The sequence below is a fragment of the Ascidia mentula genome, chromosome 2, assembly GCF_947561715.1.
Source record: "Ascidia mentula chromosome 2, kaAscMent1.1, whole genome shotgun sequence".
Taxonomy (NCBI): domain Eukaryota; kingdom Metazoa; phylum Chordata; class Ascidiacea; order Phlebobranchia; family Ascidiidae; genus Ascidia; species Ascidia mentula.
In genome coordinates this window covers 18134760-18205837 of record NC_138567.1, presented here as the reverse complement: position 1 = coordinate 18205837, position 71078 = coordinate 18134760, and the positions used below count along the sequence as shown (strand labels likewise).

At 37.3% G+C, this 71078-nt stretch overlaps 6 protein-coding genes and 1 long non-coding RNA gene across 7 annotated transcripts; 2 read left to right on the top strand and 5 right to left on the bottom strand.

Annotated features, from left to right (window-relative positions):
• Positions 1-15465: 15465 nt before the first annotated feature.
• LOC145890529 (DNA mismatch repair protein Msh6-like) lies at positions 15466-28763 on the bottom strand. The gene is made up of 24 exons (XM_082981637.1): positions 28543-28763; positions 28397-28425; positions 26915-26946; positions 24206-24289; positions 23273-23329; positions 22241-22633; positions 21915-22188; positions 21471-21694; positions 20842-20984; positions 20626-20782; positions 18595-18737; positions 18407-18531; positions 18211-18346; positions 18035-18140; positions 17748-17886; positions 17251-17437; positions 17078-17201; positions 16897-17014; positions 16597-16826; positions 16332-16449; positions 16093-16182; positions 15882-16036; positions 15634-15830; positions 15466-15576 (listed from the first exon to the last, which is right to left on the bottom strand). Exons 1-24 carry the CDS (start codon positions 28695-28697, stop codon positions 15552-15554), a joined length of 3441 nt encoding a protein of 1146 aa, XP_082837763.1. The 5' UTR covers positions 28698-28763; the 3' UTR covers positions 15466-15551.
• Positions 28764-30392: 1629 nt separating this feature from the next.
• LOC145888578 (uncharacterized) lies at positions 30393-31570 on the top strand. Its single transcript, XR_014399441.1, has 3 exons — positions 30393-30459; positions 30651-30736; positions 30862-31570. It is a non-coding gene; the product is annotated as an uncharacterized LOC145888578 (long non-coding RNA).
• Positions 31571-32223: 653 nt separating this feature from the next.
• On the bottom strand, positions 32224-33640 carry LOC145888577 (troponin I, cardiac muscle-like). Its single transcript, XM_082979355.1, has 5 exons — positions 33491-33640; positions 33162-33344; positions 32761-32850; positions 32435-32617; positions 32224-32380 (listed from the first exon to the last, which is right to left on the bottom strand). The coding sequence occupies exons 1-5, from the start codon at positions 33500-33502 to the stop codon at positions 32294-32296; spliced, it is 555 nt and encodes a 184-aa protein (XP_082835481.1). The 5' UTR covers positions 33503-33640; the 3' UTR covers positions 32224-32293.
• Positions 33641-34085: 445 nt separating this feature from the next.
• On the bottom strand, positions 34086-37349 carry LOC145889184 (apoptosis regulator Bcl-2-like). The gene is made up of 3 exons (XM_082980082.1): positions 37033-37349; positions 35195-35468; positions 34086-35132 (listed from the first exon to the last, which is right to left on the bottom strand). Exons 1-3 carry the CDS (start codon positions 37245-37247, stop codon positions 34974-34976), a joined length of 648 nt encoding a protein of 215 aa, XP_082836208.1. The 5' UTR covers positions 37248-37349; the 3' UTR covers positions 34086-34973.
• A 5907-nt stretch (positions 37350-43256) lies between these two features.
• Positions 43257-49228, bottom strand: LOC145890297 (potassium voltage-gated channel subfamily A member 2-like). The gene is made up of 7 exons (XM_082981311.1): positions 49132-49228; positions 48665-48779; positions 45462-45517; positions 45034-45236; positions 44504-44685; positions 43758-44406; positions 43257-43667 (listed from the first exon to the last, which is right to left on the bottom strand). The coding sequence occupies exons 1-7, from the start codon at positions 49226-49228 to the stop codon at positions 43257-43259; spliced, it is 1713 nt and encodes a 570-aa protein (XP_082837437.1).
• Positions 49229-49507: 279 nt separating this feature from the next.
• LOC145890557 (TOG array regulator of axonemal microtubules protein 1-like) lies at positions 49508-65841 on the top strand. Its single transcript, XM_082981665.1, has 24 exons — positions 49508-51494; positions 51601-51730; positions 52770-52850; positions 55593-55745; positions 56461-56567; positions 56723-57058; positions 57166-57278; positions 57526-57625; positions 58656-58830; positions 59029-59106; positions 59177-59275; positions 59486-59638; positions 60758-60815; positions 60878-60960; positions 61565-61755; positions 61819-61917; positions 61978-62117; positions 62291-62411; positions 63841-64005; positions 64501-64662; positions 64733-64864; positions 64927-65137; positions 65235-65321; positions 65450-65841. Exons 1-24 carry the CDS (start codon positions 49542-49544, stop codon positions 65680-65682), a joined length of 5160 nt encoding a protein of 1719 aa, XP_082837791.1. The 5' UTR covers positions 49508-49541; the 3' UTR covers positions 65683-65841.
• Positions 65842-65992: 151 nt separating this feature from the next.
• LOC145890558 (claudin-7-like) lies at positions 65993-68523 on the bottom strand. Its single transcript, XM_082981666.1, has 5 exons — positions 68321-68523; positions 68133-68257; positions 67923-68042; positions 67048-67203; positions 65993-66980 (listed from the first exon to the last, which is right to left on the bottom strand). The coding sequence occupies exons 1-5, from the start codon at positions 68427-68429 to the stop codon at positions 66846-66848; spliced, it is 645 nt and encodes a 214-aa protein (XP_082837792.1). The 5' UTR covers positions 68430-68523; the 3' UTR covers positions 65993-66845.
• Positions 68524-71078: the final 2555 nt, after the last annotated feature.

Sequence of the window (71078 nt, the reverse complement as noted above, 5' to 3'; positions counted from 1 at the left end):
TTAGCCATAGGGGTATGTGGCTTGCGTGGTTGGGATTTTTACTCAGGATTGATTTGGTAATGTTTATGATACAGCGGAGGATACCTAATGGGATAAGCCTATTCTAAACTTTATTAAATGGGCCGACCGACGAATTTAAGAGTGTCTCTCTGGTTTGGAGCAGGATTGGAGTTTGAACACTAGTTATATTGATTGTTTCATCGCAGAATATTGTCCTCAGCGCTTTAAATTTTAAAACCAACATATTATAGTTCTCAATATGTATCATGCCCACCCCGCTGTTATCCAAACTTTTACACAGGGTAACTCTTTTAATTCGTTCCCAAGGGGAGTCCCATATAAATTTAAATCAGGCTCGGTCGATTTTGCAAAATCATTTTTTTCGGATGTTTACGGATAGGATGCACAGTTTTTATGTCAATAGGGGTATAATGAGCCTCTTGGCTATTGTTATTTTGCTAAGAAGAGTTAATCCTCTGGTCGCCCAAAGGTTTAATACTCCGTTAGATTTTTTTAGAGACGGGGAAAAAATTATTAAGTTAGATTCAGTTTAATAAGAGTGGTATTATAACCCAAAGGCACTTAAAAAGATTCAGAAGGCCATTTTTGAAATATTTTGGTAAAATCCGCATCTGAATCTAAAAAAAACAAGTGTAAAAAAAAACAAACAAGTGTAAAAAAAAACAAACAAGTGTAAAAAAAAAAAAACAAGTGTAAAAAAAAAAAAAACAAGTGTAAAAAAAAACAAACAAGTGTAAAAAATACAAACAAGTGTAAAAAATACAAACAAGTGTAAAAAATACAAACAAGTGTAAAAAATACAAACAAGTGTATCATCTGCAATGCAGAGCACGAACTAAGTTAGGGAGAGTGCATGCTGGGTCTCCCTGTCTGACGCCACATTCTAGGTCAAACGATTCTGAGACAAAGTTGCTATTGGTGACTCTCGTAGAAGCATTTTGGAAAAATCATTTAATTAGATTGACAAATCCGGAACCAAAACTGAACGCAGAGAGAGTTGCATTGATGAATTCCCACCTTAAGATGTTAAAAGCTGTTGTATTCTGGTATTCGACAGAAGCATCAAGCAATAGCACGTACAAAGCGAGACTGTCCCTTGGGTAATGCAACCGTGGTTATATAGGGAATGCGGCTAATCACATTCCTGTGCAATTAACGTTGGAATGTTTACAGGGTGCGAAATCATACGATACAGGGTGCGAAAAATGTTACACTTCAATTTATATTTATCTGGAGACATACAGTATCGCCCCAGGAAGGCGGTATTGGTCCGTACTATCAATGATGTCGAACAGTAAACGGATATTTGACCCTTTGGAAACAAGAGCGTCTATAACACTACGCATTCTTGCGTTGACGACTTTTGAGGCGATATTATCTAGTCCACGCAAAGTTATCGGGCGATAATTTTGGAGCTGCAGAAGACCTTGCCAAGTTTTAGGAATCAGGGTGATTAGTCCTTCAGTTTGAGACGTTGACATTTTACCAGTTTTAACCGTAAACCTCTAGAATTCGACAGGGAAGCCATCTAAGCCGGGTGATTTAATTGCTATTATAAATTCCGATTTCGTTGTCTCCTTGTCTAACAATTATGCTTGTTCGCAGGTAATTTTTGGCAGAGTGGGCTTTCCAGCTTATTTGCCAGTGGGGTACTTTGAGTTGAATGTATAGGTTCCTCATCTAGGGTTAGGTCTGACATGGTACCCAGGGACAATGTCAACTTTAACCACGTCCCTGATTAGACTGTGATCGACCAGAAAAAGTCGATTCGGGATAGCGGCAATGACGGTTGATGAGTGCAGGCGAATTTTTTTTTCTATGGCAAATTTTAGGACGAAAAATATCGGTTAGTTTGGAGTGCTGTATATAATTAAGTAAATTATATCGCCATTATAACACGATTTAACACTTTTTCATTCCATATCCCACTCGAATTCCATGCCGCACTGACAACAAAAAAGCTCGCTAGGATTGTAAATACACAATCACTGTTTACACAAGGCATTGTAACAATTCTTATTTATTGATGCCCTAAGAAGCCGATTCATCGAATTAAAAATACCCATAATAGAGTACCCCAGCCCATTATTTCGAACAACCCAAGCAACGTGTTGATTTGGATATAGAAGTTACTAGGATTTCTGGACAGCAATAACATTATCGCAGAGACTGATTGACTTCGTTTTCGGCAGGGCTTCGGGGCTTCTTGTTGGTCGTTTTCTGGTGGATTTGTAAATTTATATTCTATTTGAATAGTCTATTTCAGTGCTTTTCAACCTTTTTAAACACTATCCGCACTTTTCCATGGCAGGAGGGTTTCATCCGCACAATGCGCCCAAGCATAAAATGTCACTAATAACTAATACTAACCTCCAGGCGGCATGATAAATTGCCCTTTCTTAAACTTCTCGAAATTTAAACGATTGGAAACCTACTGACGATTGAAGGGGAAGAATTAGCGTTGCTTCTTGAAGCGAGTTCACGGGACCAAATATGAAACATTCTTAGACTAAAAAGCGTATTTATTGGACGATTGTCATCCGCACTCATCCGCACCATGTTACCCATCTGCACAATATATTTTCATTTCCGCTCCGTATGGTCCCACACGTTGAAGAGCACTGGCTTATTGCGTAAGGATAATTTAAGTGCCATTGTTTTCCGCTGACTGGTTGATCTGAAACCTCCTGAAAATTGTGACTCTGTTGGTGCTATAATAATTCGGTAAGCAGAATTCGCTTATTTCTCTGTGTTTGCTTTTTGGTCGCTAATTCTACAACTGTTTATGTAGAAACCGCAGCTCCTTCAAAATTAAGCGGATTTGTTCGTTTTCTCGGAAGTGGGTTGCGCGTTGCGACTACTGTAGTAAACCCCCTATTGCACTGTCCGGGAGATACGCCCACCTGCACTGCCAAAGGCAGTATAACACTTAATATTTTACAAAACGTTGAAAAATCGACGCCTATGCTTGCAGGTAAACAATTTCGTCGCGTATAGATTGGTACAAAGTAATCTAGGGGACAAAGAAACAAACATTTTGAGATCACTTACGGTTTTTTTCAATTCGAACAATGTCCGGAAATTACAGAAAGGTGCTCGCGTACCACCTGGAATACCGTTGAGTACCACCTGAAATACCGTCGCGTATCACAAGTGGTACGCGTACCACCGGTTGGGAAACACTGAAAAAAGGTATGTAGAATATTACTGTCAATTATAGCTATTAAATTGTTTTGAAAATCAGGGGAAACAAACTTTGTTGCTATGTCATCTTTAAAAGTAGGCGTCAATTGTTGTGTTGTAACGCTGTATTACACACAGAAGCCTCCAAACATTACTTGAATCTTTTTCATCGCAGTGTTTTTGAAATGAGGAACAAGACTCTCCGAGATAGCGAATAACGTCGACAATAGCAGTCATGGCCAGCCTGTTGTTTTTCTGCTGCGTTTATTGAACAGCATCTAGTCTGGCAATATTGCATGATTCTTAAGTCCTATGTGCGTAATGCAAATTAGAATTGCACTTATACGTTTTTCATTGGCAAAAATCATGTATGCTCATCATATCTATAACTACCTGTAAAGCATCCGCTGGCGCTCTTGTGGAAACTGGAGTCTGCGTGTTTTCTTATACTTCTTTCGCCCTTCCTGTAATCCGACCAACCATTTTCTTTTAAAAACCAGGGACGGCTTCAGGGACCACGTTGGATGTCGTAATCTCGACGGTGGTGAAGAGACGCTTGTTTGTTTAAGCCCACAGGAAGTCGAGCAAAGGCACGTCCCATAATCATTTTTATAGCACTGATATTACTTGAGCCACTTTCTCTGCAGAGAACGGCTGGATGAGCATTTCGTGGCGCTGGAAAAGTTGTGGCCTCACTCTACCACCTAAAAACGCTGCCTGACTTTCACAAGAAGGTGGTGTCGTACTTCCACTGAGCCAACCTCATTCTGTTCTGTGCTGTCTTGTTCTCGTTTACCAGCACTGATTTACGCTGAATTCGGTGGCCGTTTATTTATTTATTTATAAATTTTTTCCTAATGATTATCAAATATTAGGTAATTTTTTTACTCTTTTCCTTTTTTTGTTATTTTTTGGCTGATTTAATGATATTAGCCTAACTTCTTTGTGTTGTGTTACACTGTTTTTGTGTTCTATTCTCTTTATTTTCACTATCGTTCTTTAAATTTAAATTGATTAAATTTTATACTACTTCAGGCTGCTGCAACTTGTCTTCATAAATGTAACAGGGTTGCCAGAATATTATTTTTGTTTAGAGCCAAACAGCACGACAAAAAGCACCAAAACTAGTTTTGAAGGAACCAGAAAAGAGCCACTCGTTTAAATACTGTATATGTAACACGGCTAACTTAACAGGCCCCACGGTCAGCCAACCTTGTCACATGGGTTTGACCGCACTGACAGCAAAGAACAGTATTCTTTTATGTAAACTGCAGACAGATGGCCACTGTTTCGACCTAAAAGGTCTCATCAGTGCAGCTGGTGTGACTTTAAGACGACTTTGCTGACCAAACGGCCAAGTATTCTTTTATTCTGCGGCACAGTTAACGAACTGTGACACGTTCACTAAACAAACAAACACATATTAGCGAACAGTGACACATGCAACATGACAGACGGTATTAAACTCACCAATACAAGATGCACAAAGGACCGACTTCGAATCGCATTCGGTTGCACCAGGTAAATATACGTTAGGCAGTCACTATTTAAGTTATCAACTTAAGTCAATTCACTGCAATTCACAACAGATATTTAACCACCAAAACAGTTTACCTCACGCAGACAAGTTTAACACGTGGCAGACATTAAGACTGCTGGCAGTAGCCTTGCATCATACAGTTGGTAGGGGCATTATGACGTTTCTATTGTTGTGAAATTTCTTCATATGTGGAGTTACGCGCACAGAAATCTTACACTCCCCCAAAATTGATAAGTCGCAGCGACAATCAATTTTCACAACACAATTTCGACGCGCGTTTGTATCAATCGTTTATCAGTGTTTCTCAGCGACCATTGTCGCCGGGTCATCGTGTGGCAGGTGATCGTCTCCTCTCCCATCAACTGGTACGACCACACACAGCTTGTGAATGGGTCTTCGCACAATCGTTCCTCTCGATCGAATTCGAACACTGCGGACCACACCAAAGTCATCAGGATTGGTTGATTCAACGCGACCGATCGACCAAGAACGTCTGGGGGCAGCATCATCAACCAGGAGGACAACATCACCGACCTGGGCATTTCTCTTCTCATGATGCCACTTCTGGCGAGCGATGATTGTACGCAAGTATTTCCGAGACCATCGTCTCCAAAATTGATCTGCAATATATTGGACCTTGCGCCAACCCCGGCGCGCGTAGCAGTCACGATCGACGGTTGGAGGCAACCTTCCGGGCGGATTTATGCTTAGCAAGTGATTAGGTGTCAATGGTGACTCACCAACGTCATCAAGTGTGACCAGAGTGCAGTTGATCATCGTTGAGGACTCGTTCGTTCGTCAGCAGGGAGAAGACGCGACGAACAGACCGAATCATCCTTTCCCAGGCCCCACCCATGTGACTTGCACCAGGTGGGTTAAAGTGCCACTGAACTTCTTTCCTTTTGAAGAACTCTTGGTTCTGGTTCCATTCACGTACGGCGTCACGAAGAACACGCGCAGCACCCACAAAATTCGTGCCGTTGTCGGAATAAATTTGCAGCACTTCGCTGCGACGGGCAATAAATCTGCGGTATTTATAAAGGCCTCGGTGCTAAGGTCATATGCCACCTCTAGGTGAATTGCTGTTGTAGTTAGGTATGTAAAGAGACAACCCCATCTCGTAACGTCGCAGCGCCTTTGCCTGACGACTGGAGGTCCAAATTAATCGACTCCTGTAAATGCAAAGGGAAATTCATTTATTTGCAGGCGAGCTGGCGGCAAATTGGACATAATTTGCCCTTCGTTACGACGCCGGCATACCAAACATGCGCGGAGAACACGCCGCACCGCCACTGCACCTTTAGCGATCCAATAGCGTTGGTTCATCTGGGACAGAATGTGGTTCACGCCAGAATGTCCACATTCTGCATGGAAATGGGAAATTGCAAATCAGTCAGGTACGAGTTGTGAGGCAAAATGGCAGGATGTCGGGCCTCAAAAGGAATAGGCGCCTTTTCTAGACGACCGCCAACCCTAAGCATTCCATCAATCATCACAGGATCCATACGAAAAACTGCCAAAGACTTGCTTGGTTTCTTTAAGTTTCCATCTGGGGTAATTGCTATCATCCATTGTGAAAAATGACCTCGTTGCACATATTTCACCATGTCGGCTTCAGCCGTCCGTAGCTCATCAACTCTCAGGGCCGAGGAGCCAAATCTCGCGGTTCTCGCACTTCGCAGAATTATCTTCAAACGCAAAAACCATGCAGCGGCACGTTAAAGTTGATACAACGAAGAAAATTTCGTTTTTAAACATCTGTGGGAGGACATTTCTCTACACACCACAAGATTTTCTATCAAATGCATTGACCTCAACCGGATCTGTAGCAGCGTCACCAAACATATTTAGCCAGAAGTCGGGCGTCTTCTTGAGAAACGACGGTCCGTCAAACCACAATTCACTCCTCAGCAGGGCATCGGCTGGGACTCCCCTCGAAGCCAAATCAGCAGGATTTTCCGTCGTCGGAACATGTTTCCAGTTCTTTACACAAGTATTCTTCTCGATCATTGCCAAACGACGAGAGACAAACAACGGAAATCTTCGTTTATCATTTTTGATGCTTTGCAGCACCACAGACGAATCTGTCCAAAATATAGAGGGACGCAGGTCCAAACATATTTCCTTTCTGACAATCTGTTCCACGTCCACAGCCAGAACAGCGGCCATCAATTCCAACCGTGGAATAGAATTTTCACACTGGGGTGTTAGGTGGCATTTACTCATAACCAAGGTACAGGACACTTCGCTTTCTTTATTCGTTGATCGGAGATAGCACACGGCTCCGTAGGCTTCTTTGGATGCGTCAGCAAACACATGAAGTTGACTTCTTATCATCACATTGTGGCGCTGACACCAAATCCAAATGATCGTGGAATGCGCCTTTCCTGCAAGCTGTGTAAGCAGACTAACCACTTCTCCCATTTTCGTAAGTCCTTAGCAGGCATCTCTTCGTCCCATTCAATTTCTTGCTTGAACAAGCTCCTATAAATGAGTCGGGCTCGCAACACGACGGGGGTAACAAAACCCAATGGGTTGCGAATAGAGAATTCATAGTTGACAAGAGGCCTCGACGAGTGTGCGGCTTCATTGGCAACGAAACAGCAAACAGAAATGCGTCAGCATGAACATTCCACTGTATACCGAGCACACGCTCTTGTAATTCAGCAGCCAGTGGGCGCACCTGCAAAGCCATTGATCCAGGCCACCAAAGGAAACGCAAGCTGTCACGATCACGAGGGGCAACTTGCACTTGGTAAAACATGGCTTCAATGTCAGCTACCAAGGCAATTGGCGACTTGCGGAAGCGCAACAAGACGCTGTTGACATTGCATCAACGTTTGGTTCAAAGACAGTCCACGGTATTGAGCTGCGCAATCAAACACAACACGCAACTTACCAGGTTTGTGAGGGTTCACAACACCATGATGAGGTATGTACCACGTCCGATGTTTGGTAATCAGTTCCTCCTCTGGTATTTCTTCGGCAAATCCTTTGTCGATTGTTGCTTGCATTCAGTGTACTTCTGATGCATTTTCTCGTCGTTGCTCAATCGACGTTTTAACGATTCCAATCTTTTGTTGGCCATCTTCAGATTGTTAGGCAAAACTTGGTGATCATGTCTCCACGGCAGTGGCAATTCATAATGTCCATTAATGCATTGGATGGAGTCCTCAATCAATTGGTACGTCCTCCGATCTTCGATGGAGAAAGGACTTTCAAACAATTCGTCTTCTTCTTTGGGAATCAAGTCACTCTCGTCGCTTAGAAACACGGTGTCCACGACGCAAGCAAAGTTAGCATCTGCAGCAGGTTTGCCGACAGCCTCGAGCGATCGACCCAGCAAAGACCATCCAAGAGGCGTCTTCACGGCATCTGGGCATTCGTCGTTTCCAGGACGACTGCACTGTTCGTGATGTGCCACATGTACATTAGCACCAATCAACAATGTGACAGTTCCACCAGCAATGGAAGACAGTTGCAGACTCCTTATCGATGGGTGCATCTTCCGAGTTTTCCAGGTGGGAGACTTGTTCGGTTTCACAGCTATTTGATCAACAACTACTATTTCTGGCAAGTATATTTGCTCACCTCCATCAAGTGGTTCGACTGACACGGAAGTTGCGATTGTGTCCAGTTTTTGCGGTGTCGTCAGTGTGTTCAACAAAATTTGTTTGGGTCGTCCAGACGCACCTAATTTGTCTACCAACTTACGTTCACAAAACGTTGTGGTTGAACCCTGATCCAGAAAAGTGTACCTGGCAATGGAAGTGGTCCCATGGCAAACAATGACAGGTACGACATGCATCTCATCATTGTGGGCCTTCTTAGCAATGTAGGTATCAAACTGTCGTACGAATAGCCAGTAATTTAGTGAATCACCATCAAATTTGGTTACTTCAGGACTCGGCAAGTTCGCATGGTATGCGTCCTGATACGTCTTTGGTGGTGGCGAGATATTTTGGGGACTAGGGCAACATCTATTTGCATTTGCACGAGGGATTTCATCAAACGTACCAGTCCTATGCTTCTCGATGCGTGGTGCGGGGACGTTCACAGGCGCTTCCATGTGTTGCGCATTAGACCTATAATTTGTGGACACGAGCCCCGTACAGCATTTGACGGCAATTGTGAGCTCGTATGTTGAAAAACATTTGACAGTTATTGTGGGCGAGGGATAGAAATTGAACTACCTTTTGTGACAGACGCCAGGCTTGAACTACCGGTAGACTCTTCCTCCCATGCCTCTACTTCAGCTTCAGCGTGTTGCAAATCGTGGCGTCTTTGCGCAGCGTGCTTCCTCGCTTCTTCGCTGATGCGCCGGGCTTCATTCTCCGCCTCAGACGAATTCGTTCTGCCTCCAGCTCGGCCGTACGACGTAATTTATCTGCTTCTTCTGAGGCCCTTCGTACATTTTCGGCCTCTTGAGCACTTGCGAATTTCGCAAGCTTTAGTTTCACCTTACTGCGTCAAATTTCACTTCGTATAAAACTCGAAGTTGAATTTCTACTTGAGTGAACAGACCACGTGAACAGACCAAGTGACTGATGACACTGGAAGGGGACCGGATCTAGACTGCGGGTCATGCAGCTTCGATATCCACTTTGCAACCCTTTCATCGAATTCTTGTTTGTCTCGGCAGTAATCACGCTTACGCGAGATTGTCTCAGGTAATTGATCACTATCCGAAATATTTGAGTAAAGTTTAATTAGCTTGTCAAAGTTTGCATTTACTTGGGGCAGGAACTCACGTAGCGCTGAAAGATCTTGCGGCTTTTTTATAAGACTCTCTGCGCAAGCGTAGCTATCTTATAGAGCCTTTAAAGCCTCTACTATTTCGTTTTCCTGATCTTCCGTCATACGGTTTACTTGTGATGCAATTTCACGGCGTGGCAATATCCGTCGTGACCAAATCAATCGTCGATCCCTCGCTTGTTGACGATTCCTAGTTCGTTAACGATGTAACACGGCTAACTTAACAGGCCCCACGGCCAGCTAACCTTGTCACAGGGTTTTGAACGCACCGACAGCAAAGAACAGTTATTCTGCGGCACAGTTAACGAACTGTGACACGTTCACTAAACAAACAAACACATATTAGCGAACAGTGACACATGTAACATGACAGACAATATTTAACCAATACAAGATGCACAAAGGACCGACTTCGAATCGCATTCGGTTGCACCAGGTAAATTATGACGTTTCTATTGTTGTGAAATTTCTTCTCATGGAAAGTTACGCGCACAGAAATCGTACAGTATATATCGTTTATTTTTTCTGCTTCCCTAACTTATGTTAAACTGTATTTACATGCAAAGTACATTCATGTGGTAGAGCAACATATAATCTATTCTTTGTTAATTTATGATCTTGGATTATTTCCGTCTTTCTATGGGTATTTTGCAGTGCCAGTGCTACGCAAACTTTTGACAAACAGTCTTTCAAAATTCAAATTATGACGTCATTATAGAAGTAGTCAAGTTTACGCTGCCCAGCCATAGAGTTTGCAACCCTTCTGAATTAGCTTGGGCAAATGCGTGACGTTTTTACCGAAAAGAAGCATGCCGCGAACCTGCTTCGTCACGAACGAGCCCGGGCAACTTCCGAACGCAAAGCTAACAGGGAAAATTTCGACGCGTACCACTAAGTTGAGTGTAACAAAGTAACCTTACGATTTTTTCAATTCGAACTATATCCATAAATTACGAAAAGTTGCTCGCGTACCACCGGTTAGGAAACACTGTCCTATAGGATAGCAAAACAGTCCCAGGGGGCTACAAAACAACTTTCCTGTGACAATCTTGTTTGCCATTGCGTAGAAAGGTGTTATAGGGCCACCATTGAATTGCAAATTGGATGAGGTTTTTGTGATTCATTGTTTCACAAAACCAACTTACATTTTTTTATGCCAATTTAGAGGGGCGCTTTAAACAACTATTCTGCAACTAATTTTTACCTCAATTCGTAGACAAAAAGCGGGTTCATCCTGAGTTATGGGATTTAAGAGGGTTTCAAGGCATTGTTCATGGATCGGATTCTGAGGAAAGTGAAAAAAGTATTGGGGCGAGGAGATGGAAGATGTTAATAAGAATGCAGGGTGGTGAAGAAGTTTCAGGATTTATTCTCCTTGCTGTTACAACGCAACACACATCAGCACACGTTCAGTAGAAAGCTTACAATCACGAAGGTTCATGTAACTGACGACACAAGACTGTATAACCGGCACCGTAATAAACTAACAACTTTATATTAAAACATTACATCCCTTCCTTTTCACTCAAATATCACAACAAACAAATCAAAGCTGTCACACACATGCAAAACAATTTACACAAAATCACGAAGCCGTGCTGGCTTTATAATTGGTCACCCACAGCGACTCCGTGTTTCATCTGGCATATCAGAATTTAGGGTGAAGGTGAGACTTTCACATTAACTGGTGACGGTACATTCATAGATGCACACCCAATTTTTTCTTCACCAACAACTTATCAGACAGTTTGGCCGCTTTTGTGCTGTTTCAATAAAACTTCATCACCGACTTTAAATCTGGTAGAAATTGCTCTTCTTTTCTCATTATTGTATACTTTTCCTTTGAGCTTGTTGCTCCAATCTCTGTTATGAAATTCCTCTTCTGTCACCTTCGGTTTTTGACAAAGCTCCGGAAGCTTTGTTCGCATTTCACGACAAAACATGAGGTGATATGATGACTCTCCAGTTGATGACTGTGGCGTTGATCTGTAGGCCATTAAAAATTTGTTAATCTCAGCCCTCCAATCCTTGTGTTAGATATAAGCAACTCGAATTGCTTTCATTGTTAGCTTGAGGCAACAGTGGAGTTGCACGGACATGTTCAGCACTATATTTGTTTAAAAAATTTTCAAATTCTCTGGAAATAAACTGCGGACCATTATCTGTTCGCAGCGAGTAATGCGAACCAAATCGAGAAAAAAATTTGTTCAGTGCCTGTATTACACTGGAACTTGCAATTGTCGTCAAAATCATTACTTCATAAAACCTGCTATAATAATAATCCACTGGTGACTAAAAATAGATAAAAGCTCATTTTCAGCGTTGAGACAAACCATGGGCGCCATCCCAAAACATCCGATTCTCTTCCACTGACATCAGGAAGTTCCTCAATCAACCAAATAGTTGACAAAAAACATGAAAAACAAATCCTCGTCGCCAAATATAGCATCTCATGCGGAAGTTTTGGGATTTATTCTCCTTGCTGTCCAAAAAAGGAACGCAGCACAACATCGGAAAATACTAATACACCATGACACAGCCAGGTCACAAACCTTGATCCGCATTTAAGTCTGAGTAATATACAAATTCAAGCGATCATATTTGTACAAACAATTAGTGTGATTTAACTTGAAATTATAACTAGAATAACAGGTGGTTGCTTTGTTAACAGCTGACCGATAAAGTTCGCACAGAACTAAGGATACAAAATGGTAACCGGTATCGTAATAACCAAACAACATTATATTAAAACACTACAGGTGGTAGCGGCGTTATTAATAAAACTAACAAATGATGGAATGGAGAATAGGGAAGGTGTGGTGAAGGTCGAGGGTCTATAATAATTTAATTAAGGGATAGTTGGGGTGACAGGACTGTACGGGGGAATGCTTATCAAGGACTGGGTTAAGGACACAATTAAAATCTCCGGCAAGTTTTGAGGTTACAGGTAAGGGTAAAGGTAAAGGGAGTCGAAAAATTTATTGTTAAGGAGGTAGTTAACTACTAAAAATAATTATTTTTAACGGAGGGTGCATAGATATTTACAAGATGGAGGGTTGCGATGTCGGCTGCAACAATGCGGATCAGAAACAGAAATGAGAATTTAAAAGAACTGAGACACTTCCGCAGGCGGAGCCTTGAAGATGTGCCGAGTTTAAGAGGATTGGCCTGGATGGGGATTCGGTTTGGGGTGAAGAGTGAGTTTCGTGGAGGCAAAACAGGTCAAAGTTTAAAAAGGAAAGGCACCGAAACAGGACGTGGGTCGTAATGCGTGCCGCATATGCCCTCGATTAAAAGACATTGGCAATTATTGTCAATGCAACGCGTGGGCTTAGGTAAGCCTCCTCAGAGCCCCATGTGTCACAGTGACGTGTCTTTTCCAGACACTTCGGTCGGTTTGCTCCAAGTAGAGAACATTTCCTCGTTTTTCAATGATTTTGTCTGGTAGCCATTTTGGTCAGACGAGTAGTTACACTTTAACCACGATTGGCGGATATTTCCAGCGATACGAGTGATAATGCTGGTCAGACGACGCAGAAAAGCTTATACAAGCGAACCTATTGCTTGCTTCATTTCTGCCGTATGTTGATCTCTGCTGTGATGAGGTGCGAAAAATGGAAGCAGTGTTCGCGGTTGACGCCTGTGTACAATTTCGGCTGAAGTTTAAAATTCCAGCGCCGGATGGGGCGTACACCTGTACGTTGTCATGAGACGTCGTGTTGCTGCAGTACGATCATCTCCTGATGTCTTCCCTCCGGCACAAATTTTTTGCATTTCCCGCTTAAATGTCTGCACGAAGTGTTCTGCTTCTCCGTTCGAAGCGGGGTGAAATGAGGTTTTTGTGACATGAACTGCAGTCTGTTGTCGCTCACAATGGGTATTCAAAACCCCAATGGCGAAAATATCTTTCAGTGCGGCAATGGTGTGCGCTGATGTGGTGTGGTCGGAATGAAATTTAAAAACATAAGGATAGCATTGATACGCGGCCACTAGACGTAACGGCGGGTCATTTGTTTCATAAGTGAAATTCCACAATGTGCTTGGTGCAACATTTCTAATATGTTGGCACGAAGCACCTTTGGTACAACCACTTAGGTCTTGTTGTCTCGTTGCAATATAATCACATTGTTGTGAATCCAAAGCGATTGAGCGTAATTATAGCTCGTCATTCTTAGTTGGGTGTTCAGGCCAGTTCCAAGTAGATATCCTCTTTGCAACTTGATTCAAGCTGGCGTCAGGCTGGGTGCTCTTTCCCAATGTTTGAACTGTAAGCGGCATGCTATCCATTAAATCCTTCACAGCATGCGAAATTTCTTCATTTTACAGGCGTTCCATGTCGTCGAACTTTTTATCCGGACCAAAAGGCAAACGTCACAAGCCATCTGCCTCCCCATGATCTTCTGTTACCTTGTATCGAATGTCGTACTGGTACGCCATCAACTTTATTGACCATCGCTGCAATCTTTGTCTGGCGAGAAAGTAGCCAGCAGCGGTCTGTGGTCGGTGAACTGATGGAACTTTGTTAGACCGTAAATTATGGATGAACCGTGACGCTGATTTTCGACATTGGGAAATGATATAACCTCATCCATGTTCCTTCATCGTACGATGAGATTGTGGTAAACGGAGAAGAAACCGAAGGTACAATATTCATCTTGTGCCTAAACAAGAACATGCACTGACCTTCCTGGGAACGTAGTACAAAATATAACACTGCCGTATATCTGACTCCTGTTCGACTGTTTAAACAAAAGTCTGTAGACCTTTAAGACTTACCCTCCAATTAATTCATTAAAACAACAAAACACATCGACAACTTACAAACAACGCAAAGAATCGGGTCCCAAACAATAGCTCGTATAGCTAGGCGACAATCAACCCCTTTTGCCTTGTCTCTCTCTTGGTCTTTTATTTGTCTCTGTGTCTCCCTCTCTCTGGTTACATGATGAATTTGAACGGAATATTTTGCCAGAGAGAGTGCAGTTAATTGGGTTCAGGTAAAAGGAACACTACTTTAAAAAATGACGTTAGTGTTAAAGGTTATGACAAGATTGGTGCAGAACGTTTTAATGAGATGGACGGAGCGCTACTTATGTCATCTAGCATGAATGATGAATGTTCGTTTGTTATAATCGAGTTGACGTGAGTTTGGAAAGTGCCTGTGGCTAATTGTAACAGGTTGATGTCGGGACAAAGCAATTGCGTGTTAAACAATAGCATCGCGATACTGGGAACTGATGTTCTTTAATATGACATGATAGATGCAAACATACAGCCGAAAACAACACCCTCTACCTAGTCGATTGGTCATAAAAAAGCCGTAATAAGCGCCTTGCTGATTTGGCTCTGAATTATGTGATGGAGATGCAGCTGTCATAAACTCGATGTGACCTTCTTTTTCCAACCTGGCACGACTCGGAATAAACTTTAGGCTGTATCTCTGTATTTCTATGGAAAAGAAAAATGTATTTCTTGGTTGGAAAACTCCTGCGTAACCGAGTTAATTGCGTGCAACAATGCAATGGGTCATGCATGGGCGCCAGTGTTTTGAATGAATGGCCGTAGGTGAACAGACTGTTGCCAGGGCGATTGAGGTGGATTCTGTGGAAAAATGAATCACAGAAAGTATGCTCACCGCTCATTTTGCCCCCTGTTGGACATTATTTTGGCTAAAAAAGCAGAAAAAAGTGTAGGTTTGTTTTGTGAAAAAATGAATCACAGAAAGTACTCTCCATTGGCAAAAAAGTTAAGTCACTAACCCTCTTCTGCGCAATGCATTCAGAATTAGATGTCTCATAACTGTTTATGGGTAACTTTAACATCTTATCAGATGTATTTTGATCCCGAATTCAAATCGCAAATTCGTTAGTGAAAGCAAACTCATTACAAGTTATGGAAATGTGTGGTTATATCTGGATATTTGCTTCAGTAAACTGAACTTGTACCGACCGCAGATAACAAACACCTTTTTACGTTTTTTTTATTGGTAAGGGTGGGTCAATAAGCGACCAGAACAAACGAAGTTGGTTGTATTCAGTCGTATCTTTGTGCCTTATTCATGGGCCAACCAAGTTTTTCTGTAGAAAAAGTATTTTTAAGTTTGTTTAGTTATTTTTCAAGCCTTAAAATGTTACCGGAATTGCAGTAATTTTGAATTGCTTTTCTCCATTAGGTTTGCTTTAAGTTTTGCCCTGTTTGTTATTATTGTTGATATCCCAGCAAGTTTGGCAGCATGAAAGCCATAACTTTTGGGACAAGACCCAGATTTTAGTTTGTACAAAAAAGTAAGCATGTCGTCATTCTCTTCATCGCTTTCCTCGATCATGATCCCCTGCACAAAGCGGAGTTAAAAGATGAATTCAAAAATGTGCAGCACCCCCACCATATGTCCCTGCACCACTAAAGAGTTGGTTGAACATTCTTCAACCAAAGTGTGATAGTGAGTGGAAAAAATTGTTCGGCAGGATATTGATTTTGAAATATAATTCAGCACTGCACAAGCTATTGCTGTACCATCATATGTAGCAGTTCCTCTTCCTACAATTTTATAAATTTAAACTTACAATTGTTGATTGGCCACATGTAAACATTACCTAGTTCATCCAGCAAGACTAAAGATTTTTGTGTTGCATGTTTGAGAATAGTGGATGTTTCACTTAGTTCAACATAGAAAGTACTTTCACCTGCAGAAAAACACGATATATAATTTGTGAAAGTCAGCAAAAATTATTTCAACTCAGATTATAGTTTCAAAATTGCAATTGATTTTTTTTGACAATAACAAAGAAACAACCTGGGATTTTTGAAAATGCCATCAGGAATTTTTACTTACCCGACATTATTTTATCAGATGCCCCAAGTCTGGTAAATATGCGGTCGCATGTTGTCAAGTCAAACCTTTCAGCAGGGACATAACAACCAATTTGTGCCAATATTGTGAGTAATCCAACCTACAACCAAAGTCACACAATATAAACAACCAATGCCAATCGTTTTATTTAGCAGCAACAATTTGTTTGTTCTACAAATTTGTTTGTTTCCACATTTCTGTAGTAAGTTACTGTATGTTTAACTAAAAAAATTAATTAGACGGAAACCTGTCGCATTAAAGTAGATTTTCCTCCCATATTAGGTCCAGTCAGTAGAAGACACAGAGGTTTGTGTTTACCATCCTTTACACTCCCGAGAATGACGTCGTTAGGAATAAAATCATTCTGGAGAAAAGTTTGTCCAATACAAGGATGCCGGGAAGTGAAGACTTGAAACGATGGTGGTTCATCGCTGCTTTGTTTTAGTATAGTTGGTCGACACATGACGCCATTGTTTTCTTTGCCAAAACATTAACGTTTATTTTACATCTGAAACTAAATAGCAAAATTACAGCAAAAACTTCAAACCGTGGCTAAAATTAGCAAAGCTGATCAAGACATCAGTGACTGCGAGATATTGAACCACTTTCATCCACATTCCCCAATCTTTGGTAAATTCAGCAAATAATATTGACATGGTTTCTGCCTGCATATAAATGTAAACACATAAAAATAGTTGTGTAAGGGCAGAAAGACTTTCGTCAATAACCTGAGCTACATCTCGCTTATTTTCAGCTGATTCCATTTTCTTAAGAAAGTTGTCGGTCTGAGTAGTTCTAAAACTTTTGAAACCTTTTCTTTGACCAGAAATTACATATTCCGATGGCAGAGACCTGCACAGTAATAGTTTACAAAAAGTAAATTTTGCACAACAAATTGTACTTTGCTGCTGATTCAGGAATCTCTATTTGAAATCGTTTGTTTCCACTGCCTTTGTAAACTATTTGAGAACATCGGAGTATTTTTTGTTGCTGGATCAGATATGTTTCAAGGTCATGATCGACTTTCTTTATATCCACCATTGCTTCATCATAGTTGTGGTTGCTACCAGGCTGAGGGATTATTTTACCTGAGGGAGAAACATATTTTCTTTGCAACGCAGCATTTTCGGCATGTTTTACACCTTACTTGACTTGGTGACTATAAACAATGTTTTATTTGCAATACTTGTATGCAAAATTTTATCTACACCTGACAAAGTATTTACTTCACAAATAAGTCATCTAAAAAGTTTCCCCAAGCATGATTTACTTTAGGTGAACACTTTACTTATTTCATTAGATAAACTATGATAGAAAACAAAATTGACTCTGGATGCAGCAAACAAGGACCTCGGTAGTGACCAATATTTTAATAAACCTAGGCCAATAACCTATTACCTGAATTCTGTGCTATTTTCCAATTAAAAATTTTCTTCCATTTTTGAACAACATCCTTCAAATCAGGAAAATGTCCACAAATATTTCTTAATCCCAAAATTTCTCTCAAGAGTTTGGATTTAAAACATTTTACTTCATCCTAAACATAAAGTAACTTGGGTTCAGAAATATTTTTGGCATTTCTTAAAAGTAAGCAGCTTTGTGGAAGTTGTCAAAATCAACCTTTTATCAAACTTTGGTTATTTTTCCTATTAAAAATTAACATTCCCAGATCTTATACCACTAACCTGTATGTTTTCAATACACTCAAAGGCTGCTTCATATTGTTCCAGGATGGAAATGAAAACACTTATTTTTTTCTTGCTGTATTTTTCGTCCTCGTATAAAATTGCTCTGAGTATAACAGAAATAGAATCATGTTTGAAATCTAAAGCCAGAACTTTTTTTTACCAAGTGAACTTACCTATTGTCGGGATGGTCCCCCGGAATCGAACCCTTTGCTTGAAAATAGATATTGCTTAACATTCTTTCTAAGTCTGGCATTTTGGAAAAGAGTTTTCTCAACTGAACAACAACTTCATTATGTTCAAGAAAATCCCCTAAAATTAACACAGCTTGTTAAAATTTCTGTCAATAAATCTTTGAGATGAAAAGTGTACCGATAGCATCAAGCCTATCATTAATAACAACTGAAGAAGATGACGGAACAGAAATCCATTGGTGCAAAAGTCTTTTCCCAAAAGAAGTTTGACAAGAGTCCAAACTGTCCAACAATGTTCCTTCCCTGAATGAATGATTGAATGAAGCTGTAAAGTTAAGTTATCTAAGATTTGATTACAATCAACACCTTCCATTTTTGCTGTTGCGAAAAATCTCTAAGTTTTTTATGCAAACACTGTCGAGAACCATGCTTGTTTTTGCTTCATGATCGGATTTTGCATGATTGTTGTGGATGCCTGAATATTCCTTAAACTGGGACAGGGAAATTGTCTGTAACAAACAAAAACTTAATTCTGTGCAAATAATAATACATTTACTAACATGAGCATTTCTAGTACATGTGGCTTGAATCGCAAAACTTAAGGAAGATTAGTGTGATAAGAGTATTTAGGTGCGGTTCATTGGAACCCGGCCTTGATAAAGTGAAACAGACTAGAGTTTGGGATGTACTATTGTTCCAAATTCCGATAAAAAAACACATCATTATTTCGCAAAAATACTTAAAATTGTAGAGGAAGAAAACTAAACATTCTTCAGGCATTCGATTGTTTCTTACTAAGTTTTCCGAACTCATTGGGTTCTGGGAAATTTCAGTTACCCGGGTTTGCCCAGAAATAAGGCTACAGATAAACATGATGTTTATCATGAAATGGTAGAAAAAATGATTATATTAATTTTTTTTAATTTTTATCAATCAATGCAAAAATTTGTACAAAAACAAATTGTCAGATTTAGTCACAAGAAAATGAATTTAACCCAATAATTCTGTAAACTTTGAAGAAAAATGTAAAGAAACAACACTACAACCCGGACACAAGATTTCTCAAAACTAAACGAAACATGCCCTTTTGAAATACCAAAAAATTAAAACTTTTGATCGACCCAAATTTGTTTTTGATGATGGAAAAAGGAATTCAAGGAGAAGTTTTCAAAATAATATGGAGAAGAAAATAAATGATTTATCAGCATCTACAACTCAAAAGATAAATTCAACATAGATCCAATAATTGGATTTCTTTGAATTGCAAAATCTAAGGAAAATTGGACATAAACACTTTTATTATTTCACAAAAAAATAATTGCAAGAAAAATAAGAACACAAAAAAATAAAGCTCAATTACTCAATAAGTTAAGATGACTTGAAGTACTAAAAAATTGTGTCACAAATTATTTAAAACAAATTTAAAAACAGGAGTGATGGAACAAAGTAAAAACAATAAGGAAATGTACCTCCTATTCCTCCCAAAAAATGTACCAATCAAAATAAACTATGTTGCATTTAAGAAAACTACAGAAGAAACACAACATCAATTGTTATTTTAAACAGGAAAAAAATCCTTGTAAAATTATGAATAATAAGTAGAGTTAGATCTTCTGACTATAAAGGATCTTTTGCTCCATAAAGACAGTTTGAATTACGATTCCAAGCAAATGATTGATCAGTTACAAAATTAAATACAATCCAAGAATACAATCTAAATGACCAAACTTGAAAATAAACTTGCAACTTTATGCCAGAAGAACAGTTATTCAAATTTACAATCCCTGGATGCAAGAATAGCACTATATATATTTGAAATAAACATTTCAGCATTATATTTAGATTCTTTTTCCGAACTGTGTTTCTAAAAAAAAAATTGCCTGAAACACCATAAAAAAATGAATGTGGCATTTTCAATGTCTATAATGGTATTTTCACTCACCAGTCTACTGGTACAAATCGGCTGACAACAAATTGAATGTTTACCTAAAAAATTTTTTGGAATACTTCAAGAATTAATCCCCTACTTGAAAGCAGATATTATTTGATGGAATATAATCAAACTAAAGGTTTTGTGGTCATTTCTTTGTACTTGTGATCAATGATTCGGATAGAGGAAATAGTCTGCAAATTACCCTCAACAAATTATATTAGACACTGTTAATGCCAGTGGACAAACTCTTTTTTTTAAAAATTCGACAACCTGTCAAGATTCCATTTCTTACAGTACATCAACAAAAAATTGTCGAGTAAGAAGCATCTACCGAGACAGTAGGTACTTTTTTTATAGGAAGGAATTGAATTAGGAACGTGGTACATTTACAAGCTTCTGTTGTAGCAACAAAACACTGCATCAAAATATGGTATGAACATAGGAGCTGACTATTCTTGACTTACTTGAAAATCGATTAAGCACTTTTTCAGATAATAGACACAAGCGCCAAATGAACTTATTGCAAGTTCATAATCAGGTTTTGGAAGGAGCCCAATTGTGTCTTGCATCATGTTTTCAAGGACACTAGGCCATGTTATTTTTTCTGCTTTGCAAAAGTATCTGAAAAACACGAAAATTATTTATTCTGTAAGTGGTTTTATGTGGCAATACTAAATTACTTTTCTTGCATCAAATTATTTAGAGTCTTTGGTGCATCCCAATATTGAGAACCAGCAACCAAGCTGGTCTGCATCACCCCTGCCAGCTGGATTTGCAGAATTTTAGCAAAATCACAAGAAATTCCGGCTCTTTCATACAAAATCTAACAACAAACTAATATTTAAGAAAAAAAAATATTATGTAATAAGAATAATAAACAAATAGAAATATATGGTCTTTGCTATCCATTAAATTTATTTTACAAAGAAACAAACGATTATACACTTTAATTTGGCTGTAGACATAAAACTTTGTTTAAACTCTGTTAAACTGTAATCCTTAAACTCACAGTGTATATTCTTATTATAACTGAGATAAGTTTATATCATAGTTTTCCACGATGTCTTGAAGATTACAAAAAAAAACAAATAAATGCATATTTTTGTTTCAGGGAGAGTAAAAAAAAGGTTATTGAGTCTTATTTTATGTTTCAGGGCATAAAAAATATTTTAGGACAGTGGTTGACAACCAATGGGTCCAGAGAGGTCCAGAGGGGCCCTTTCACCTCCTAATGACTCCATGGATACAAATTACAGAACTTGCTTAACTCAATATATCTACATCCTGATATCACATAAAAAGAACAGACCTGCGAGGGTGGGAAATGGCTGAGCAAAGTACATAACTCTGAGCAACATGAGTCATCACTAAATTGTCCAATATGGAAGAGAGAAAGGGTGGTATCAACAAAACAAACACCAAACACACGGCATTTATCTGGCTTGCCATCTGTGAGTTTTTCTTTTATTGCCAGGAGGTAATTATGTTCACTTCGCATTGCTGATCCTTCCCAAAATGTTGGCATTTTTGTTCCTAAAGATATAAACATTGATCAAGTGTAAAACCACCAGTATTTGTGTAGACTGTAATAACAGGTTGCATGACTTTCACACATAACACAAAACTCACACATGCTAATATCTGCTACATGAAATTTGGATACCACCAACACAAGAAACCTATACATAAATTTTATTAACTCCAAAACCAAATATTTTTGTGCTTGTTTGACAAATATTACAGGACTCCAAACCTTTGGTGGTTATCCTGCAGATTTCCCTGCGTAATGTTTTTTCATGTTTGGATAAACCAGCTGATTGTTTGATTCTAATGCGATTGTCTTCAGGAGTTTCAGTTTGTTCAACACGAGCAACAGAAAACCCTTTTTCAACCAAAGCATCAGAATATCTGCCATATGAAATTTCAGGAAAGCCACTATGGGCAAATGAGCCTTTCATATAAATTAAACCCAAATGTTGGACACCAATTACAGCATCCATATGATAAAGTTCATAAAACTTGCCGACCTGCAAACAAATATATTTAAAAGCTGCAACTTACTTTAAAGTAATTATAAACCTTAAAAAACAGAACAACATCAAAATTCATGGATTTCAGTTTCCACCATTGATACATTGCTGGAGTCTGATTTTTGATGAAATCAGAGGGTACATAGAGGGTTGTTTTGTCATACATGGGATCATTTGATTTACACTTTTTGGCATCCATAATTACTTCAGATGAAAGAAACTTCAAAGTTTCATGCAAAAACTTTTCTCTGCTTTGGCTGTTGCTTAATATGCTGGAAGGTAGTTTGGACTGATGATGATTGTTTGGTTTGAAGCTGGAATTTGAGTTTGATTCACCACAATACACAAATGAACATAATGCTGGAGCCGAAGATTTAAACTTCTTGGAATCATGAAAATTGTTTGATGTTTTTCCGCAAGATGTTTGTGTTTCCTGGACCAACTAAACATATATTTATGGAAACAGTTGCATAAATGAATATGTTATAGTAAAATTTGTTTCAATATTATTTATGTTAAACATACAAAGTAATAAGTAGAATTACCAGTTGAAACATCAACATAGAAAATTGTAAAGTTGTGTTGCATTACCAAAAGAACAAAGTACATATTTCACAATTGATTATTGTTTCAGTTTTGCACATGCCAGGTATTAAATTTATTGGAAACTAATCTTTTGATTTTGATTAAACGATAGTAATAATAGAGACTATTGCTTGCTGTTTGCAATACATTTATGCCACATGTTGCACACAACAACAAAAATACATTCTGCCCAAAATTATGTTTTACACTCATGCATGTGCAACAAGGAAATAGGTGCGGCTCATCAAACAATGAAATGTGCTTGGTAACAAAGCTGAATTATTTGACAAAAGCAAATTTAGGCATCTTGGGTGAATTAGGTGAACATCAATAAAAGGATATATATTTCATGGCAAATTTTGCAAACACTTATAGTCTATCTTGTGAAAACCACACAAAGGAACATGACTTGCAAGATTATGACTTAATCTCCCTCTACTTGTCAATCTTTTACCACACACCATAAATATTAAAACTAACAAGTTGTACTACTTACAGTTTCCTCTTTACATTGATCATCATTATCACTGTCTACAATTCTTTTCCGTTTTGCCTGCAAAAAGTGGTATTTTTAAAGAAAGATTTCAGTTAATTCTTTCAGCACACCAGTTCGTAGAATAATTTTTTATGAACCAAAGTACAACAGTCTACTTACAAATACAGAAACTTTATGTTTCACCAGTTTCTACAAAATTTAATATTTTAAATCAAATGAAATTTAACTCAAAACAAACAAATGGAAAAAACAGATTGGTGGTGTTGTGTGTGTGAAAGTTGATAATCTGGACATGCAAGTGAAAATGTAAGCTAATAACACTGTAAACTAGAAACCATGAATAAACACCTAAATATAACTCTAAAAAATCAAAGCAAAGCAACAAAATAGATAAAATCTAAAAGATCTGAATAAAAATGCCCATTGCAAATTGGAATAAAACAATTTTAATAGTTTAAGCATCAACATGTGGAAAAGACTCCCCAATAGTGTTTAGAGCAGTTTTCAAAAAGATAAAACAAATTTATAACGATTCTGCTCACTCAAGTAATTTATAATTCCTCATGGAAATCACATTATCATTTAAACTTCATACAAACATTTCATTACAAATACAATCATCATCAGTGTTAATTTTGTACCAGTTCCAAAAGACCGCAAATCAGTATTTCTATTAAAAAAGTTTTGCTCGCGAAGAATGCCCTCTGGTACACCTCTGTCACAGAGAAACTCAGTTATGTCACAAGGGAACTGTTGATGCAATGGGGTCAAATTAATTGTTGATTGAGCAGGAAGGCATATGTTGTTGCCAGGGCGATGTTTAGCATGTTTGGTGCAGTTTTAGTGCATTTCTTGCCCTTCGCAGTGAGCTAGTCAATTAGTTTATTACTGATATGGGGCCTAAAGGTCATCTATAATTAAGCTGAGTTTTACCTCAGACTTGGTGGCTACAGAGCTTCCAGAATCTTCATCAGCAGACGATTCAGTGTCGCTCTCTAGCACGCGTCTTCTCTTATTCTGGATAAATACATTTTAAATTAGCATAAATCTATGTACATAAAAAGCAAAAAACAAGACCTCACAAACACATATATCACATTTAATTAACCAATCACAATAACATGAATTTGGAAACTATTTCCTCCCCCCTAAAGGCTCCTCAGATCCTTGCTGTGTTTTACCGGATGCAGCTGCAATCAATTTTTCCCTCTTTAAATAGTACCAGTAGATCTTTATGGGTCACCGACCACAGGAATTGTTGTGGACAAACAAGCAAATTACTCAGTATAGCTATTAATGTTGATGGCCTTCAAAACTTGATTTTGGGGATTTAATACTGATATAGGCCTCAAGGAAAATTTGCCATTTTGTAAACTGTGCAATGTGTGTCAAATTTATGCTTAAATTTTATGTATTTCGAGGATCGTGGAAAGGTTTTGAAGCATCTGCAGTCACTTATTGCCACCTAGTGACAAAACAACATTTTTTCAATGCTGTATGTGCATGAATTTGTGTGGCCAGTTCTTCAAGCACAGGCATTTAAATGGCCCAAAAAGTTGGTTCAAGGGCATGAATTCTCTGCATGAACAGTCCGCAACACATTTTAGGTTGATTTTACCACTGAGCTTTGATGATTTTTGTTCATTCATCATGGCATTTTTGCATTAGCTATCTTTTTCCCAATATCAATTTGACTTAATAATAATGCTTGCAATTGCTCAAATCAAATGTTGCTACACTTTACTTTGTCATAATTAATTAACAAAATTACTTATTTAACTCTGAGCCATATTTATTACCCCAGAGAGAAGTGCTCCATCACCATATGAATGATGCTTCATACGAACAGATTCACTGCTCACCCCATTGAAACCGAAGCAATTTTCAACATATTCTGGGTATGTGCTAATATTTTACCAGCAAGTAGCTTCTAGTTTGGTTTATCAATTGATTTTAAGCAAATAAATACATTGTTTGGTCTTGTAAGCAAGTTAATAACACAATTCTCATGTCATTTTCATGGTGTTGAGATGTTCATAATTTCCTACCACAATGCATGCCCCCTAATTGGCATTGGATGTTGATTAATTAACACTTGTGTCATGTACTTAAGTATTGGACATGCAGATTGCAGATGGTTGTTGCATGACTGTCTCATGATATTTGGTTCCATTCTATGTGACCGGTTTGGGGCTTGAAGCATCATCCTCTGCCTATCAGTTGTCTTGGTGGTAACTCTGTTGACAGGGCCATTTTGTGTTGTTTAGGTGCTGTTGGTAAAACAGCCATACCTCTGAACTTGATGATCAAACAGGTTTGAAACTTCACGCTGTGATAGTTGAATGGCTCATGTATTGGACTTCAGAGAACAATTGTGATTCGGGCTGCGTGCCACACTATTTAAGACCGCATATCAGTATTTCTATTAAAAAAGTTTCGCCTGCGGGGAATGCCTGTCTTGTACTCCCCTGTCATAGGGAAACTCAGTGATGTTACAAGGCAACTGGTGATGCATTGGGGTAAAATTTATGGTTGAATGAGCAGGGAGTCACGTGCTGTTGCCAGAGCGATTTTTAGCGTGTTTAGTGCAGTTTTAGTGCATTTTTTGCCTTTCTCATTCAACTAGTCATTTGGTGCTGGGTGCTGTGAAAAAGTTAGTTGAAAAAGCACCAAAATGTTCAAGTGTTCATAGCTCAAAATTGAATCACCGAAGTATACCTTAATTTGTGATTTTATGTTAGGCCCGCCTCTTGTCTACGCATTCAGGTCAAAATTAGTTGCAGGATAGTTGCTTAAAGTGCCCCCCAGGGGGCATTTCGTCCCCTGGTCAGATATTATTTTAGCTGAATAGGCTGTAAAAAATGGAAGTTGGTTTTGTGAAAAAATGAATCACAAAAACCTCATTCAATTTGCAATTTCATGTTGGCCCCAACCCATTTCTACGCAATGGCAAACAAAATTTTCACAGGAAAGTTGCTTTGGTTGCCCCCTGGGACTGTTTTTTCTATCCTATAGGACATAAGTTCCTCCTAGAGGCTTCTCAGATCCTTGATGTGACTTGTTCGATGCAGCTGCAATCAATTTTTTTCTCTTTAAATAGTACCAGTAGATCTTCATGGGTCACCGCCCACAGGAATTGTTGTGGACAAACAAGCAAATCACTCAGTATGGTTATTAATGTTGATGGCCTTCAAAATTTGATTTTTGGGATTTAATACTGATATGGGGCCTTTAGTGTATGTGGTGTGTTAGGCAAATTATTGCAAAAAAGTCTGTACCAAGCCACAGGGATGTCACAAACTCCTCTATAGAATATGGGTCTGTGCACAGTACCATAATATATTTGCTATGAGATGAACCTGATTATGAAAGGGAGAGAAAACAGCTATTTTAACATAGATGAGCTTTATAACATTATTGTTTTTTTTATTATTGTAAATTCACATCTCTGTTAACAGCATGTAATGTTTGTTTCAAGACTATCACAAATTCCGGTTTATCGAAAATAATAATTTGGCAAATTGTATATGCAGTTAACCAGAATTATCGGTTTGCGATAGATGAGGATCAGCCTCTTTTAAACCTGGGGGGCAACCTGACTGGGCTAGGTGCCTGTGGGTTATAATTATATATTTTACTTACTTTCACTGATGGTTTATGTTGAAGCTGTTCATCTGTAATAAAATTGAAATACTTTATGTTTAAAAAAAACACATAATAAATAATGTACTTTCTTAAATAAGTTTTTTTGCTTTTTTGTTTTTGAATCTATTTATGATTTTGCCATTCCTTTTTTAGCATTAAAATATATTGCATAAACAATTGAAAAACTGTTAATTTAACCAACTCCTAATGGGATTGAATGTAAGACATTCTTATGCACAGTGCTTTTAAAACTTTTTTGGTCACTCTCCTCAGTAACAGCTTTTAATTTATTTTTATTATCACTCATTAATGGGAGGGGTGGAGCTGTTCTTTTTAAACCAGGAGTTTAATGCGTGGTTTAGTGGATGAAAATGCACATTGGGTGCTTTTGTCTTTACACTCACAAATGCAAAACAACAAGCCAGTAAGATAAACTAAAAGTTCTTCTTGATTAAATTTGTCGTAACACACAAAGATACTAAACATAGATAGATCAACGATTGGTCGCTAGAGTGGTATTCTAAAGACTTTCTGCACCCCCCTTGCAAACTTTCCACGCCTTCATAAGGGGACAAACTCCTCTCCCAGTTAAAGAACGCCTGTCTTGCACATAACACACAGATTTCTAATCCATCTATAACTGTGAAGCAATGAAGGAACATATTTTTGTGTCTGCAGCAAACTAGACAAAATATTACTTTTTTGAGTATTCCCACTTTTTGTTTATATCAATCATAGGGCTGAATATGTCACTGCAATATGTTTTATCTGACTACACACAATATTTAAAACAATATTGAGGTTGGCTTAGAACGCCACAAGTGGCTACCTTTAGATGACAGAACACCCTACTCAGTATTTTGGCACATTGTTCCAATGGTGCAGTAAAATGCTTGCTACGCAGGAACGAACACCACAGTAAAGTGTTCTTCTCCACAGTTGATATGTTATGGGTCGTGCTAGGTGCATTCACATGACAACATCTGCTTTGGAATTGGAATTTTGTTTAACTGGACAAATACACATATATATATATAACACATTAAAAGTCGTGTTTTTCCGATCCAAAATTGATCAAAATATTGTGAAATTATTGCAATGTGTAACTTGTTTTTAAAGCTGAATATCCATGGTAAATGTGAAAATAATATGCAAATAACTGGTTCCATGTGTACTTCGACTTCATGAAATCTTTGACATTCTGACCTTGATTCGTCTCTCGTAGTTTTTTCATATCAACCACTGACTAAACACAACTTTTTGCTAAGGATTTCATGGAAATCTTTTTGAACCCCTAAAGTGATTTCTTTGACTCTATGTTGGGAAAGTCTGGTTCATACCAGATAATATTTTCAATACTAAAAACTTTATATAAAGTTCAAAATTTATCTTCTGTTACACAACATGGTAAGCAAATACACTATAAAAGGTATTAAAAAACATAGGTCAACAATTTACTTAAAATAAATAAAATCCTACCTTCCTGGTTACCTTGATTTTTCTTCACACTGCAAAATATCTTCAATTAAAGTGTGCAACTGAAATTTGGCTATATATACAATTTTTACAGCAACTTAGCATTAAATAAAGTTTCAAAAATTATACACAAATAAATTGTAATTTACCAGCACTTATTTAAATCAATGCTTTGCAGATGACCTTCTTTAATTCCAGAACAGCTTAAGTCAGACTCTGAACTGTTTGCCTTGGGGGTTGAAGGTGTTTTCTTGACATGTGGTAATGATTGAAAATAATTCAACAGTGTTTTGCGTTTTGGCATAACTTTTATTTTTTGACTTCAAATTATGAATGAAATATGCAACTTGCTTTAACAGCTGATATAATAAAAAACCATGAAAACCTTGAAAATTTAAACCCTTTTACCAAGTTGCAAATGTTGAGTTGATGATATACCAATATATGTTTCAAACAATTGCATATTTTGTGATCCTTGGTTAAGAAATCATACAGATTGTCGCGAACACAGCGTTACATTATGAAGTACGAAACTGTATTAGTAATATTGGTATTTGTTTATACATGACCCGTTTCCGAAGTACGAACTCAAGCGTGTTAATTTACTGGCGGTAACCTTTTGACTTGTATGTATTTTTTATTGGCTGGCACTCCTTATTCCATTTCTTGTGGTTTCACTTGGAATGCTTCCGTAGGTTATTGTTTTAGAGTCAGAGCGGTCGTTATCGATGAGTTTGTAAATTAACACGCATGAGTTCGTCCCTTTGTACGTATGGGAACAGGTCACGTGTGTAAACATATATCATCAATATTACCGATACATTTTTCATATTAATATTACGCTGTGTTCGCTACAAGATTTTACAACAATTCGTTCATTTAACATAATTTCGGATTGACTTTTGGCACAAAACAGGATGGCTGTAATTTAAACTTAGGTCGTCCAACGCAAAACTTTTCATGTTGGATGGATGGATAATCCTGTTATTCCCGCCTTTAAGGGAAAGCCCCTCTTTCGAACACAAATTAAAAACTAAAAAATACCACTTGTCACATTTCTGCAAGGTTTTATGACTAAAAGTATATTCGCCGAACCCCTTAATTGTTCAGTGATTGCACAGTAACTCTAAACAGCATTCAGTACAAAACCTGCTAATAAGGAGCAGATAAAGACAATATGTATCAATTCTAAGCAAGACACGTTAAACTTGTTGCTATGGTACGGTTGCACGTAGCATCATAATATTTTTGTCGCATTGGCATCATTATCTGCAGAATAAAAAGAAAAGTTTTATATTGTCGGAAAGCTGGTTTTGCATGATTTGTTTGATAATGACAGAGATGTTGTAGCAATACGCATGTTTCCCTACTTAATTCTTCACACATTTGGAACACAGACGGACGGAAAAGGCTGCGACGACAGACCTTTTTTTTCGTTGTAACTTGTTAAATACCCGTTCGCACTTTACTCTGGAGAATTCGTTGTCATTATTCGCTGTTCAACTAGTATCGGTCGCTTAACTAGCAACTGGCACGCGCTAGAAGTTACTCGCTCAGTCACTAACGCGCTTGGAACAAATTAAACTTTACGCCGCCTGACATTGCAAACGTGTCTTTCAATTAAATAAATAAGTCTGCTATTGGAGTCGAATTTAGTATTAACAGCAAGAACAGGCAAGCAGACTTTAGATTCAGCAGCGACCGGAATCAATTGGTACGCTGCAGTGTAAAGTCGAAGTTAACTGAGTTTTTCGCGTGGTGTCGGAGTCGCTAAAAATGTTGCCACTTCTACCCATTTAACTATAACCGCTGCAATTACAGTCAGCTGCTTAAGTAACGTCAAGTTTGTAGGGATATTGCAAAAGAAAATTATTCCGATTTAAATGCAATAATTGAACTGAGGTTTTCGACCGAATCCGATAATATATGACGTCACAACGGTGACTCACAGTTTGCGAGGGTCAAACCCGTTGATATGCTATTCAAGCATCGCTCCTATATAAAACTATCAGATGCATCACAAGCCAAAAAGACATTGTAGCATCGGGATTTGGATAGTTGATAATGTAAGTTTAGCTGGGTGATAAGACTTTCCAAAATATCGTGCAATTTATGCTGACTTAGTAAAATGCTGACAACAAGTATGTCGTACAAGTAGACAAAAACAATGTTAAAGATTGACATACTTGGGCCAAGAGTCGCCTATAAATGCTTAGCTGAAATTTTTTAACCGAAAAATATTTTTTAAATCATTCAGACCGAGTTGAAATGTCATTCTTGACATTTTCTCTTGGAACGGAGTTGGATGAAGTTTTTTTGGTAGTTTTCTCTGCAATAGAAAAGGTAACAAACAAGATCAATCTTGATCTGGCTGAACTTTCAATTGAATTTGCTAAATAATCCTTTGAATGTGTTTCACTTTGCCTTTGTCCCTCCAACTATTTGCACACCTTTTTTGTTTTATCCAGGTGAGAGTAGGATAAGAGTCTCTTCTGGGTTTTGCTATTGCCAACACTGCCAGTGAAATACAACTTATATCAGACATGAAATCGCCATTACCAAGTACAGAATATGAAGGAATAAATTCAAATTGTATTTGGAGGAAAAAATGTCCTCTAAACCACCGGAATCAGCAGGTTTTGCTCGGTTGTATCCATCTTCTCATTTATCCAAAATTATTCATTAAGTGTTGAACACCGAGTCACATGTTTGACGATTTCAAAGGTGTGGAAGCACCGCCAACCAAATACACCAAACCAGATTACACCGCGAGTGTAGCGTGCTTTAATGTTGTTGACTTAGATTTAATTTACTACTGGTAAAGTTTACCGATTCTATTTAAATAACTGTCGTTCGGTATAGATGATGTTTAACTTCCTGGATCAAAACTCCTGTAAGCGCATTGTTGATTGCTTCTTTGCATTTATTAATATATCAGTTAATAATTGGGTTTATGAATGCTTATTTTCTTGACAGAATACCGTGTCCGTGTTGAATATGTGCCAAATATACGCGTTTTTCGGAATTGAGACAGATTGCAAACCTAATATGCCGACAGCGCGCGGTGCTGGGCGCGCAAACTTCTGCTATCAAAACAATGTTTACAAATACATTTCTAGAAGTACTAAGTGTACAAGATGTTCCCTATATTTTTGTATGAGCCACATGTCGGAATTTTTATTCGCAAGGGCGACAATAATTTTAGGGCGCATAGGCCGAAAAGCCTATTCCTGTTAGGCTGTCTCGCTTACTTTTACTGCCTGCAGCAGCTTTGTTTCTCGCTACCAAAACACCACATAAACATTGAGAAATGTCACAACACGTTACCAGATTCACTATTTTCATGTAACAGGCATTTATGTCTAACCAGCGCCTATAATTGAAGTCGTGTTGTGATGAAACTCGGAAACATGGCCAAAATGAAGGCCACACTTTTTGTTGGATTTATAATGAAAGGGCGCATAAAACTATAGTCCTAGGACACCCCTGTGGTATATCTTATTGCTTGATAAAAGATGATTTATATTTTTGTGCGGCTAATAGTTGTAAAGTCTAGGGACAGGTTCGGGGTTAATGTTGAAAAAAAAAACTGGATTTTGGGTCCAAACAACACTATGGTTCCTTCAAAATTTTCTTAATCTGCCACTGATTAAACTTCTGTTCCAGAAAAAAGTGCGGACTGTCATATCTCACAGTAATGCGCTCCTTTTATGTTAAATAAAATTAGTAACGCCCAATTTGACAAAAGTTATTTCCTTTGATGCAACTTCAACCTGCTTAAAAGTATCAAGTGTGTGCTTAAACATATTGGTGTGGAAAATTCATAATACTTAGAAGAATGCACCACGATTGCTTTATTCACTTTATGAAGTCTTGTATATAAGTGTGTGGAAAATAGTTTTATTGCTGTGATCCTTCAAACATCGCCATTTTTCCTTCCATTCCCGCTTTAGCGTCAATGCTGTCCCTCCAATCCCTCACTTCCACCTGATACACATTAATACTTTCACATAATGATTTGTTGGGAGATATTGAGCTTACGTCTTCCTTCTTAACATCGCCCTTTTTTACGGCTTTGAGATTTGATCGTAAATCCATTGAAACTTTATGTTTAGATCCCAGCAATGCACGGAGCATCTGGTCAGCTGAAATTTTTACTCTTCGCAAAGGAGGGCGCTTAAACTTGCCGCGGAGATCAAATATTTGCTGATTCAAATCTGCGATCTGTGTAAAAAGTGTTGTCACAGATGTGGTGAGAGCACTGATATTAGTCTTTGAGCAATTAATGAACAATTTCTACAGTATCTTGACAAAATGTTGTCATTGACATTATCGATTTATCCACACACCAAGACACTTTGTTTTACCTCTTCATCGTTTTTCTTTACTTTTATCTCAATTTCATATCTCTGTTCATCAACTGCATCAATTTTCGAATGTATATCACGACAGAGATCCTAAAATTATTAACGGTGTAAGTTGTAAATCATTTGTTAACCAAAATTCAAAATACAGACGCAGCTTGCTGGCAACACGTATAATGCAGTCTATAGACTAGGGTCTTTAAATTGAAAGAGAACAACCAAAACGTATTTTCGCAAGAACAAGTTGCATCACATTTGTCCTTGCTTACAATTCTATTATGCATTGTTGAGAGGTTTTTATAGTTAAAGATGTTAATTTCATAATGAAATTTTCATCCCAGACCAAATAATACTTTGATTTAAACACCTTGCTTTGAGCAAATGCTAGAAATAAAATGCCTAACCATGAGTTCCTGGGTGTTCATGCTGGCAAGGTTTCCAAGAGGTCGCATCCGTTTTGATAATGCACTTTTTTTTTCCTCGGCCTTTTCCTTTGCTTCGCGTTTTAAATCTTCGCGTGCTTTGTTTAGCATCAAAGATTTTAACTGCAATATTCTCTGAGGATTCATTCTGCGCGTTCCGCTTTGCTAAAAGTGATCAAAAATGCATCACAATGCAATATTTTCGAGAACCTTAGAAAAACATTTTGGCGCAACGAACTTGTTTGAAGTGGTACGTTATAGCCTAACACTGACCAACAACGTACGATTGCCACTACAAGCACAAAACTTACCTCGTCTGCCATAGTTGTCCAAATTAACAATTTTACAACCTACCAATATCCACTAGCAACAAATTTTTAGTTGCACAAACGCAGCACTGTTCTATCAAGCGTTCAGGCAAGTTAGACTCCAATCAACTATAGAGGGATGCATATTGTGTCCCCCCCCAGACAGCTGCGCATTACGTCAAGTTACGCCAGCTAGGTTATTTATAACCATGATATAAAAGCACCCCAGGGGATGTTACCCCAAATCAGACATATATGCATGACATATTTAGTCCCGTTTGTCTATCTAAGTTATTGAAATAGAAATCTTGCCAAAATAATGGCAGTACAATCTAGCCGAAATGTTTTGTAGTAAAACTTTCAACCATATCATCCAATTAAATTCCTGCCGGTGTTACTTGCTTGATATTTATTTAATCAACATTCTTTTTACAAAGACTGGATTGTAAAAATGAGTTAGTTGCATATTAAACAGGTTTTGAAAGGCGCTCCTTAAATAACACTTGTACGCCATCAAACGCAACTTAACACTCGATTTTTTGTAGATCATAATAACACCGAGACTCCTGTTACAGTAAAACTTTTATTATTTGCGGTTTGATTTGTCCGACAAATTAATATGGATTAGATTCAGTTCGGGATTATCTGAGACGAATATTTTTGGCTTAACGTTATCTGTTAAAAAAATAAACATATTCATTGCAACTTGCAAATATAAAAAAAAATCACTATCGAGCTTGTTTTCAACCTTGCAACAGGATTACGGAAAAAGCATTCAACAAGCATCTATCAGTGTAAACATTAAGATGTTGGTAAAAACATGCTTCCTGGACTCGGAAGAGGAGGCATTGTCTCTGGGCTTTCAAGCAAAATGAACTTACTTTTGTATTCATGCATTTTTGCGAAAAACAACAAGGGCTGGAAAATGTATATTTAAGAGAGTAAGTTATCTAAAAGTACATTCTTATTCCGACCTTAATGGATCACGGTTGAAGTACATGTGTGAATCAACTATAGCCAACACTATGAGTTGCACCTTACAATCCCTTTGTTAGGAACATATAATTTATATTTACAATTTTCACAACAAGTAAGGTCATTCCCCAGATGTGTTTCCATTTAATAAAAGAAATACGACCATGGAAATAAATTCGCATGAATAAAAAAAATTCCCAACACACTTTCAAAACATAAAGCACACAAAAAATGTTACAACAGGCTTTTGTGGAGTTTTAACTTGAACCAACCCTAAAAAGCAATCTACTGTTTGCGCAAAGACACAAAACAGCCAAGAGATGCCAAAGCTGTAATGGTTATGTGAGTAAACAACAAAAAATAATTACAAAACAACACAGTGACAAGCGTTTAGGTGACAACAATCATAGCAGTGGGCTGTGGGCCTGGAAAAAGGTAAAAGGGAACTTATTGGGGGCAAAACATCAGGAATAAAACGTTTAAAGTGCACTTGAATCATATCTTGACCAAGTTATTTGTGGCTTATAAAAACAGCTCCAAGTCCAAGACATGCAGCAAGAACGCCGACACTCATTAGTGATCGAATTCCTGGGGTAAGGTTTGGTGAAGTGCCGCAAAGTTCATTATTGTGTGATTGTTCAAGTAGTTCAGCCCATTCAATGAATTTGTCCTTGCAAAAAGTGTTAGATTTACGAAAAGCAACTAACTTGAATCATTTACAGTAATACTTACCCAACCACCATGACTTTGCAACCAGAATGATAGTTCATGATCCAAAAAATCTGTTACCCATGCAATAATTGAATCAACTTGATGTAAACTGTTGAGTTCAACTGCACGGACTGCAAGAACACCAGCAAACACAAATAATGCCATTATATGGCCCCATTTGATCAAATCCTCTGAAGCTTTTCCAGATTGTGATTCTTTTTGTTTAAGTTGAAATAATTCCACAGAAATCTTTGTAAACAAACCCTTTATATCTTCAGTAGTGGTGTTTGTTGTTCTGCAAAATACAAAGCCAGCACATATGCAAACATAAACTTGAACAAACAAGGAAAAAAACATTTATTCATCTGGGACCTAAATGTTGCACAAATTTTCCCTGACATACATAGATTGTATTGAACAACAAATAAAAATGCATGTTTGTGCACGTCTTTTAAACAAGACTAAAACTGTTAAAAAATGAATGTATGTTTGTGCCATATTATCAGCTCCATTCTCAAATGTTGTGTGGTTTAAATCTTTTACTACTCTGTAGTGATGTCTTGCGCCGGATCCGGCTACCCGGACCCGGCCGGATATTGACCAATTTTCAATACCCGAACCCAGCCGGATTATACACTTAATTTTACCGGATAGTCGGGAAAGCATTTTTGTCCTAAAAACGGACAAACATTTCGCAAATTACTCGTTTTTGGACCCAGTCTGTGATACTCGCCGACTTCCGTTTTTCTGTTGTTTGTTATTAAGGTTTTTCGTGACGTGTTATACCATATTAATAAACGCCCACGTTTATTTGTTCCACTCATGATAAGCTAACCTTAACATAGCATTCTGTTTGGCAATCAAACATTTTTGCCATACCGATAAAATACACGAATCGGTGTTAACAAACTGCCGGATCCAAATTATCCGGCCGGATTTGATTGACAACTATCCGGATCCGGCCGGGCCGGATAATTTGGAACTGGGAACATCACTACTACTCTGCAGTAACATACTGCATTGAATTATACCATTTCCCCTAAATTCATAATGTTTTAAGGCTCAAAACATTGGCATTTACAATAATCCTCTATGTGAATAGAAAAAGATGGGACTTTCTGAGGCTTTGGAACAACTTCATTTTGTTTGCTTATGCTGCAAAAGCTTATTAGATACCAAACACAAGTGCATGGTATCTTTAGATGTTGTGTCATTGTTTGCCAATGTCACAGCATCCTTGGCCATTACCAGTGTTATGACACGCTTAAAAGAAGACATTGATTTTTGTCATCGAACGCTTTTATCTCATAATGATATTGTGGCAGGACTTAAATTATGTTTGAACCCAGCCAATTTTTCGTTTCTTGGTGTATATTATCAACAGGTGTTTAGAACGGCAATGGGAACCTCCATATTCGTTGTAGTGGCCAATATTGTGATGGAGACAATTAAGGTGAAAGCACTTGCCACTTTTGTTAACATGTCCCTTTTTTGTGCTTTTATATGATGTATTTTTTCACGTTTGAATTGTGATGTCAAATGCTCAATGTCTTGTTTACAATCATATTTATAAAAGGCATCAGATTATAACAGACTGAAACAGATCTTGTGTATAACCAAATTTTAGAAGGTGAATAAAAACATATAAAAACAGACCAAATGACTCAGCAATTTGCGCACTGCAAAACAATTTTTAAAGGATGCCCATATCTTTTAAAATTGCAAGTTTTAGCAGAAAAGGTTCCAAATTTTTTCATTGTGAAGGGTTTTGTTTTGTTGTAACAGAATGAGATTACAAAAGTTGACAAAACAAGAACTTCAATTTTGTACGACTTTACTACTTATTTCCATTACCCTACCTCATTTGGTCCATTAGGTCAGGAAAAGCTTCTTTGTAGCGAATTTCATAATTATCAGCAGCATTTCGTACTGCACAGTGCAATGGTGATGTACTTTCTTCAGAATGAAAGATACCAAATATCTCCGGGTGGTTCTGCTTCAATGTGTCTCCGAGAACCGACTCTAATTTGTAAAATATGTACCTTTCTACAATTCTTCTGGTTTTATGAACCATAGTTCAGTTGAAAAAACTGGCCATTTAGTTGTTGATACCAATAATTTCCGCATTAAATGTAACATGCTGAAAAAATGATATTATGTTAGAATGAATGTAGTAATTTTACTTGCAACAGGTCCTTTCGCTTTATTCCACAAACGATGGCCGACCGCTATTGTCATTTCGGCGAAAAAAAGAGAAAAAGCACAAATGAGTCACGAGTCACTGCACATAATTGCATGTTGAGAAACGACAACTTCTAAAGTTCAATGCAGCCCTGTGCATGCTGAATAGCGAGAAAACATCTGTTTTAAATACCTATCAGTGCATTTGTCATTTGTTATGATGCAACAATACACTTGCGCCGAACTACACACTATACAGTTACAGCTGAATGATAAGTTTAAGAGGCAGCGACATACTAAATGAAAAATTTAAACATTTCTTAACCGAAGAATTTTTTTCAATGTTTTAAATATAGCCCAGGGCACGTAAAACAAGATGATAATGCTTATTTTAGGCACTTATAGCTTATATCAGAACGACATACTTTCCGTCCAAACAGGTGCCACAATGTGGGATGTGTTACCAAATTCAAGCATGCCACTTTTAGCATGGTTACAATGCGTGTCACTATCCGTGATATCAAGTCGGGTAGGCATCCTGCTTGGCGATGCTATATATACCATAAGTTGCGAATGCTTTACTACTTTTAATATAACCCAGTAATTACTAATTGCTCAGTGATGGAGTCTTTTTGGAGTCATGGTTAGGTTTTGTGTTATCTCTGAGTAAACATAACATAAATCCTACACATATCACCACTGGGGGCGCTATTTCATATGGTAAAACACAGCAGCATGCCATTTTGTAATACAATATAAATAACCTTGTGTCAAACGCAGTTTATTGTAAAGAATACATGTTTCGCTTAAAGCACCCTCAGTTCTAAAATAAAACGGAAAACAAAAGTAAAATACTGAAAAAGAAATACTCAAACTGGCCGAACAAATAGGCTACTGGTGGTAACCTTACTCTGACTAGCAATGTCTGGTGACCTACTTGCATGGTGTAGCACCGCAGCCGCAAACATGCGTAGCGTGTGTAGATGAAAACGCTGGGCGTATCACGTGATCGCAGATAGTACCATTTTTTGAATATTAATTCGTGCGTTTATAATTTTTTGCCATTTGTTTTCACAATTGTCCAAATGCTCCATAGGGAGTTGTTCCAGAAACACCACAGAATATATTGAATGTTGTCCCCATTTTTTATGTCATATTTTTACTACTGTCATCTTGTCAGACTCCAAAAAAATGTCATCGTTTATGTCATTGAACACGATTTCACAAGGATGTTTCACCAATTCATTCAAGCAAATTCTCATAACAAGGAAACTTAAATTATAAAAACAAACATGGGGAGGTATTTTAACATCTCCAACTTCATCACATAATTTTTGTAGGTAGGCCTAGGCCATGCCTTAACCAAGCGGTCCAAAGTGCTGCTATGGGTTCGTTTTAGTAGGCCTTCCGAACGCGAGAGGCACGGCACTAGAGTCCGGTCGTTACACGGTGATTGCGGCAAGGCCACCTCTTCACTGACTACTTTTTTTGCCTCATAATGATCTTAGTCCTTGCTCCATTTTAGTTAGGGAATGACCAGCAGTTGGCACAGCCGTGGTCAATGGGCTGTAGACGGCAAAAGTTGTGCTGTTGGTATTATTACATGTGTGGTTTTTAATGATTTAGCCAACCTAGCCTAGAATTACCACCTTTGCTATTTTTCTTAATGTACAGTTTACTATTTGGTGCCATATTGTTCTCTCTAATATACTTCACCCGTTTTGCAGTTTTACGACGATTGACTGCAACTATTTCACTAGTTTTCCCCGAAACCGCGGCGCAAAATGTATGCGTCCACGTCCAAAGCAACAAAGATGAAGTTCGTGGCAATGCTCGTAAATTCCTACTTAACGGCCTTTGTAAAGAAAGGCGTCATTACGATGAAGCTATCTACACCTACGACGCACATCAAGCGATACGAAGAGCATGCCACGACGGACGACTTTGAGTGGAGGACTTGGATAACTGCGCGCGCATGAATTAGTTTTCAGAAAACACTTGTCCGGTGGGGAAGCTATGTAGGTATTTTGGCTTGTCATAACTCAAAACATTTTAATATTTTGTTATACTTGGTTTTTTGAAACCGCTTTATACTCTTTTACATTTTCACCTCGTCTTTCTGGGTCTCATAGATGATAACGTGTGGTCTCACAAATTAGTCCAGATCTCGGTTCGGGAGTCAGACCGAACTGAGGTCCAAGAACACACCATCGATAACTGCTCCTGCAGCCATCGTGGTGTCAGACTGAGACTTTTCTTGACAGTGTTGATGTCAGGTCTTCAGCAATGGAAGCCGCCTAGAACCCTCCATTATATAGTCAGCCTTTTTGACTAATTCAATCGAGTCCAGTTTATGTTTTTCAGTGTGGAAGAAACAAAGATGAAGTGGAATCCTACTTTTCAACATATTTACAAATGGTCCCATCACCTATTTTGACAGTCCTCATCGGGACCACTAAGTCTTCGAATTAAGCACTCGAACTGGTACCAAGTAGACCTGTGAGCATTCCAGCGAGTGGAGAACTTGTTTTTTGTCTGCCCAACATACTGGGCTCCGCAGGTTTTGCACGAGGCCACATATATCCCATAGTCGCGACATGTTAATCGCTGACGCAACATTATTCTGCCTTTGGGGGTACACAGGAAGGTAGTTGTGGGCACCATGGGCAAGGGGCCGATTGGCCAGTGTCCAGAGGCTCGGTGTGATGGGCAAGCTGCTTGTAGTGGCATAGTTTGTTAAACATCGTTGGTCCTCTCCGATAAACGATGGAAGCATTTGCCTGCAGGCTCAATTCCTTGGGAGAAAGACGCAGTATATTAGGGAATGCTGTTGCCCAAATAAGTTTGTGCGGGCTTGGAAGCGAGTCTACCGACTTGTTGTGGAAGAATCTAGACTTCCAAGTGCTGGCTGTTGCTAACACATCGCATGTCATCCTCACCGGGAAATTGGATTTCACAGCTTTATCTTTCAGCCACAATAGGGCCTTTTTGTAGTCGCTTTCATTCTCGTTTAAGCGCCGCATCCGTATGGCTTCGGAAAACACAATTGATTTAAACACATGGATTGGGTGGTGAAAACGCCCATAGAGAAAACAACGGTCAAGTGCTGTGGGCTTAGTGTGATTGGTGGTTTTGAAGCCCGCCAGTGACATGGGGTCGATAATGTGGCACACATCAAGAAATTCAACACCAGTGCATGGCTTTGCCGTTGTGGCTTGGTGGAAAGTTAGTTCCAAGCCTGCGTTACGAAAGCATTCCACCAACTTCTGTTGTATGACATTGGTGGTTTTAACCCCAAGCGACACCCATATAACGTCATCAATGAACCTCTTAAATATGTACGCCTTGTTTATTGCTGTGGCAGCTTTGCAAACAATGTAGTGAACAGCAATGTTAGCCACCGATACTGAGTTATTGTCACCTGTGACAATGCCTTCTTTTTGGCAATAAAAAGAATCTGCATTCCTCAATATGGCGTTGTCAATGCAAAACAATGTCAATTCGATGATGGTGTTTCTTGCCCGCGCGGTGAATGTTGAGTGACCATTCAAAGCCGCCTTCAAAGCCTGGCGTATGATGGATCTGGGAAGGTTGGGATATAATGATTTTACATCTCCTGCCACAATGCATAGTTCCTGGCGCCGCATTTTCTTGGAGAGGTGTTGCGCATTTTCCATCTTCCACTTGTGGAGTTCTTCTAAATAGTCTTTACTGTCCCGGCAATATTCATTTACGTTTGCCTTGCAGTAGAGTACACTGATCGGGTGCAAAATGCTTTCCAGGAAAATCGTAGTTCGGGACGTCGTGGTGTTTCCAGATGCTTGCACCAGTCTCACTGGCATCTCTCCAATACTGCAATGCAGCAGCTCTTCAGGTGCGAGCTTGTGGGTTTTGAACAACGGATACGCATATCCGGGTTCGTTGCACGCAAAGAATTTTGCTGTAGGACCAGAGATATGTCGATAGGTGCAACCATGGAGTTTGATGCCAGCCGTGTTATATAGGATGGTATCGCTTACGACTCCAAACTTGTGCAGCTTAATGAGCTTATCATCACAGGTGTCTTTAATCTTTTGCATCTCCGAACCTACTGTGGAACGCGTCAAGGGTAATTGGTGATACGCGGAGAATTGTTTTAACATTGTGGTGTTGTAGTCTTGTAAGTTCAGAATGATGATTTTCCAATCCTTGTCCGCCCTGCATATTACTATTTGTTTCTCCCTGGTCAATTTCGTTAATCTGTGCAAACTCTCTCTGAGATTTGAAGTCAGATTATTCCGATCAACGAATAGGCGTCTGGCGGATGTCTCCATATTCCTGACTTTGGCAAAAACCATTTCTGTGTAGGCTAGAACTTCTGCGCTCAGTTCACTTTTGTTAGGCCTGTTAAGCTTCGGTATTTTAAGCTTTTCAGGGATCGGCTCTTTGATCTCGTCTTCTTCACCATAGAGACTCTGCCATTCTACACGGCGAACATGTCTAATGGCGTTAACCCATTCTGAATGTTGTGTTGTTTCATTCCACTGTGGCGTTGGCACAAAATTCAGGCCATACATTAAGAGAATTTTATCGTTTGAATTGAGAACGTAGTCTGATTTATTTAATATCATGTGTTCCGCTCGATCCAAAAGTTGTTCGTCCAAACGTTTTTATTATTAGTAACCTTTTTGCGTTAGATTCTTGACTCTTTCCTTTCTGTTTTTCCTTTTTGGCAGTTTTGGTTAATGGAGAAACTGATGATGCCGTTTTAGGCGAAATATATTTTTCTCTCAATAAATCGATCTGAGCTGTCTAAGGTCGCTGTGTTGGGATTTTTAATACATTACTTAAAGAGGCAGATACAAATAGTAACTTTGCAATTGTGAAGCAAAACAAAAATTGTGAAACACTTTTGGATACGAAATTAACATGCTCAATTATACCAATGCCAACCTGAGTGAATTTACACCCAAACGCACAGACAAAATTGAACAGCACCAAATCACAAAACCAATGAACTGAAATGAGCACAGTACAGCTGCGCTGCCCTGCCTCGGCTTGCCTCATCTAAACGCACACGGAAAGTTACATTATTTAGACCGGAGAGAAGCAAAGTGAAGTATTGTAAAAAGAAGGACGATGAAAGAAAGACATTAAAGAAAGGTCGGTTACCAAAAGACGATAAAAAACAATCACATGGGAAAAAAAGTCTCTAAGCGACCAAATCATTTGAGATTAATCTGACGTCAAAACAGCTGTTAAACCATATCACACAAAAGACACAAATCACGTGAATGAACAACTGTTGCTGTCGCTACACTTCGAAATGAAACACGCTCTTGACAAGACCACCTAAAAATACCTATTACCCGTAACCCAGTGGAAAGAAATTCCGAAATGACAACTGGCCATGCAACCTATATGTCCATAAATGCAACCGTAGACATATAACGTAAAATCACGTTACGCCACGTAAATAACTTTATGACGTAAGTTTAGGATAAATTTTTTGGTACTATTCTTCGCATCGAATTCTTTCACAAGAAAAAAATCCGTTCACAAGTATTATCAGGGCAATGGTCAGAATTTTCCTTAGGTCCAGTTCAGCCTTAATCCTGAACTTCGCAAGTGTCGTACCAGTGCGACTTCTAAACCTAAAGAGGCTGATTCATAGCCAATTTGTTGCATTTTCCAACTAAACGTTTTTGTGTGTCGTCTGCAAGGACAAAAAATTGTGCACGATATGTGTGTATTTGCATGCGCCAACACTTTCATTTCAACAGTGGCATTAATCGAATATTGATATTGCCTGATATACAACATTTTTAATGTGATGTACAGCAAATCGGAACAAAACAGCAACATACATTCACTTAAAACAATGCTCTCTATTCGGTCACAGGCATTTGGGATGTGCTGTTTTCTAAACATCTGTTTCCTTTTGAAGGTTGCTGTGCAGAGTTACTATTTTATTACTGCCTTTTTCGCAAGGTTTGCAATTACCATAAACTGTACCCGGAAAGGTATCCTTCTCATTAAATGAAAGAAAAGCAGAAAAATGTTCGTCTATTAAGAACGTTTTCTTTTCCTCATCGTTAGATGTAAATGAAGAATTTTCTGAATAGACATTTTTTTGGGATACGAGCGGTGGGCATGAAGTTAAATGTTTGTAATCAACCCTATCATCAAGATCAGTCTCCCGGTGGTAAAAGTAGTTAAAATTTGAAACAATAACAGGAACCGGTAGTGCTATAAACAACACCCCGACTATCGCGCAAAATGATCCAACAATTTTTCCAGCCAGAGTTGTTGGTGCCATGTCGCCGTATCCCACCTAAACACATTAAAGTAAGCAACATAAAAAGTAAATTTGCGCACTCAAAGCCTAAAATTGTTAGAAATTGTGAACAATTTATACACTTACTGTTGTCATGGTCACAACAGCCCACCAAAATGATTCTGGTATTGATGTAAAATTGGTCGTGACACAATCAACCTCGGCAAAGTACACAGCTGAGGAAAAGAGAACAACGCCAATAAAAAGGAAGAATATCAAGAGGCCGAGCTCCCTCATTGATGCTTTTAATGTTTGTCCGAGAATCTGTAGACCTTTTGAATGTCTTGATAATTTAAAGATACGAAACACCCTGACAAGTCGTATAACTCGCAAAATTGCCAGGGACATTCCCTTTCCACCCTCGTTATTACCAGAAGTTTCATCTGTTGCTAGGCTGATAAAGTAGGGCGCAATTGCAACTATGTCGATCACATTCATGATATCTTTCCAAAAGTCCAGTTTGCTTGGACTGCACAGAAATCGAATGAAAACCTCCATGCTAAACCAACAGATGCAAACCGTCTCAATCACCCAAAACGGGTTGACACATGTTGTTGTCGACAAACCGTTGCTTTGTGTTTGATTAAAGGTTGTTTCACCAAAAGAAGATTTGGTTGAATTTTGGCAAATATAGAATCCCGGCAAAGTTTCAAGGCAGAAGGATATGATTGATAACATGATGACGGAAACAGACATAATTGCGACAACCCGTGCAGACGTTGAACTTTCAGGGTATCTTCACATAACATGAATGTAATTAAAAAAACCTAATAATTTCATATGCAGAGGTACATGGTTAAAATATTTTATTCTAAGTTACATATATAACTTACTCAAACAGCAGCCAAATATTTCTTTGTATTTCCGAACTGGGCAAAGGACGCTGGACCTCTTTGATGTAACCTTCTTCTTCTTTGTATTTTTCAATAACTTTTTCACCTAATCGATAAAATTTAACTTCTTCTGTGAATATTTCAACGGGGACATTGACGGGCCGTCTCAATCTTCCTCCACTCTACAACAAACGTGTTTCAATAACTAAACCTGACATAAGAAAACTAGAGTATTGGGTGCTCGTGAACCAAATCTGTCCCTTTGGATCTTGTAATCTGACCCGTCAGATGTCGTTATAAATTATTGTCGCCAAGAAAACTGTTCATACTGCCGAGGTGATTGCCAGAATTGCTCAATCCCATAAATATTTTTTAAGCGACATCTGACGGGCCAGATTAAAAGATCCAACGGGACAGATTATACCGAGAAGAAAACCTGATGGGGGATCATGGTTAGGATATTCTGTGTTCAAATCCCAGGTGTGATAAAAAAATAAAAATAAAATAACGATACGTTTCTCATAGTTCACCTGATAAAAATACAAAATTGCATCAAATGATGGCCGACTTCTATCAAAAAAATATTCTTTGTGATCGGGGTCGTAATATTCCTTTCGTAATTCACAATTTCCCAGCAAAGAATCGGGGAAGAGTTGCAACGTTTCATTCAATGTTTCATATCTCATTCCAGACACATTGATGGTAATTTTTTCAACATGGTTTGGGTTGAGTTCTGTATCAAGAAAAATCTTCGCGATTCGGGGTTTCCATATCACAAACTATGCTAAGATGTATTTTCTAAAGTTGTTAAAGTAACATTTTCGGTTATCAGTGCCATAAGTGGCAGCAAAACTAAATTCGTCTTTTTGAAACAAAGGCGTTATGCAATTAACAAAATGTTAAATCGGGTCAATTGCACTTCTTGCCAAAATCGACCCTAAATTTCAACAATCTTCACCTCCCTCTCTGTTTTCAATTTTTTTCATGGAAATGTGGTTTTGCATCTTTGACAATCTGAAAAAAAACTTACAAAAATGTTCATAAATTTATGTCTACACCAGAACTACGTAGGTTTTAATTTGCCCCAGGGAAAATATCAAGAAAAACTTCCTTAGAAATTAGTGCAATACTAATTATGTATAGGATCAACAGCAAGATTGCATGACTACCTTCCCGATCAATTCCATTGACAATTCTTTGATTAAAATTAAACACACTTTTTTCTAAATTATAAAGACAGATGACTTAGAATTATTCATCACCATTTTGTGCTTATCCGTTACTGAGTCTTTGTCAGCCATAGAGAATAGCTATACAGGCGATTCCAAGAAATCAAACTCTCTTTTTTCTAACACCAGCTTTTATACCAGTGTGTTTTTTTAAAACTATTTAAATTGTTACAACTATTTGAATGATGTGTAAATAGTACCTTGTGGTGACAGTGTCTGTACTTCCGTCCTTCAATTCTGCGCAGAGTTTCATGCACAGCACTGCAAGAAATCTATCAACATAAACGCTCTGAACTTCTTTAATAAAAACGTTTAGTTCAGCCGAGATTTTGGAAAATGTAGATGTCTTCAACTGTTACCTAAATACGTTAAAGGTGTGCAATATTTTTAAGATATTTAAAAACTCGCAGAACACCAAAGTTTCAACACTTATTTAAAGACATTTTATGCGACTGATATTTGTTTTAAACTAACTTTAAAAACTGCCCTAATAGCACACATCTGTAGTCTACATTTTTCACGTCAAGAATCAAGATGCACCATTTCCACCTATCTGGAGCAATTTAGCCTATCCCCACTTTGCGCTCAAGTTGTCATTTATTATTTAGAAGCTAGTCTACCATGAAGTAAATACTCTGGTTTCTTACAATGACATGCACTATTTTTCATATCATAATCTTCATTAGTTTGTCCGCTTAAGCATCTTACTAAACTTGATCGTTGAATTCAACTTTTGTTGTTTTTTCTCCGAAACTTTCAAGTTATTTTGTAAATCAAGTCGGGACGAATGACACTGATGTTTTTATAAAAACTCGTGGAATTGTCTGTTATAAAGCTAAAAATATCGATCAAACAGACAGATCTATATATGTTTAATATCAGGGATATATATTTTGCCTTAAGAGGCGTTATAGTTTCTGTGGTCGCATAGAATAAAAACTGAAGCAACGCAAACAGTTAAGATAATGGAAGTTTTATTGGTTTTTTCTTCTCGTTGAATTGTAATAGGTATTTTTGCATGAAAAAGCGAACGGTTTCTACTGTCTTATATTCGTATTTAAGGAATAAATAATTAATGCAAAGCGACACCCCAACAATTGCAATCTGCCTTCGACGACGCGTCCGCAGGCTGCAAACCGAGAAAAAATATATTACCTCAATAATATGTTTAAAGTATTTGGTAGTCTTCTTAAAAACATACAAAAATAAATTTATAATAAATAAAATCAGGGGTCACAAACTCAAATGTTTGGAGGTACAAATGAAAACTTTTAAAGTAAATTTGGGGCCAAAATGTGAGTGCCAACAAACATATTACCAAATAGTTACAGTTGTAACGAATTGATTTCAGTCACTGACTAATTAGCTTTAATTCATTGAAAAAATAGTTCACAGTACGTTTCTGTATCATAGTATATGTGCATTTTTTTGCCCTCAAATATTGTGTCAGCTGTCCTAAATTAATGTATCAAGTTACTGATTTTGACACATTAGCCGGGTTGCCTCACTGGCACCGAGTAATTACTTTTAGGCTATTTAAAAAAGCTTCATGGGCCGCACAAAAGACATGGTGGGCCATGTGTTTAGACTCCCGGTGCTCCTTTTCTTTGTCGAACTATTTTTACTCCAAAGGAATTTTCTGCATCTTTTTGTGGTATTTAGATAATTTTTTTTATTGTTTTTCATTATGCCCACTCTACATTGATCTGCATTGATTTTGGTAAAAATTGTTTGTTTATTAAGTTTAGGCTATGCTTGCTGCCTTGCATTGTTTAGCACGGCTACTCGCGATCGTTTTAGGTAACTGCTGCACTTAAACAAACGTGTTGCATCGCGGGAACGACTGTAATCGCGTCCTTTAAATACCTATAAAAACGCTTTGGTTCAAAATAAAAGTTACAGTTTACTGACCGTTAGTATTTTTTTTAAATGTTGTCGCAAAACCATTTCTTTACATGAAAACACGCTTCAAAACGACAAATCAAAAGTCGGTGAAGTAATTAACTGTCAATTCTCCGGCATACAGACTGTAAGCTTTAACACGCCACGTATTGCAAACGGTTTGTAGTTGTTTTAAACAGTCACAGCTACTGAAGAGACAGCCAGATTATTACGGCGAATCGAATCGTTAAATTGATATAATTTTGTGGTTCATTTTATCTTTCACCGAAGATTTATTGGTCCCCACATAAAAAAAATGCTGGAACTACAATGCGACACTACAGGCGACGACATCGGAAAATAATGCCTTGGTGACAGGTACGCTAACAGTCCTCTCTTTTTCAGATAAGTTTCCTTGTCTCTAGTAGTACTTGCACAATTTATTTACTAAAAACGACATGAAAAGAGTGTCTTAGTGCAGTGTTTATTTTCTTGTTGTACTTAAACAGGTCGTTGTTAAAAACCTAATTTTGGAATCTTCAGCCTATTAAACAGATTTTTAAATAAAATTTTACATGAATTGTTCCAGCATGTAGAATAGTAAAATGCCGTTTTCTTTCTTGCTGCTGTAATTATTTTAATCACAATTCTGGTAAATTAGTATTCTAATTTAGGTTTTGTCGCATATCATTGTTATGTTTAATTTTTATTTGGTTGTTATGGTTTTCAAATGGTGTAAAAATGTTTCACTGGTTATTGAAAACTTCAGGCCAAATTTCTTGTTCTTTGTGTTCAATTAGCCGTGCTGGTTTTATATTACTGATTTAGTCATCTGCAAAAGCATTTTTTGTGTGATAAATACATTATTCATTCTAATTGGGGGTGTTTACATTTGATTATGGCCTTTCAAAATTTGTTGTTTTCAAATAATGACATTTTTTTCCTTTAATGTGAACTGGTTCTTATCTTTAAGATCCTTGTGTGGATTTCTTTGTCATTAAACTTGTATTTAAGTCTTGTAAATAACATTAAGAGAGAACATTGCATAGACCTTAAACATACAAGCACTGGTGTAGAGTGTGGGGGTGTAGAGGTGCCGCTCACCCCCTGCTTTTTGTACATGTCACCACACAATTGCATCTTTTTGGGGCTTTTGTCAGTGTAAACTGCAGCAAAAATAATAGCACATTTCACATCTGATTACACTTATAAAGGTGCTTAACATGCAGTAACTCAATTTTCTACAATTAAAGTCTACAATTAGACAACATAAGAGAAATCGCGTTGGTGACAAACATGTACAAGGTAGAAGTTAATAGTTGTGTTGAGAAAATTGACTACCGTGTCTGCTGCAAACTGTGTTTCATCAATGGTTTTTCGGTAAACGCTTAAAGCTACATCACTGACCAAAAAAGTCGTAATGTAATGTTAGCATAGAATATAATAATAATAATAATTTTTATTTTCCCCGTCGTGATAGCAGTCTAATTATGCCGTAAACATATGCAGTGAACTGACGAGAACCGAACAGCTTTAAACCGTAAGCGGTTAGTGAGAAGCTGCCGGACGGCGCTATAACCTGTATGGTTGGCGAACAACCTTCAGGGGGTAGCATTTCTACCTGACACATCGGTGATGTGCAAAAATCTTCTCCTATGCATGCATGTATGCATTGTATGTTGGCAAATGGTTGCTGGCAGTACATAAAGCTGACATTCTTTTTTAAAATGGCAAATAAGATACATTTCTGTGTTGCTCCTTACTTAGATAAAATGAAATTCTGTGTTGCTCCTACTTAGATAAAATTAACAAGTCATAATTTGTTGGTGAAGGCTTATGTTATGTGGATTTTTTGTTTTTAAAAAAGAACACTGTAATAGTGGGTGTAGTTTTGTTTTACAGTATGCCTGTTATTGGTTGCAAATGGAATGGCCCAATATGTAGATGAGCCGGTAAAAACTTTTGAAAAGCTTCAGCACCAAATTTTGAAAGTTGAATACCTTCAAAGCAAAATGGCAAAATCTGTTGAATACATGGAAGAATACCTTTCCACTCAGTTTGATGAAAAGCTGGTTATGGAGTTGCTGTTCTCTGAAAGAAAAAAAGATGGACTTAATTATTTGGAAGAACACCTTCGGGATGGCCAAACTTTTATGGTGTTTGGTGATAAAACAGGTTTATTTAAAGGCTTTTCTTCAGCCTTGTCTGATGGGGGCCAGCAAGTTAGGGTACACTGTACACGTCTAATTGCTAAAATATTACCTCAGCTTGGTGCAGACATTGACATATATATGTGTATTGTATTACCTGAAATTGTGGCAAATATTGGAAGCCAGTCAGTTACTTTGCAGAAGGAATCCATACAAACTTTGCATTTGTACATGAAGCATTCCTGTGATGTGTTTCAAATTTTTAGAGTAATTGCCTTCAATGGAATGCAGAATACAGATTTAAGGACGAGGGAACAAGTGATTCACAAATTTCCTACCCTCCTTTTTCCTGACTTTTGCAAAGAAGATTTCCTGGATATTGTTTATGGGCTTGCAACGAACCTAATTGATGTAAATGTGGACAAGGAAGTTATTGTTCAGACCATACAAAAGCTAATGAACTTTATTGGGGAATCAAAATTTAATGTCTATGTTGAGCAACTCCCCAACACTTTAAAAGTTTTATTTGCTGAACAGCTGTCAAAAATTTTTGACAAAAATGAGGATTCAGTTCTCCATGTTGGTAGGAGATCAAGCGAAATTCAGGATGTCTCTGTTGAAAAAAATCACCAGAATGATCATGCTAAGTTTCAGCATAGAAGTAAGTTTAGGTCTTTACCATCCTCTGCATCGCACATTTTTCCAGATACTGATTTTATACCGAAGGAAATACTTGAAAAATTATCATTTGCTGAACTGGGTGTCCGGGTGGATGGTGCCATGGATTTAAAGCAATTCATCAATGAAAGCAGCAATTTGGCACAATTAAAAAAAACTATTATTCCGCTTTTTAGTCTCTTGCAGCCGATGATTGAAGACCCAAATGCACAAATTTCATTGATTGCTTTAAACATATTTGACAACATTATTTTAAGGCTTGGCAGTGGTCTGATGGAGTATTTGAAACTCTTTGTTTTTGCTGTTTCCAAAAAGTTTGGAAGTAACAAGGATGCAGTTAGATCAAGCTGCAACAAAGTAATATTACATGCAATGGAATGTGTTGGGCCTCAAGCTGTGCTTGATTTGTTGTGGCCTAAATTGCAACATAAACATGCCAAAGTCAGGGAAGACACTGTTAACATAATTATTGCAACCCTTCTTACATTCCCGCTGTCAAGCAAAGCAATGGAGGACATAAACATTGGTGCAATCTGCAAACACATCTCAATCCTCTTGCTTGACCCCAAGCCAGTCATTCGCCAAGCTTGTTTAGATTGCTTTGCAGTAATTGCACATACTTTAGGCCCAAGCTCATCATCAATAAAGCCTATTTCCAGTGCTGTTGATCAAGTGGAGTTGCAAAATGATGATGCAAATGGAGTTATGTCAGCAGTGCATGCAAGACTTATTCGCAAGCAGCTTCCTCGTCTAACGGAACACTGTCTGGTTGAGTATGCAGCATTTCCTCCATCTACTGCACCCGCTTCATCTCCACAGGGAGCAGATTTGCAATGGATTTTGTCAGCTGGAATGTCTAAGCAAACACGAAATAACCCTAAAATTGACCACTCTGTATTTCATCAAAAACCTTTAAATTCTGATGAAGCTAATCCTGGTAATGAACATCAGGTAAAGGCACCACGAAGGTATCTAAGTGCTGGTAAACAACGTCAGTTTCCTTGGTCAAGCATGGATTATGATTCTAGCCATCCCAAAAGTGCTCCATTAAAGGTATATACAAAAATTTATGGGAACATGATTTTATGTGAAGCTTTTCTAAAATTTGGAAAGTTTACATGTTTAAAACTGTTTGTTTATGTTTTTCTAAAAAATTAAGGTTGATGATCAAGAAAGGACTGAAAAAAGACCTCCGATAGTACCAAAGAAAATGTGGGGGCCCGAGCATACACACAAATCATTTAATTCCACCATCAAGAAAAAAACTGCAACAAACATAAAAAATGAAGGTAGTTTTCTGTCATTTATAAAATGTATTGAGCTCGATTGCCACCTTTTACCCCAAGCCTACAATGCACAATACAAATTTGATTAAATTAATTTTCACCAAGGGAATTTAAATTGTGTCTCACTGCATACACTAAAACACAATTGCTCCAGCGCTAAAATGATGGTGGAAGGTCATTGTTTTATTATTTTAAATGTATTATTTTATTTTAAGTAAATAGAACTGTTGAAATTTATGAAGGAGCGATCATAGCTGTATCCGGGATTTTTTGAAGTAGGGTTAAAAATTTGTCAGGGAAATTTCCCTATTTTTTGTTTTCCCTCATTTTTAAATAATGTTACTTGTGTTCAAACTTTAGAAAATATGAACACCTGTGTTTACACTAATCACCACATAAACAATAGCTTTCATATTGTTACACAGAAAATTACAGTGCTAGATTTTGAGGTAGTACATATGTACTATAGTTTTCTGTTACTTTGGAAGAAAGGGCTTGAATGTATATTTGTAACCATAGGTGTAACCAGATCATTAGATGCAGGTTTTAGTGGTAGTACTTGCACCATGTTACCTTTACTTAAAAATAAATGTCTTAGGTTTTTCCAACTGGAAAAAGGTGTAATGTGTGTTTACATAGTCTAGAAAACATACAAGCGGGCTATTTCCCTTTGCATATTTGCATACACTTTTGTCCTTACATGCACTAAAATGGCATTTGTATCTGGCATGCGCTAAAAGTTGTTTCTTCAAGTGAAAATTTATTTTTTGCAATGTTGCTTTTTGCAACATGTCTGATTGGTTTAACACTGACGAAACCACATGTCATTGCAACAATGCGACCACTAAAAAAAGACTTTTTGACCGTCAATTAATTTGCATTTATTTGTTGTTATATGTTTTTTTTTTTTACTATTCATTTCAAGACCAGCTTGGTCGGTAGGTGTTGAGTCTGTGCCTTTGGAGCACTTACCAGTCTTCTGGTAAACCCAGGATATATGTATAAATAATTTTTTTTAATATTGTGTTTCTTTTATAACCAGGACCTACTTATCAAGAGTTGTACATGAAAAAGAAGGGTCTGAATGCTCGTTCTCCATTACTTCAGATGGCGCAAAACCCAGGTACTAAAACACAACAAAAAGAAATTATGCTTTCTTGCAATGATTAGTGAAAAGTAACATGTTGATATATATCAGACACAACCCAGTGTGGCAGAGAGATAGAAGCAGAACATTTTTTGTAACAACAAAATTTTAGCCAATTCGTATAATTTTAGTCAAATTGTGGAGACCAGGCAGTGTGGTTTGGTTGGCATTCATTGGCATTTCAGTATTTTATTATTTTTTTTGGCTACAAGCAAGGCATACCTGATTGTAACATGTGTTGTTGCGTTAATTTATAATTTAGCTGCATATGAAAACTCTGGTGAGTTTGATCATGTGTATCATACAGTACATTGCCTTCACTAACTTTGATATCCACTTGAATAAAAGTAATTATGGGCGTATCCAGGGGGGTCCGGACCCCCCCTTTTGTGAAATATTTTGGTCTGTTTTTTTATAGCCAAACAAAAGCCACTGTATTTTTTTGTCAAAATCTACGTGAAAACCAGAAGTTTTCTTTAACGTTGACCTAAAAAAATGCATCATGCTTACATTTGCCATTGTTTCCAAACAGGGAGCATTGTTACGAAACAAGTGTCATTTTTCGTCAGTTTGAGGACGAAATGTCATTTTTTGGTGGTCACGTTGTTGTAATTGCAAGCGTTTTCCTTGCGTGAAAGTCAATTAGTTTAGTTGTTAAACACGTTGCCAATATTACGCATGTTGAAAACAACTGTTAGCGCTCGCGTTGGTGCAAAGAGGAATATAAGGCTACTGCTTGAAAAATAGTTTTTATGTCTTTGTTTTTTTGATAATGTAAGACAACGTTTGATCCCTTTTGGTTACAAATATATTCAAGCCTTTCTTTGAAAGTAGTAGTAATAAAACTACGGCATAAGTACTACCGCAAAAACTCACATCGAGTGTTCCATAGCGTTGCACAATTGCGCCAGCCAGGAAGCTACCGTTTATGTGACGATTCGCGCGAACACGGGCGTTTGTATTTTGCGATTCTCAACCACAATTAACCTTAGTTTGCACCTGAAAATCGGGGAATTCCAAAAAAATTTGCCCCCCGCTCCCATTAAAAAATCCTGCATACGCCTATGGAAGTAAATTAGTAATATTTACTTTTCTAACTTTAACTTAGTTTTGGAAATAATATAGGGTAAAAGGGAGTATATATTATTTTTTGGATTATTTAACAATGATATTAAGACCAGGCACTTGAAAATACAAACATGACTTGTCCAGTTATGAGAGGGTTTCCATCTGTCACCTAAATCAACAGGAATTTTTGAATTAAAAAAATCTCATTTCATCTTCTGTTGTATTGCTCTTGACAAGGATTATTGCCTGAACTTAATATGTCCTCAATAATGTTGATGCTACCAATTGTGTGTAGATCATACTGCTTACGTGCATAAAAGTTAGTAGGAGGTTGGGGAACACTTTGTAAAGGATGATTAACAGTTAAGTTTGCCTGAAAAATTTCAGAATTTCTCTGCATAAACTGTTAAACTTGGTTATTTTTTAAGAAACCCCAGTAAAAAGGTATATATTTGTTTGTCAAAGACAGTTTTTCATAGCCATGAAAGTGAAAAGGTAAGTCAGCACCTTTATAGAGTGGAGCAAAGTTTCAAGTTTTTACATTGAAAAGTTTTTGTTTTGCAGTTTAAAAACAATATTTGACCTAGCGGCTGTAACTAGTAATTTAAAAAAATGCTCTGCTATAATTTGATTATAAGGTAAAAGAGAAAAATGGTAATATTTCTAGGTTGATTGAAAGTGCCGAAAATCTATGATGTCACACATAGTATCCAGGATAAAGGAATTGGTCGAAATGTTTTTAGGAATTTTCGTTTTTCCGCTGTAATTGTGGTATAGCGATTCAAATACGAAAGCCTGTGTTTGCATAAATAGCCACATAAATGGCAGATTATGGAACACTTAAATTCGGTAGAACTTACTTCGTAGTTTTTTTAGTATAACTTTGAAAGACAGGTCTTGAATATATTTGTACATAGTCAAAAAACATCCAAATCAAAACTATTGTGCATGTATTGGCACGCTATTCCTCTTTGCATGTTTAAGTGCACAGTTTTTTTGAGTCAAATTTTAGAAGGTATAGTATGCCTAATGTTTATAAAGACTGATTGTAATGTCGCAATATAGCTGCCCACACTGGAAATAGGGTGTCTTACAATGTCAATGGTACAATGGTAAAACATTTTATTGACCCAAATAAGTGTTTGCTGTATTATGTGAAATTGCAACAAACTACTGAAAAAAAAAAATGAACAAGACTCAACATGTTTGGCAACAATGCCACGTGTTTGATAACATTGTGTTTAAGCACAATTTGGTTTTAGGTGAATTATCACACGTAAACTAACAACAATTGAAATTACCATAGTCCTACTTAAAAGACATAGGGCCAGTGGCAAGTTTCAATCAGTATGCCCATCTATGATTATGTTCAACTTCCACAAATTGTTACATTGTTTTGTTTAAATATTCCTGATAATGCAATTTGATAATTTGAGTATCTGCAAAATTTGAATTTATATTACAGCAAACTTCTATTTTATCTGCTCAGCTTGTATGTATGAAAACTCCCAAACGTGTGTACAAGGAAAAACATGGGAGCAGCCTGGTATTTTTTCAGGGGTTGCGGCACATGATTATGATCATACATACTATGATGATTAAATATATCAGCTTGTCCAGCACTTTATGATTTGTATATATTTTTATCAGGGAATTCCTCAATGTACATGCCATCATTTGCATCAAGTGATTCTGGGGCTTCTGTCTTGTCCAGCTCATGTCCGAGCAATTTCTTTCAAACTCATACTGCAAAAAAAGTGCAGGAACTTTTTAAATCTGATGAAACTCCATCATTGCCCGATGGTAAATATTTTTTGTTTCAAATTAAACTGTTATTGTACATGGGTAGGTTATTCAGATGTAAAGTTGGTGTCTTCATAGATGCATAGGCAGGGGGCGGTACCCCCAGGGTTTTTTCAAAAAAATCGCATAGGCTAATATGCATATCTGTCACAAACTAAATCAGGTAACACACCATTAGAATAATAATTCATATCCGTAGAATAATCTCAACCCCACAATCAAACTGTGCACCTAAATATAAAGTGTTTCCATCGTTTAAGCAGCACCAAATCGTAGAAATATTTATATTTGCAAAAATTGTCCTGTTGAATTTCAATATCTAATTTTAGATAAATTTGTACTCATAGTTTAATAATTTGTTTTGTTGAAAGTCCAGCTTTGCACTGTTTGCAGTATGATTTACCAACTGGCTGCTATTTTGTCCTTTTTATTATATTTTGTCTGTTTGTGTTAACAACACCTATCATGCTACTACGTCATATGCATTAAAATGCAATACCTGATGACATCATAGTGACAAGTATGAAAAACTGGACGGGTGTTTTACAATGTCAGTTTATGTTAGGCCTTTTTGAGATGAACACAAATATAAATATTTGGTTTGAGGTTTCTGTTTGGAGCCAAATCATTTTCAGGGTAAAACATTTTATTGACCCAAATAAGTGTTCGATGTATTATGTGAAATTTCAGTTTTTTTCAATTGACATAATTACAGGTGAATTTTCACATCCAATTTCCCTCAAACCAACATTAGCACGATCTGCTGCAAAACGTCGGGAAAAAAGTTCAGTTATATCTGATGTAAATCAGCAACCAACTCCTGTAAGTTTTGTAGTGTCACATTTTTTGCAGAACTAATGTTTGGTGTAACATGCCTTTAATGAAAACTGTGAAATGGAATTGTTCAAGAATGAAAGTTCAGTAAACGATTTCATATTTCTTATTCATAGCTTTCAATGGGTCTTCTTTTTATTCAGGCCATAGGTCACGCTATAAAAGAGCAGTCAACCTCATTGGAAAAAGGAAGTGAAAAATCAAGGTTAAACCAATCTGAAGGTGTGCAAGTCTCTCACAATTTAGCAGAAAAAATAATGACAAACGTGGCAAATGAAAAGAAGTTTGATAAACTGCCAGCATCCAGGACAGCCTCATTTTCAGCGGACAAAGCAAAAACGCTTAATAACTTTCCAACAAGCAGTGTGAAAAGCTTTGAAAATGTTTCCTTTAACTTACTCTCATTAGCTGAAGAACCGCAACATGATTCATCATCGTTTCAATCAACACCTACAAATATATACAATGATTCTGATGAGGTTTGTGCATTTTTTGTGTGAATAAATGAGTAAATCATTTGTTTAGAAAAAATTAAATAACTAAAGAGAAATTGAAAAGCAACACTGACACAATGTTCCCTTGGCAGTTTTTCACACAAACATCTTCGATCAGGCGGAGTGCACAAAATAGGCGTCAGGCATTAAGAAGTCAACCTTCATCACATCTTAGCAATATGTCTGCAAGTGAAATCAGGAAAAGGTTTGACATGAACTCAAAACATAAGCAGCAAGCTATTGGTTTAAAAAACCTAAGAAATGTACTATGCTATTGTGGATACTACTTTAAGCACCAATCATATATACAAGATTGTGCATTGTTTCATTTTCAAATTCAGATCTTCATAACTTACACGATTTGTATTATCTTGTTTGTAATTTGGTGGGTTTGATGTTAAACAGAAATTTTTGCAGTTTATCATTAATTTGTCTCAAGCCGTAATTTTTAGTAATACTGAGTCTTTGCCTGGAGAAGTTGTAGCGGAAAAATCTGTTTATTCCTCATTCAAGTACAATCCAAACATGGGTGTGACTTTTGACAGTAAAAAGGTGAGAATTGAGGTTGCGCAGTAATGTTTCATGCAATGGCATTATTGGCAGGATTGCCCAACTACGCAGGTCCTTAGGTTTACAGGCTTCGTAGCCCTGGCATTGCAGCAATGCTGGATTTTTCCTGACAAGTCCTTCACATGTACGCAGGGGATCTCTACGACGACAAGCAGACAATGCAGTAATGTTTCATGCAATGGCTGTAAAGCCTGTAAACCTAATGGTTTCAATACAATGACTATGTTTACCAAATAAGTTGGCAGTGGCGGATCTAGAAAAAAATTGAGGGGGGTGTTCGGTTTCGATACCTAATTAATGAAGCTGTTAAATGTGGTTAAAAACTTTTTTCGGACATTCATCATGCTGTAATTTTTTGTCAAAATCTCAGTGGAAACCAGTTGAGTTGTTGAACACATTGCCAATATTACGCATGTTGAAAACATCTGTTAGCGCTCGCAAATGTGCAAAGAGGAATATAAGGCCACCGCATGCAGCATAGTTTTTATTTGTATGTTTTCTTGATAACGTAAGCCCACATTTAATTCCTTTTAGATAACATGTATATTTAAACTTTTCTTTCAAAGTCATGGTAATGAAGCTACGGCGCAAGCACTGCCGCAAAATCTCGCATCGAGTGTTCCACAGTGATCCTGCCAATCATGCCATTGCATAATTACTTCATTGTCTGATTATAGTGGTAGAGATCCCCTATGTATATGTGAAAATTGCCTGACAAGTTGTGTGCTTGTGCATCAGTGTACCTTGGCCACAATATACCTCATGAAACCGCTAAGCTCATGCTGCTCATCTGGCGTTGGTCCTAGTTAGCCCAGGGTCGTGAGTTCAAACCTCATCGGGTGCTTGATTTTTAAATTCTTACTCCGACTTGTCATGAAAAAGGTGCAATGCCTGGGTTGTAAAGCCTGTAAACCTAAAGAACTGAGGTTAATGACTGTATAAGTAACAATAATAACTTTGTGGAGGGGAAGAATTGTACCATGCCAATGTGTTTTGAATCTTTTTGGTTTAGGTTGCTGCAAATGTTTCAATTGTTGGTGTGGGGGTTAAGATTAACCAAACTAATGGACATTCAAGTGATGCTATTGGTTCATGGCATACATCACCAGTGGAAAGTCCAGTTTCTTCATCGAGTAGATCATCCATATTCACTTCACCATCAGAAAAAAGTGTAAAAAAATATAAAGGTAATGCTTTTTCAAAATTTTTTCTGCAGAAATGAAAAGTTTGATAAATTTTCTGCTAAACTAGTTACAAGCCAAGTCTCATTGCTTTTTCATAAAAACAAATTATTTCAAATATATTTAACATTTTTTAAGAGCCCAAAACAGTATTAATCTACAAAATACAATAGAAAAAAATTGTTTATTTGGTTGTGTTTTCAGCTTTATCGTCATCATCTTCAGTTTCGTCATATGCAGCCAATGCAGGTGAAGATGGTTCTTTTAATGTGCAAGGAAAAAGTAAGTTTAAAAAATGATATAAATTATGATAGATATTTTGTGTTTATTACTTTCTATTTTTTAAAATTAGGTGTTTTCTCATCAATGTCGATGACAAATTCGTACACGACAAAAGATATTGCAGTTTCACAAAGCACCAATTTTGCAAGTGATGATGAATTTAAAATAGGTGATTTTTCTCTTTGTTTTATTGTTGTGTCATTCAATACAAATGCAACATTTTAAAATAATAAGGATAGAAAGTTAAAATAAGTGATTTTGTATATAAAGGAGTGATGAAAATCTCTGGTATTATTTAAATAGAGAACACAGCCTGTTCTGTTTCAAGTAGCAAGCAAGGTTAATATGATTGTGATTTAAAATTTAAATATTGTTACAGGTTGTCTGGTTGGTCAATCAGTTTCACCCAAAGAAGCAACAACAAAACAAAGCAAAAGTCCAACACATAAATCTGTATCTAACAACTCCATACATCGGAATTTAGATGAAAAAAAGTTGCAAAAGTTAAGAAAGATCAGAAGATCTGCTACTGGTTTGTTTGTTTTTTTAACTATCATTCAATCCAGTTCCCAAATGGCATGCACTTGTGCAATTAAAATTATATACATATTTGCTAAGTCAACGTTTGAGTGCCAGAAAATGTTACAATACATGTGAATTTTCTTAAACGTTGCATGCCAACATCGATTAAATAAAAATGGACTACTTTGGGTCTACACTTGAACTTGGACATGCTTGCTGCACAAAAAAACAGCACTTGTCGGACAGAGTGTAATGAGTTTATTTTATTAAGTTGAATTTTGGCAATTTATTAGTTTTTTTTTATGTAAAATTTTGCAAGTTGTGGAATTTATCATGAAGGAAGATTCTGACCCAAAATATTCAAACAATGGCCACATTTTGGCACTTAACAAACACACCATCAAATATAAGCTGGCACCGAAAAGCAGATTAGTCCAAAACATGTTAAAGAATCCAAATCTGTTGAATCCAAGTTTGGGGTTTGGCTTTATTCCAAAATACATTGTACTCACAACAACCAACCTGCATTTACTGAATAATCTTAGGGCCCCATCTCACAATTAATATACTAAAAATTGAGTTTTGGATAATGTTTGCCTTCATGCACCTTGTGACAGTTTAAAAAAAACCTCCAAAACAGTTATAAGACATTTAATTCTCAATGCATTGTGTAGAGGAGGGTTGATGACTTCATTTAATTCACTTAAGAGTAAAGATGTGACAAAGCGAACCTGAACCGGAGCCCGAACCCGAACACCGCTACTAACGCCACAAAAACTGGTGTAGACGTTTTCCCTATTGGTTAATCACCACGAACAAAACAAGGCGATAACACCATTTTCTTACATCGTATGATAGTTCACGGGTGCAAACCAAGATAAATTTATTGTGTAAGCTGCAGACAGATGGCCACTGTTTCGACCTAAAAGGTCTCATCAGTGCAGCTGGTGTGACTTTCAGACGCCTTTGCTGACCAACCGCCAAGCACTTTGCTTATCTTAAGATATATTTAGTTGTGACATAGCTTCCTTTTTTTTGTACTTTTAGCAAATGGTTTATTGGAAAGGTGATTTTTATTTGACATGTGTGAGTGCAAACATAGCCAACACTTTTCACTCCTGTTTTGTAGGTCCAGACATAGGTAGTGTTTTGCCAGAAACATTACAGACCTCAGAGTTGGTGGAAAGGTAAACTTTTTTCATCATACTGTTTAATTTTATGTTTATTAAAAACCATGTTTCTTGGTCAGTCAAAAGGTGGACCATCACATTAAAGTTGACTCTTCTGTTGATGAAAAGCAAAATAATCCAGAAAAGACAACATACAAATCAGGTTTGTTTAAAAATTCCAAAATAGCATCTCTTATTACTTTTTATTTGTATAATTGTCCTTCAAATTCTAATTTTACTGTTTAGCGAATTGGAGCAAAATGTCAGTAATTCTGGTCTAGTTTGGTTAAAACTGAATATGCTCAAACTTTAGTTTTATTTTTAGTTTTATTTAATTCGCTACTTTTGTCTATTTTATTCCGAAAATGTTTTACAAATACAGGTGAATTGTACGCCACAAACTGTGGCAATCTTGTCCTATAAATTGTTGTCATTCTAATTCTAATGAAAGTTAATTTCGATAAAGTATAAATTGGACAGGACTTGTTTAGTATGCTGCTAATTCTAAAGAATTTGTGGTTAAGATGAACTGCATGGCCATGTGAAAAAAGTTGCGTTGGACATTTTGCAACTTGTAGAACATAGTGCCTTTCATCCTTCCACTCATTATTGTTTTGAAAGTATGCTATGTACATTATTATTAATGATGTGCAGCTTGTCTGATTCTGTTTTTGTGAATAAGTGGCAAGTTGTTTATTAGTGCACATAATATTGTCACATATATTTCAAAGTAAATCCTTCATATGGTGCATGACTTTAATATAAAGGGTTTGTGAGGCTACCACTGGAAAACCCTGAACACAGTTTGGGAGAAGCAATAAAATTCATGGACACAACAAACTCTGATGACTGGGAAAGAATTACAAGTGGAATGTTCATAATTTCAAGAATTGCTGTGTTTCACCCAAACACCCTTGCACCTCGAATACATGAGGTTGCGATTCTTATTTCAAAACATGTAAGTAAAACAAACCAGATCAAACCACATGTAATTTCCTCTTTAAAACTTATTTCGATTAAGGTTCACAACCTGAGGTCACAGGTTTCAAAATCAAGCATTATTGCCTTGTCAGAAATATTTGGAAATTCCAAAAGATCTCATTTGGATGTTATTACTGAAGTATGTCTCCATAAACACTGGGTTGGAAGTATTTTTAAAATTTATCTTAATCATCTGCAGATAGCTATTCGTTGTCTTTTAACTGAATATGGAAAGTCAAACAGTTTTGTGCGTGAAGAAATTAATAAAGCACTACACAACATTGTGACTACAGCTCCACCAACAAAGACGCTTTTGTCACTGCTCACGATAGGGCAAAGGTAATGTAATATCTTTACATGTGACTTTTTAAATTATTGATCAATTTTATTGGTAATTCCCTAAACTGTAATTCCACTAACTACTTGCTTGGTAATTTGGCCCAATTAATTGATGTTGGGCAGAGATAAAAGTCCTGCAATTTTTTCACAATTTAATATTGACATATACACAGGCACAAAAACCGGGCAATACGCAAAGCGACAGCACTCTTTTGTTCACAAGTAGTGGAAAAAATGGGTGCGGGAAAGGCATTGAGTGGAATTAAAGACACAACAGAAAAGCTTATGGAAGCGGTAGGTTTATCTGGATTCGATTTGCTTGGATTAGGTTGAAATTCTTAACAGTCAGAAGATGTTTCAAGCTTGACTTTGTATTTAGCAGTTAAATCACCTCACATCTTGTAACCTAAAAATTAAAAGCCTCAATCACTGATTACCTGTAAAACATTGGGTGAATTGACTGTAAGTGCAACAATAATTGTGATTAGATGTTACAATATAGTACAGCAGGGGTGTGCAAGCTGTGGCCTGCAAACTGAAATTAAGTGGCTTGTGGAAGGCTGTCGTTTTTATGTAAGCTTTCACAGAGAAAATGTATTTTTGTCAAGTAAAAAAAGAAAAATCAACTTGGATTATGAGATATAAGTTTTCAGAATCTCTGGGGGAGTGCAGTTTCATTGTGATGTTACAACCAATGTTGAGGGGGTCCAAATGCAAGTTTACATGAGCCGTTGAATAATTTTGAGGGCCAAGAACTGATTAAATTTGAGTTTATGTAGTGTCAAACCAAACAAAATTTGCATGCTGTATGGTAAGCCTCTGCATATTTGCGCAACTTGTTTAACAAGTTATAAAATGTGCCGTATCAGGATTTAAAAAGACTACCAAATCAAGAGAACTCAGTTGTTTAACAAGGAAACTCCAACAACATGGCCACAGAAAAAATAGACTATTTATCTTTTAACTTTGCCTAAATGGCACTTGTTTGGTAACAATGCTCTGCGTTTTTTAAGCAACAGGCAGTTTTGCTGGGGATTTTTACAACAATTTTAAGATTGCATTTATTTAGCCACCAAAACAGACAAAAGTATGTCACAAAGATGTGGGTGGGCCTTTGCACCCCCAACCTCTGGATAGTAACATTTTGTGGTGTTATTATAAAGATAAACAAATTTAGTTTGTTTATCTGTCGTTTCATTGGCGCATTCATGTGACGTATGGAACTCGGCAAGTCATCTGACTCTGACATATGATGGCAAATATAACGCACTTGACAAACAGATTTCACAGAGTATGTGCCACCTCACTGAAATTTCCATTTATTTACAGTATTTATTTTCACTCTTACCAACTGTGCAAATGTGCGAGTGGATGTAGTGGGTTGTTAAACTTAGGAGCGTGTAATGGTTGGAAAGGGGAACACAAAAGTGACCATTCAGTGATCTATCAATCTTTAGTATTTTTTTTGTACAGAAACCTTACAGTAAATTTGAGCAAAGATTTGGGCGTTTGTCAGTAAAATGCTACAATGAGAGCTTAATGTCAATTTAACCACAATGGTAAATATGATGCAATATTGGCCATTACGTTGACAAAAGTAGTTCTAAATTACTGGTTAGTTGTTTAGCAAACCTACTTTTACTGCTGTGGCCCTTGTGCTGTTTTCACTTGTGCATGCCAGGTGAAAATAAAAGTAACTTTGTTTTGATCCATTTTCTTTCAGATTGCATCATTTATAGTTGACGGAACACAGGAAGTGAGATACTATGGAAGATGCATTGTAAACGAACTAATGAATCATTCAGACTTTGCACATTGCGTAGATCGATGTTTGCCACTTAAAGTAGCACAAGAGGTTAAGGACTGTGCATTGTCCATACAACAGAGGGTAAGTTTACTTTTTGCAACTTGGAAGTTGATCAATCAGAAAAAAGATTATTGAATGTATAAAGGTAGATTAAGATAGAAATTAAAAAAAAAACTATCATTCTTTGTGGATGTTAAACAGCATTACAAATACACTCTAATTGTACAATATGTCTGTAAAAATGAAGACTGACAAAAGGAAAAATGTCAAAAGTGACTGAAAGAATCAGCCTGTGCAAATCAATGACCAACGGATGTGTCTTTGTGATCAATATATAGTATTTCTGGAACGTTTTGGAGTTCCAGGGACTGACAAAAGGCTCAGGATTTTTACATAAAATTAGTTTAAGATATACATTAATAAAACAGTGCAGCAGTCTTGCATTTTTTTAACTATTTTGCCAGGATCAAAAAATAGGAAGGAACAATTACTTACTTAACCATATTAAAATTTTCAAGGATTCATCCCATGTTTAAAATACATTTATTGGGACAAATACATTTATCATTTTATTAGGGTCTTGGATCGTCAAGCTCTGTTGGTTCCAGAAAATATCTTGGTTCACGCGTTAGTGGTTCAGCCCCTGGAGCTCATAGAACTAATGAGAACCCCTTCCAGTCAACAAGTGCACCGCCAAGAAGAAAGATTAGCAGCCACAAAAGAAGTTTCACGGATTTGGTAGCTATTTTTTTGCAATATACTTTCTTACTGTTTTATCAACTTTTATAACCACATACTTAAAATGTAGGATTCGGAACAGATAAAAGTTATTTGCCATGAGTTGAGCAATGGGCCAGCAGAAGAGAGAAAAAATGCAGTTTTGTCATTATTGTCAAAAGCCAATGAGAACCCAGCACTTATTGGTGAAAATTTGATAAAAGTAAAACTCACAAGAAATGTGTGAATCCCTTTTATTTTTTGCGGTAATATATTTCGCTGCAGATTATGGATGCATTTGGTGCGTTGCTCACCACAGCAAACACAAAGTTGAACTCTGTTGGTTTGGAAGCACTCCCCAAGTTGTTGTCACTATTTGGTGATGAGTTGAAAGAGCCGCTGGGGAAACTCCTGCCAGACATATTTAAACTTCTGCAGTCAAAAACCAATTCAGATTTGACTCTTAAAACTTTGGATTTAATATTGCTGAAAATGGGTACATTTTTGAACATTGTTTTTTTTTGTTTTTTTTGCTTTAGTAAAAATCATCAGAATTTTTTGTGAATGATGTGTGCGCTATTTTAAATTGTTAGATCCTGTCTACCTTATTTCTCCTGTTGGTCGAGCATGTTTGTATGGGTCAGCAAAACCGAGACAAGTAGCAATAGGGAAATTTAAAGGTGAGATTATGATTTACACAGGATTGTAAACATTTTGATTTTAATAAAACCAATTACAACATTTCACTATTCAAGGCAGTTTTAAAATGATTGGTTTTTTTCTATATTCGTTAACACTTTTCTCCCAGAAATTGTGATGAAAGTTGGATCAAGAAAAGTAAACATTGTAGAAAAGCAAGCTTTGCCGATTTTATGGAGTTTGCTTTCATCATACTGGAGTCCAAGTGCAATTCAGTTCAAGAGGGAAATAGAACAATTGACGAAAACATTCTATGAATTTTTTCAAAATCATTTAATTGACTTAGCTGAAATAAAAGGTCTTAGTGAAGTTGTTCAAGCGATCCTTAACACATCTCCATGAAACAACTGTAATAAAATTGGTTAATTTGCTATTATATTTGTGGAACAAGCTGGTGCAATTCTTGTTAATCCGTATGTAACTTTACATATATGGGAAGATTCTTTCTTTATATTTTGCATTTCCTGCTACCATAGCTGAAATAAACTTTTTCGTCAATGTCCATTTTTCATTATAGCATGGTCAAGAAATGGTATATGTATATATGTGTGTGTGTTAAAACCCTTTAAGTAAATGTTAGGTGTTTACACTTTTATATGTGATACACATTGTAATCCTGTTTACCATGCGAGCTTTTAATGAAACTTTGCACTGTGCCAATTAATAAAGTATTTCTTTCTAAAACAAGACAATGGCTCGGTCAGTCATTAACATTAGCCTTCTATTTAAAGTAATTAGCAACATTTTTTAGAAACTTGAGTTAAGTGGAGCCCCACAAATGATGACGTTTCTGGTTAGCACCGTGTTGTTGTCACGAGACGACAACTTGTGACGTGCCATACTGAAAGTCAAGTATCTCAGTCAGTTAATATAGATGAATATGTCACATTACTTTACGTAAAAATATAATTAATAATTCGTTTGCTTGTTTAATGTTAAAATTAACCGACGCATTTTTTAAGCTTAATTAGTGCAAACAAAAATGTTTATTACATTCTGCTCTACAGCATTTGTCGCAGCAAAACAACGTTGAATATCTTATGCCAAGTTTATGTACACGATGTGGTTAATTTATTGTTGATTTCCACTGACACAGGGTTCTAAACCGGGAGATTTCCAACCCGTGAGGAATTTTGCCTAAAATGTAATTGGGCGTTTCATTTGCGATGACATTGGTGAAATTGCTTGAGTTCAAAGCCTATGTTTTAATACACGGACAATGGCGTTAGTGCGAATGAGGTCTTTGAATATCGGTTGAAGGAGTCTACGGAAAAAAATTTAGAACCACTGCATTTAAACATGTCCAGCAATTGGATCAAATTTGTTAAATAACCGCAAGCTGTTTGCAACAAACGTTACTTTTAATGTTAGAAAATCGACTCTTATGTCAAGTTTTTCCTGAACAGAAAAGCTTTCAAATATTTACAATGTTAGGTGTTTTACAATAAATGTTGCAATGTCACTTCCATGGACGTTGTGTTTCTATTAGGTGTTAATTGTTTCAACTAAATGTATTCTGCGGCCGAAGCTTTAGGCTTTGGAGGGTTGTATGCGTAATGTCGCCCTTGGTCTTCATCTTCAGACTTCCAAGACGAACAACAAAGAACGAGTCCGGCGATGATGCTGATGGCCATGGATATCTACATATATTGCTCGTTTAGCAGATTACTGGAATATTTCTTGATTTTTAGAAGTGTCGTAGTTTACCCATCCAACAAACAATGCTTCTCCGTATACATATCTTGAGTTTTGTGGTAGATTTAGAACGTTCCAATATTCCTGTAGGACGTTTGCTGCAAACCAAGACACCGCAATCCCGATTGCGACACCGGAAATGACGTGGAGTACAGAAGAAATAAGAACCTTGAGTGTAAAACAAAAATAAAATTGAATATTAAGTCACCGACGAGACCTAATAGCAGTGGTTCTTAGACTTTTCTGGTCGCACCCCCCCTCACATCACTTATCAAAGCGTCCCACTTCTCGAAGAAAACTTTTATTTACCATTAGCATCACTCGTCAATGAAAAGAATGGGGCTGTTTTTTTTAATCAGGAGTTTAATGTGTGATTTAATGGATGAAAATGCACATTGTAGGTCGGCTGCAAATTCGAGTTTGCCGTTTTTTCCGTGCTTTTGTCTCCACACTTAAGTGCAGAAAATCCACTTTTACCCAACTTGTCGAAGTAGGGAATATAAGTACTGTATATATACTGAAAGAATCAAAGAATACATTACTGATTACATTAAATGTTATCGTCAATATCAAGTAGGAATTGGGGGTACTGCAGTTCTACGGTGCCTGTACACCACCGTTCAAAACATAGATAGATCAATGATCAGTCGCCAGACGGGTATTCTAAAAACTTTTGCAAACTTTTCACGCTCCTAGTTAAAGAATCCCTTTTAAGGCGTCTAACAACATTTCTGCTTTTTTTTGAAAGGTTTTCAAAAATATTTGAAATGTTGTCGAACTAGTGAAGTAATAAATCCCACATAAACATGCGCAACATACAGTAACATGCGTTTGCGTTGATTGCGTGCAAATCTTTGTATATTTGGTCATAAAATCAGTTGTCTCACCAATCGTGACTTCAGTTTCGGGTTTGCAGAAGCAACATTTGTACAATCCAATCCTGCTGAGCAAAATATTATTCCGAAGAAACCCAGGATCATACTAAGACAAGTTGTTGCTCGCGCAGCCTGGACAAAACGAACGAATGTTTAAGGAATTGATCTTGTTTAACAAATACACTCATGCAGTTGTTCCGCTAATATTCGTTTTCCACTTGCCTGTAAAGGTGCTGGAAGCCCCAGAAAAAAGGAGTCATAATCATCGCACGACCACAAGCCTGTTGTTTGGTGAGTACATCTCACCCAAAGTCCTGTTGTCCGATAAACTGACTCTATAACTTCTCCTAAAACCGAAAGCAATTCTTAAATAATGAAGCATTTCCCGACTAGATGTTTGAACGTCGAACCTTCCAAATCGCTTCTTCTCCAGGTGGGCAAAGCACAAGTGACTATCGAAAGAATCCAACTGATTATTGATAAAAAAAACCCGCACATTTGCATAGCACTGTTAACCATTTTGTTTTTTACCTGAGCTAACTTCTTATATATATGGAAAAAAAAATTGTGGTCTTACTGATAGATCGTCGAACGTTAAAATAAGTTCGTTTCGCTTGACCCAGTCTGAGGCGTGGACCTCTTTTCTTTACCAATTTACTTCACACGAACAAAGACAGGTCGTCCCGGACAAAGGAGTTACGCCTGACTGATCAACTATTACGACACAAACTATTGGTAAGCCGAGTGCTTTTGCGAGCGACGGAATTCGTAACAAGTGTTGTTGAAATTTCCTCTTAAGTTTCTTGCTTGTACCATAACTATAAGTAGTCTGGTGTTTTTTTTTAAACATAGTTATGTAATTCTGTGGAGGCGTCGAACCCTGCTTTCCATTAAATGTTGTTAAAAAGTTGAAGTATCATTGTAAACAAACTTTGTAAACAAAAGTTTGTAATGAGGTAAAACGAAATATATAATTTGTTGTTTTCGGAAAGTAAAACTGTTTTCCCAAAAAGCACCAATTGATTGTTATTAATCCTTGATGGCTCGCGCTGTCTACAAACGTGAGCAATTGCAACTTACAATACCACGGGATGGTGTGTCATGTCTTACATCAATCTATTTGTAAGCAACTGTAATTGCATGCTATTCCCGCCACAAATTCACAAAAGCAAAACCGTTACTTTGTTGTTAAATGCCTTTCCCGAACTTTTCCGGTCATAACATTAATTTGTTTATTTTGCGAAAAAATATGTGTGAAATCTTCCGGTATAAATGGTGCTGTGACGCAAGCTGAATGCCTAAATCCTAAATTTTTTCAGAAAATTGTACAAAAAATGTTTTAACAACTTTTGTTTGTGAAACAAAGTCGTTAGGCGTGGTTGTAGAAACTATTAAGAAACTTCCCAGTGGTGTTCGACGTTTTTAAACAAATAACCCGTGTGTATCTCCTCTCTCTGGAAACCTTTTGACGATACTTGGATGGCTGACTGCGCAGCCGCCTATATTCCAAACGAAAATATATATATTACAGTTTCGTTAGTCGAAGCATGCTCTGCTAATGGAATAGTCACAAGGTTGCGACGTCCCCACAATTGCTTAGGTCACAAGTGCGTCGCGACTCCTCACTCGGTTTCTCCGAGTTTTGCTTGGCAACTCCGCATCAACGACGCCTTTCCCAGGTGGGATAAATTACCAAAGCATTGCGACCAAAAGTTTCGGTAATTTCGGACATGACAATCCCGTTTACTAACCGTCTGGAAACCTATGTGTGGATGAACCGAGACGCTGATTTTCGACATTGCGAAATGATATCACCTCATCCATGTTCCTATATCGTATGATGAGATTGTGGTAAACGGAGAAGAAACCGAAGGTACAATATTCATCTTGTGCCTAAACAAGAACATACAGCCGAAAACAATACCTAGTCGATTGGTCACAAAAAAAGCCCTAATAAGCGCCCTGCTGATTTGTTTTGTAATAGAGAAATGGCTCTGAATTATGTGGTGGAGATGCAGCTGTTATAAACTCGATGTGACCTTTTCTTTCCAACTTGGCACGGGTCGGAATAAACTTTATACTCATGAACTAAAACGACTGCTTTTTTCTGTAGACCGCATATCAGTATTTCTGTTAAAAAAGTTGCGGGGAATGCCCGTCTTGTACTCCCCTGTCATAGAGAAACTCAGTGATGTCACAAGGCAACCGGTGATGCATTGGGGTAAATTTTCGGGTTGAATGAGCAGAGAGTCACGCGCTGTTGCCAGAGCGATTTTTAGCGTGTTTGGTGCAGGTTTAGCGCATTTTTTTGCCCTTCTTATTTAACTAGTCATTTGGTGCTGGGTGCTGTGAAAAAGTTAGTTGAAAAAGCACCAAAATGTTCAAGTGTTCATAGCTCAAAATTGAATCACAGAAGTATACCTTAATTTGTGATTTTATGTTAGGCCTGCCTCTTGTCTACGCATTCAGGTCAAAATTAGTTGCAGGATAGTTGCTTGAAGCGCCCCCAGGGAGCATTTCGCCCCCTGGTCGGACATTATTTTAGCTGAATAGGCTGCAAAAAATGGAAGTTGGTTTTGCGAAAAAATTAATCACAAAAACCTCATCCAATTTGCAATTGAATGTTGGCCCCAACCCTTTTCTACGCAATGGCAAAAAAATGGTCACAGGAAAGTTGCTTTGGTAGCCCCCTGGGACAGTTTATGCTATCCTATAGGACATAAGATCCTCCTGGAGGCTTCTCGGATCCTTGCTGTGTTTTGGTGGATGCAGCTGCAATCAATTTTTTTTCTCTATGAATAGTACCAGTAGATCTTCATGGGTCATCGACCACAGGAATTGTTGTTGGCAAACAAGCAAATCACTCAGTATGGGTATTAATGGTGATAGCCTTCAAAACTTGAATTTGGAGATTTATTACTGATATGGGCCCTGTAGAGCAAGTCCAAACGAAACTGAAATAAGGTTTAACTTCTGGGAAAACAAAAAGATATTTTTTAGTTTCGACACATCTGTTAGTGACTTGGCAGGAAACTAGGAACCAAATTTACAAAATACATCTGAACGTTGGCTACTTTAACATCATTCAGATTGAAACATTACCAGCCTTTCTTTGGTCATTCTCAACAAACTGCTCACAATAAAAGTTTTAACCGTTAGCGACCCCCA

Coding starts and splice junctions, on each gene's coding strand:
- LOC145890529 (XM_082981637.1), bottom strand. CDS start 28,697: ATGCCAAAACGCAAAACACTGTTGAATTATTTTCAATCATTACCACAT. Junction 26,947..28,396: donor AAATCAAGGTAACCAGGAAG/GTAGGATTTTAT, acceptor ATTTTATTACAG/ATGAACAGCTTCAACATAAA. Junction 20,985..21,470: donor GCCATTTCCCACCCTCGCAG/GTCTGTTCTTTT, acceptor GTTTGTTGTTAG/ATTTTGTATGAAAGAGCCGG.
- LOC145888577 (XM_082979355.1), bottom strand. Junction 32,618..32,760: donor TAAAGAAAAACGATGAAGAG/GTAAAACAAAGT, acceptor CTTTTTACACAG/ATCGCAGATTTGAATCAGCA. Junction 32,381..32,434: donor GCGATGTTAAGAAGGAAGAC/GTAAGCTCAATA, acceptor AATGTGTATCAG/GTGGAAGTGAGGGATTGGAG.
- LOC145889184 (XM_082980082.1), bottom strand. CDS start 37,247: ATGGTTCATAAAACCAGAAGAATTGTAGAAAGGTACATATTTTACAAA. Junction 35,469..37,032: donor GACCTAATGGACCAAATGAG/GTAGGGTAATGG, acceptor TGTATTTTGCAG/AACAACAAACACCACTACTG. Junction 35,133..35,194: donor TGCAAAGTCATGGTGGTTGG/GTAAGTATTACT, acceptor ACTTTTTGCAAG/GACAAATTCATTGAATGGGC.
- LOC145890297 (XM_082981311.1), bottom strand. CDS start 49,228: ATGCTACCCCCTGAAGGTTGTTCGCCAACCATACAGGTTATAGCGCCG. Junction 48,780..49,131: donor TTTAAAGCTGTTCGGTTCTC/GTCAGTTCACTG, acceptor TTTTTGCTGCAG/TTTACACTGACAAAAGCCCC. Junction 44,686..45,033: donor CAATTTTGTATTTTTATCAG/GTGAACTATGAG, acceptor CGTTTGTTGTAG/AGTGGAGGAAGATTGAGACG.
- LOC145890557 (XM_082981665.1), top strand. CDS start 49,542: ATGGCCCAATATGTAGATGAGCCGGTAAAAACTTTTGAAAAGCTTCAG. Junction 59,276..59,485: donor TGATGATGAATTTAAAATAG/GTGATTTTTCTC, acceptor ATATTGTTACAG/GTTGTCTGGTTGGTCAATCA. Junction 65,138..65,234: donor TTTAATATTGCTGAAAATGG/GTACATTTTTGA, acceptor TTAAATTGTTAG/ATCCTGTCTACCTTATTTCT.
- LOC145890558 (XM_082981666.1), bottom strand. CDS start 68,429: ATGGTTAACAGTGCTATGCAAATGTGCGGGTTTTTTTTATCAATAATC. Junction 68,043..68,132: donor GGCTTCCAGCACCTTTACAG/GCAAGTGGAAAA, acceptor CGTTTTGTCCAG/GCTGCGCGAGCAACAACTTG. Junction 66,981..67,047: donor AAGCATTGTTTGTTGGATGG/GTAAACTACGAC, acceptor CAATATATGTAG/ATATCCATGGCCATCAGCAT.